Genomic DNA, 72089 nt, shown 5'->3' with positions numbered 1-72089 from the left:
TCTGAAAATTGTATAAAACCTCTCTTTGAGCTGGCGATCGAATGCGAATGCGAATCGCTTTTAGTATTACCATGCGTTGCTATGGTAAAAACAATTCCAAGACAAGTGTTTAGTAAATTGGTGTACTTACATTCTTTCTCGCCAAGGCTACAAATTCCACTACATCAAGATTCCGCGAACGAAGCGTAGCGCCCGCAAATGAACGTTTCGTAATTGGTGGGCAGTTAAACCGTGCCATTAAGCAAGCCTTGATGTCCCTCGGCTCCGCAGAACAGTTGCTAGGTTACAGCCTGCCTAACCTTGCACCCATCATTGGTGGCGGTTTCCAAACCTAGTGCCTTCATCAGTCCTGTTTACCACGGAAAACCACGGGCGCCATCGTCTCGTGGCTTGGGAGAGGCACTCCCGGGCGGTGTGAAGGGGTAATAAAAAAATATTATTTCGTAAAAGCATACGACTAACGCATCAAATACTCCGACATCATATCCGAGAGAACGGTGGAACGTAGAAAATTCCATCGTGTCTCCGAAAGCTGCTGGCAGACGATAAACGGAAAAGGAGAAGGGAAGCTTGGGATGCTGATCGTGGGCAGGAAAAGCGGTGAAACTGGGAGAAAAAACCGAACACCAACATTTTCCAGCGCGGCGGCAACGTCGAGACGTGTGTCTCGTAGCTTCTTATTCTCCTCCTCCGCCTGCCACGTTTCCGGTCGGTCTTACAGTTTCCGGTTGGGCGGTGGGATAGTGATGATTCGATAGTGTTTGTGTGGACCGGGTGGGTGGTATTTTTTATCTTTTCTTGCCGAGCCCGCCGCTCAACACCGGCCGGAGGATATTTGGCGCCAAAAACAGCGTACCGAGCAACTCCTTTGCTCGACGTACCGGAGCTGGAGGAGGAAACACGCGGAAAATTCGTACGACGTGCCTTCCTCGGTCGGCCGGAAGTTTTTCCATCCGTTTCGGCTACGCGTCGACGCCACTGCCGTCGTTTGATAGCTGCTCGCATAAATGGGAGGATTTTTGCTTAGGTTGCTGGCCGACGTTTGTTCTTTCTTCTCGCAGCGTCAAGCTATGTCTCGCTCAGGTCAAACTTACGCGGAGACGATGCTGCGATGAAAGCAGTATGTTTTTCCATTCTTGTTCGCATGTCTAGCGTGGCTCGACATTTTTCCGGTTCGTTTTTCCGATCACAACAAGGACAAGGCACAAGCCTGCCGGCTAACGGGAATGTCCCGAAGCGCTATTTTTCAGTTGTTTTGTTTCACTATTTCCTTGCGCTACTACTGTAGACATAGCCGAAAGAATGGTTTTATTGAGATTGAGTGTCAATCGCGGTTTTGTCATCGATTTGATGAATCGTGCTGGATGGAAATTAGTTTACCCGCTCCGATAATTTTGTGTAATGAGACCTGATGTAATGAAAATTTTAGTTTAGTATCTTAGGAAATGTTTCATCAATTATTCTTAAAAAGACCTTGACGATTATGGTCATGATCCTTCGTTTCCAATCTCAATCCCTGCTAAGACATACGAGAGGTGACGGGGTTTGAATTTGTATTTTAAGGATTTTGAATTCGGCTTCTTATTCTGGATCCCACTCTTAGATCTGGATTTGAGACCGAATCTACTGGATTTGAGACCGAATACTGAAGGAAGAAAGAAGAACAACATTTTCTCTTCTATCTAAAACTTTGTCCTGCGTTCCTTCCCATACTGATTCCCGTTCGATTGCAACTGGAGGACTGCCCGAACTGCACACATTCCATTCCGATGTCCGGTGAACAGTTATGTTTTCGCGCAATACGCACTTTCCAGTAGCGGGAGTTCCCGAAATGCAACCGCCAAAACTGAGCTCGACGGGGAATTTTCGCGGCCGAGCCCGATTGTTGTCTCGAGAGAAATCAACGGCGGAACAAAGGGAGAATGGAGAAATGGGACGAGTGGGAGGTAAGACACACATCGACACCGGGATGGACATTTGGCGGGCGAAAAAGTGAGGCGAAAATTCAGTCCAAATTTTTGGACACCATGACCATACGTATGGAATGAATAAATTATCACATCAAAAACCCGCGATGCCGACGCAACGCCGACGAGTCGCGAAAAGACAAAAACCTAAGGGGGAGGAAATGGGGAAGAAAAACGGCCTCTCGTTTTGATGCATTTGGGTGTATAGGGGCGGGCTTGCAAACGGGCTTTGGTCCGCGCAGCGCGGAGCTTCAGGACGACGGTTCCCGTGGGCTGCGGCTCTCGGGGTTCCCATATGCCATATTTGACCTTCGTCTGCATGCCACCGAACTGTGCAGCTTCTGTTCTCACACTTCTTCACGTGCACGGCACCCGGCGGTGGATGCGGCTGAGGGGAGGGTCAAGGAAGGGCGGGTCCACCTTCTGTCCGCGAAGGGCAAACCTGTTTCCCAATCTCCCCGATCCAGATGACCGCATTCGGCGGCGACAGAGCCCACGGCTTGGCCGGGATTGTGGACATTCCCATGGTCAAGAGCCAAGGCTACTGTCGATTATTCTCAGGCTTTCCGAAGACAAACTGCACCGCCGTGGCCATTGGTGTCTATGTGTTTTTGTCTTTTTCTTCTTCGTTCACCTTGATGGTGGACGAGGCCCCAGCTCAGGTCAGCTGTCGTTGGTTTTGCAGGAATGTTACGGCGGATTTCGAATGCGGTTATGCCAGATTATTCCTCCGCGCAGGCGATTGTCTGGATTGATGCATTAATCTCTAGCTGGATTTCCTAATAACAGGAGAGTCGACCGCTCGTCTTCTGAAACATCAAAAAACTGCAGAATTAATCGTATTTGTATCCAATATATCTAACACAAAATAACAACTGAATTTAATTTACAGCATTTTCGCGTGTATAACACCCACTCAATATGTTCGACTAATTTTTTGTTAGAAACACATTTATGTCTATTAGTTTTTGCACAATTTTTCTTTTTATCATACATAATATTCTATGAAGTTTATAAGAGTTAAAAACGAATAGTTTTTAAATTATTAATTTCTACATCGCGTTTTTGATTACATGTTTTTAAAATGTTCGATAATTTACCTCCGTTGTTTTCAACTCCTCGTCCTTCTGTAGTAGAGAACAAAAGTCAAATTTGTTTGTTGATGGAAAGTTTTTCAAAATTTATTATAAACATTGAAATCAACCCATAAACAATAGGTTCCAAACTGTTGCGAATACAGAAATTGGTACAAACAACCTACTTTATCCTGTATATACAACTGTTCCCACTTTTCATACCAATAATAATTGATGCAAAAGGGTGATGTTGCAATGAAGTAAGTCGACTTACGAAAGTAGAAAAAAACACAGTTACTGAAAGAATCTTTTGTGATGAATTAATTCAGTTGCCATCAAACCTCTTATTTATAATGCAACTATCTGAAGAATTTAATTATTATTTTTTTAAACATTTATTTCAGAGTATTATTTAAAAGTGTTCGAAATAATTTCTCTAGTTTGAATCTACCACTTTTGATAACCCAAATTACCTTTTCGCGTTAATGTGTGTTGGCTTATGTATTCTATCTCAATTTTACAGTTGTCATGCAACCAATTTTAAAATAATCTATCGTTTTCAGAGTTCGTCACATACAGCATCACGGAAGGGCACAGAGCAGCCGTCAGCAGGCTTCAACGGGAGGGAGAAGAAACGTATGAGGTGGTCGAGGGAACGTACCATGTTGGAAAAAGGGGCTGATATGGTTCGTTTAAGATATTTTCGTACCACAACATTGTATCAAGCAGTGTCTGAAGTCTCGCGTGCTTCGTCTCCTACGCGATCATATCCACTAGTGCCCTCTTTTCCAGACTTGTCCAACCTTTATGGTGTTATGGGTGCCTTCCAAGCTAGATGCGGTGATCAAAACTTTATTGAAATGAAAGGCGTGGACGCTATTTTATTAAATATATTTCCAAAAGATTTAAATCAATCTTATATTTAGCACAGTAAGTGGACGCATTATATGGTTAGCCTCGCAAGGGTTGGGCAGCCCTGCCGGATCGGCCATCGCGAAGAGTTTGGATCTGCTACCGTGAGCTGTCGGTGCATCGCGCAACCCGTGGCCGTCCATTCCCTTTCCGTGAGCTATTTCGCACGCCGCGTACGCACGCACGTGGTGCGAAGCAAAGGTGCAGATGCGGCGCAGCGAAGATCCGAAACGGCGCAACATGGCTTATCCTTTTGAAGCGGGCGCCAAACTTGGCCATTGCGTTTGCTAGTTGTTTTGCTTGCGCGCTGCACTTGGGAGTCCAGGGGTGGCCAATCGGTGCCTCATTGCTTGACTTATTTCTTGGTTTCTCCATCGCGTGAACATACATTGGGGATTACATAAGTTTAGAATGTACCCCAATAAATCAATGTTTCCATCCAAAGGACTTTGTTCGCTCTGGGCAGCTTTAACCTCATCGGTTTAATGTGTGTCACCGCCCTGGCTGCCCTTTCGGCAGAAGGTAACTTCGATGAGTAAATGCCTTAGTCCTGCCGATTTCCGTTGGCGCTGCGGCGTGTGTTTATGTCGTAGCATAGTCAAGCACAGCATACCCCCTCCCACGACGTGTGTACGCATCGCACTCAATAGTTAATAACGGCACCGGCGACGGCGACGACAGCGCGAGTCCACGAACTCAGCGAGGCAGCAGGTTACACGCCGCCGATGGCATGCTACCGGTTCACGTGCTCCTGTTTCCCTCGCGTCCTCCGCTGGAGTCCGCCTTCCCCGGGGCCGGCGCACGCTTGATGCGCGCGACCTCTTTTGCGCACGGACAAGAAAACCGTCGCGCAAAACCCACGCCGCCCGTGTGACCGTGCTGAACTTGGTAGCGTTTGGGACGGCGTGCGACGCGATGGGACGGACGATGCGTCGGGGGCGCTCCACCGGGCTTAGCCAAATAAAGAACAATTGCGGATTTTATTTTCGTTTTCAGCAGAAATATTATGTATTTTATTATTGCCTACCGCGAGGCCATGGGGGTGAGGGGGAACGAACTGGTGGCTGGGGTTGGCTTGTGCAAGGTGATGCTGGAAGACGCGCTACGACACATCGTTACCGACTTTCGATCGCCCGTGGAAGGTGCTGGCCGAGGCATGGATTGATAAGTTTGTTTCATTGGTGTTTTGTTTGTTTTAGATTTTGAAATGTGTCTCATGATACTTTACGTACCCGGTTAATCATGGTGTAAATTTACTGGTTTCTAAATATTTCACAAACTATATTGCTAGAAACTATTTTCGTTCGTAATGCCAGCTGTCAATTCGACTCCGAAAAGAGCGCCCGATAGAGAACGTAAACGCCAAAAAAGGGAACTTCAGCGATCAGCTGACTGGTCGCCGATCGAAGACCCCTGAGATCGACCATCGACTCCGTGTCGAATGTATAAATAGGGTAAGTCGTGCAAAAAGCGGTCAGTCGCAATAAAAATTCGAGCACTAGAGTAAAGGCTAAATTTTTGGTTCGCTCGAGTAAGCGTCCTCACTAATGAAATGAATGAAATATGAAATGAAAACACTACTTTAGTCCATTTAAAGGGTGTTCGCAGTAAATTTGACCAAATGAGTTTTTTATAGTAAATTTATACAAACTGTTTGAAACAAATTGTAGCTCGACAACGTTACGTCAAACAATCCTTAGTTACTTTTTCTGATACCTTTACAAATAACCTTCTCATAAATCTCAAATTTATCTGAATATTGGTAATCAAACATGATAAATAATTTCTTTGAATTTACAGCAAACAATCTTCACTCATCCGTTACATGATATTCACACAAATTAACATCATAAAGTTACATGGGCATTCTGTGATTCTTTTGCGAGTTTGTCTGTTTTTTTTTAGTTCCTTTTTGTTTAAAATCTTTGTTCTGTTCATTGGTTCGAACCATCATTGAAAAAAATTCTATCTTTTACTATGGTCTAGTAATATTGCCTGTCCTGACTTCCGAACTAGATGTTTACTTTTTGGACTCGATTCATTAGAACACAGAAGAAGGACGGCACAGTGCATATTTCTACACAAGTCTTTATCAGGAACCATAGGCGCCCCGTTAACGTTTAAGTAAAATCAACCTTCTAGAATACAGATGCTCAATACATAGCACTAGGGACCCTTTAACCCAAATGATGAAGGCATATAATTCTATAAGTAATCTAGTTGATATGAATATGACGGTTAACCAGGTTAAAAATTGTTTAAGACAACTTGTTTGACGATCCCTAGGTTTACTTTACCACGTTTTATTTATTTTTATATTTTGTTAATTAATAACAAATAATAATAATAATAATAATAATAATATTGTGACATGGTATTTCATATCCGATATTTCATTTTATTTTTTTATTCTGTTCGTAATTTAATTTTTGTCTTTATACTAGGACAAACAAGTTTAAATCTTTTCAAAATCAAGACTATAATAAGAAACCATTCGATGAAAATATATTCCATTAACACATGGTTTCAATTTGGCCACTGCTAAACTATTTTATTTTTTTCGATTCTGCATTTTCTTCGAGCAAGGTGCACATTTTATTTCTCAATTATATTTCTATTCCAGAAACTTTTCGCTACGTCGCGTAGACGGCTTTTACCGACAAGTCAACACGCTGCCGCCACTGCCGCCACCGTGATGTTGCCGTGGCTCCGAGTTCTCCGTTCCGCAGCACCGTGCACGTTCGGCCATTTTGCACAACACCACTTGACCATTTGGCGAGCGAACGACCATGGGAAGATCGTGCGCTACGCAATCGGATTTTCCTCGCGCCACGGGTTTTGGCCACGCGCGGCGTCAAACTTTGGTGGAGCGCGTAGACGGCGGTGCATTTCGCATTATTATGATCTAAATTTGGTGTGCGTGTGTGGCTCCCCGGTCTTGTGCGCCGCCTTTGATCTGGCCCGGGGGCTGCTTTGCATACGGCGTCCGATCGCTTAGCCGCCGGCGGTGGTGATGCCCTTTTTTATGCCCCAGGTATTCTCCGGATTGGATTCGCCTGCGAAACCGAGTCGAGCGTGGCCGAGTTTGGGCATTTGGTTCCCGCAGGCTTGTTGAAACATTTATGTTCAGCCAAACCTAGCCTGGTGTTGGCGGTAGCACAAGGGAAATGTGGTGTTCTAATTCCGCGTTAGAGGTAACTTAGCTCAAATATACTCAGATTTAGCAGATTATATTCGATTGAGAAGATATATCCTGTGTTGTGAACATTGAAATAATAGTTTGCATTAAAGTTTACCCCAAATTTGATTAATTTATATAAGAAGGTTCTTGGCTTCTCTTTATGCCGTTTTTATATTATGCCGTTTTTATAGAAATGCTAATTCTGAGTTCTTGACTTCAAGAACACCGTATCATGGCTTATTTCATGTTGTCGCAATGTCTACAGCTAAGATAAACAATGTTCCGCAAACTTGCTATTTCTAGATGCACATGCATCACGGCGTCGATTGCAGCGACCCGTGCAAATAGCTCATGATTCATGCATTCTGTCCACACGGACACGATTGACCCACGCATACGGTGGTACACGGTGCTTCGGTGGCGCAGTTCCGCCTCCAAACATCGGCCTTTTGTGTAGGGCCGTATTTTTGGAATAGCACAGTCAGTCACCGTCACACCGACCAACAGAGTCATGCTTCTAATTTGACGTACTTGCGGCGTTGTTAAACCTCCAAATGAGCGATTAATAGTATCTGATTCACTGGCCCCACGTGGAAAGCGACTGCATTGTGGTTTCGGCAGTCACGCTTTTTATGGTTCAGGTGGGTTGCTAACTGGTTCTGCAAATTTGGTTTAGAGTTGGTAAATGGTTTTAACGACTTTGTTCGAGAAAGAATGGAAAATTTCGTTCCGCATTTGCAAAAGAGAATAAGAAAAATAACGATTGATGAGCTTGTTGTACGCATATGTTTTAGTAATTGCTAATTAGAGACGAAAAGTGTGTTATACATTTTTAGTATATATTAAACTAATTATAGCGCAAATTCAAATAATTCTACAAAGTACCTTGCGTCTCCATGGCAGGGTTGAATGTTTCGCGAACAGATACTAACAAGGTTTGGTTCAAAGGAGATTCCCAAATTTGAAGATGATCAACACACAAAAGTTTGTTTTGATTTTCGAAAACTGTATAGAAATAGTTTTGTGAAAATTAAGCAATACTACCCGACGTACCCTTCTGCAAATAAATAAAGAAATAATGTTTTGTGAAAAAAGGCGTAAGAGTAGTAAAAATAAATCGCTTATGTTACAGTTTGACATAAGGCACAGTTAAGGTATTGTGGAATTATTAGTTATGAACTATACTTATGAAATTACTTTTGGAATACGACATTTTATGAAAAACAAGTTTTTTTGGAGTCATAGTTGGTTTTTACTTTGATTATCTCCTCATAATGTGCACGCTGGAACTTTTCGATAAAGAATTGATTACTAAGTACTTGGTTCTTTGAATCAAATGCGTTTACACCATTCCAAGACGCAATCCAACTTAAGAAATCATTCGTTTGCATAAATTCTTGTATTGTTTGCCATTCCTTGTATATTGCTCCGAAAACTCGCATTCCATCCAGCTTATCTTTACGGTTTATGTGGAAAAAAACGAGCCCAAGGTAATGTAATCGATTGCCCAGTCTGTCGGTGAATTTTCTTTTTGCGATCGCCGTTCGAAATTCTCGTCGAGTGGCAGATTTGTTCAATCTCGTTGCGCACGTAATAAATAACGTGCGTATTTATTTACCTTTACCCCGCCAGTAGAGATCTATTTAGCGTTTCCGCGAAGTGCTTTTCGCTAGCTCCGAATCGCCGGCTCGCGCTTCCGACAATGTTACGGACCGATCGGTTCGAATTAAAAGGCCGCGTGATTTACCCGGGATCGTTCGATCGTTTTCCCTCCGAGCGGAATCAAGCGTTCCTGTGCAACAGTACCCTATCGAGACTCGTCTTTACAACTTTATGTCGCCATTCGTTACGCGTTTCATCACTCGCACAAGGCAACGTCTTTTATTATTCAACCGCTCAAGAACCGCTGCATGGGATGCAACTTTTCCCAACGGAACGTGAGATTCTCTGTTTGCTCGTCCCGTTTTGTTGCAGAAAAACTGTGAAAACTACTTCGCCAAGCTGCGTTTGTTTTCTTTCCCCCGGTGGCTGCCGTTCTACCACCGATGCGTCGGATGTACTTTGCCTTACCACTGAACAGTGCCTTCCCTCTCCCAGCAAATAGAGGATAAAGGGGAAGCAAAATCAGGCAAGAGCCGGTTGAAATGTAAACAAATATTACTTTCCATAACTTCAGTGGCATGCGCCGGTTTACTAGTGGCGCCAACCGGGATTCCGGAATGTCAGCACTGGCTAACCGGATCCACTCCTTGTCGTTTCCACCGACCAGCTAAGAGCGCCACCGATTTCCCCGCGGGGTGATGTGCAGATTTTCAGTTACCGTTTACTATTGGGTTGGCTCGACTTTACTGTTCACCGTACGCACATTTGTGCCAGCCGATCGTGGAAGGAAATTCCCCGAAACCGAACAACGGCTAGGAGGTGTTGGTGTGAACGAAATTAGCGGACTTTGGCGGCTCCATCGGGAGAGTGTTTATGGGTGGTACATCACATCGTTTAGGTTTCGGTAATTGGTATCCATTATCAGCTGGTTTAGGGTAAACTGGCTATTTTCCAAACCTATGTCGCTGCAGTGGGGTCATAAAGGTTTACTTTAGAATAGAAATCAAACGAATTCGAGTGAGCTGCGAATGTTTTGATGATTTAACAAACAATATTTAAAGTACCGCATATTGAATGCAAAATATGGAGTTTTTAGAGGAAAGTAATTAAGAGTATTTTTCCTTTTACTTCCAATTTCCTGAGATCCATTGGATGAGTCTTTTGGTTAAGACATTTCTTTTGAAATTGAAAAGTAAAAACTTTAAATACTACGATGCCATACGATCTCGCTAACCATAAATACTGCTAGGTAATTCGATGCGCTGCCCAGGTCGGGAAAAAAGATTTTAATCTCTCTTTTGCCCATTGGGGTCAAAGCGCGTGTTCTCTTTACTTCGCTCTCTTATTTCCTTCTCGGGGGAAAGGAACCGCCGCAACCCCCGGCCACCCAACTACTCATGCTGGTTCCGTACGCATTTGGCGTGATCTACATTTCGTACTTGAACCCGCACTAGACATGACAGTGAGTCAGATGTTCTCGTGAAAATGTAAACATCTAGGGTTCATCCTCTATCCCTCCCGTTCCCTCGAATTTTCCCACCCTCCCCAGCAAAACCCGGCAGGAGACCACGAACGACCGCGAGCCGTTTCGGTCATGGCGTTTGGCGCAGAGATTTGCAAAAGGTCCGAAAATGAAATGGCAGAAAACTAAAAACAGGAGCAAAACCAACCGCACCAACATCCATCGCCACGGTCGGAAAAGCGAAACGATTAAGATGGGACAGTCAAAACAGAGACTGTATGTAAAAGAAACAAAACAGAAAAAAAAATTATGGGAACGAAAACCGTCCTGACTCAATCGCTCCGGACGACACGTCTGACAAACACAAACGCACGCGCGCGCTAGCAGGAGATTAAGCAACAGAAGCGCAAAAGCGGGGCAAACTAAAAGGAAAAGAATCTCAGGCGTTTCACGGGAACGCCACCGAAATGACCGCTCGTAAATATTTCGTCAAAATAAATTTGTCATTAAGTTGTCTTACTTGCAAGTTCAGAATTTCAAAACAAAAGCACCTTGCGGGCGCAACAGGGAAGGGGAGGATAAACGCGGAATTTGGGGGTAGGGTGATTCCTTGCCCCCACCCGTGCAGGGTGTGTCCGTGCGCAGCAGTGATGGAGTTGTGCGCTTAAAAAGTTAGCGACCCAAGACGAACGCAACAATGGCGAAGTGCATTTGAAACCAACAAGAATGAATCGTGGAATAAAATGAAATTTGAAAAATGCATTGTTGACACGGTAATCACTTGGCAAAATGTATCATAATATGTAAATGTAACTGAACTAGAAATTTTGAAACTTGAAACATTTGGTGAAGAAAGTTAGTGTCCAAGTTTAAAATAATTCATAAAAGCAATTAAATGATAATTGTAGCAGTGAAATATACATAGGAAGAAATTTTTCTATTGATTCTAGTTGATACAAATGAGAAATATAAGAAGTAAATTTAAAATTGATTAAATTTCACAATAAACAAAGAAACTAATGATAAATTCCTTATCAATAACGAAGCAAGAGGATAACATATATATTTATGAGATAACATATATATTTTTTGATGGAGTAAAGTAGTGTGTGGCAATATAATGAGTGCTAATATACATCTACAAACTTTGTACAAACTTTTGGGATATCAAACCTATCGAGAAAAAGATATGGATTCTGGAAAGAAGATATTGAAATTAAAAACGACGTGTACAAAAGGTTCACCAACCACGCGTTTAAACGGACAGACCAGCGACACCAGCTTCCACCCGTGAGGTGGCGGTTGTTGCCCGGCGAAAACAAAAACAATAGGTTGCCGTTCCCGACACGGCGTGGTGAGTTTGCGGCGCGCAACTGACAGGTTTCTCAGGCCGAACCCGCCACTCACCGGACAAATTATGACGATTATAATTCAGCGCGAAATTTATGGCGAATGCGCAAAATCGGGCAGCCAGACTGCCGACGTCTCTCAGGGCCTCAGTCTGGGAGTGTAGCGTGTGTGTGAGTCTGTGCGAGAATTGATAAGTCTAAAGGTGGCACCACTGTTAATGGTCAGCGGTGGATTAACTAATTTCATGACTTCATTCTACCGTGCTCTCGCCTGTGGGCCGACCACATGGCAATGGAATAATGCATGGAAATGGTCCCACCGAAGGTAAACGGGCCAGAAAGAATGGAAGCTTCAGTGCATCTACAAAAATGCATCGCTCGAAGTTGTGTGCAAAAATGTATGCAGTGAGAAATATGTCCAGACACGTGAAAAATGGCAGAGCGTTCGCTAATGTAATGTGGATTAAAAAGTGCGGCTCTATTTGGTTTGCATTAATTAAGAAATGAACTAACGAAAACTTCAACGCACACCTCGGGTAATGAGGATATCCGTTCATATTCTTACCAACTCCTTCCATGTTAATAACTGTTTTGCTTTAAAATTCGGATTGTAATTTAGATTCAAGAATTCACATTTAGCAACACAAACACTATTTCTCCTTACAAATGAAACCTTGTTCTGGGTTTCTAACAGTGGATTTACATTTTTTCCTTCCATTTCCTCTCTATTTTTCCCCAAGAATATCCATCGCTTCCATGTTAATTGCTTACGCTCCAAAATTGAACGTAAAATATTTCATTCGAGTTTGCCTTTCATCAAGTTGTTCAGCAGCGTGTGCATTTTCACCATTAAATGTTAACGCTTTGGAAAACAGATTCCTCATTAGAGGGTCTCTTTCATTTATTCGATAGAGCCAGTGGAACGAAGTCTTGCCTTGTTAAAGCCAACGTCCACTTGAAACCAGCGGACGCGTTCGACGTTCGACGCCAACATTTCAAGCCCCGCCAGCGACATTAATGTGTTTATCATAAACGTCCCCCAGAACGCCCTCACCCCGTCGTGGGTTGAAGGGATCAACCAGGCAACTCTCAAGTGGCCCCCTTCACGTCTTTCATTAGCTCATTAGCCCGGTCACTTCGGTCACAGGCCGGAGGAGGAACCTTTTGGGGTTCACTTTTTTTTTTTGGGTTTCGTGTCTAACTCTATCGCACAAGCGCTGGGTCTCCACATTTTGTAAATCGCTTCATCGCATCGTGTTATCAATTTGTTCCGATTTTCCACTCGAGCTCGACCGGAAACGTCGCCGGACAATCGTCGTTGGCTAGCAGCGTGGAAGTTGGCGGCATCATTAGCGAAATAGTTTCGTGGTTCCCCAACTTTTTTTTTTGTCTATGCAGGTGAGTTTGTATGGGTGCGTTTGCTGCCCCTCTTTGATCCCGCACCTCTTTGATGACTTGGGCTGCCGTGGGAGACGCCAACTTCGCTAATCAACCCTCCTTCCCCCTCCCTCCCATCCTCTCCCGGGGGTGCCGACTGACCAAAGGCGGAAACCCTCGGAGCTTCCGAACTTCCCAGCCGCTTTGTTGTTCGGTGGCGTGTTTCCGTTTCGCTGATCGCGATCGCGAAGCACCCTCTCGCGCCCTGTTCTAATGTCAGGATGCGCCAGCCGCTCTCAAACACCCACAAACACACACACACACACAGGCACGCACGCACACCTGGAAGCAGTTTCGGTGCTTGACTTCACAAAGCGGCCACGAAAACGCGGCCACGAAAACTGCGAGTCACTTGGCGCAGGAAGACGACCTCTTGGCGGGCGCTCGCGCACGCGTTCCCTTCGCATCGTCGTTACGCCTCGCTGTTCCGCCTGGCCGGGCACGCATTGTGTCGGTACCAACCGATGTTTTCGGACACCCGGGTTTCCCACCGAGGGCGGCTGCAGGACGGGGAGAGGGGGCCCCCAGGGGCCGGGTGGGCCGTTTCTTCTTTTTCTACCCAGGTATTGGTACTTTCGGTGCTTGCCATGTGCTCTTGCGGCTTCGACGGCGGCTTTTGTGCCTTCCGATTTACCCCCCGTCCACCCCGCCACACTAACCCTTTCCCACGGACGGAAAAGACACTCTCGCGCCAAAGGGGGGAACAGAAGTATGGAACCGCTTCAGATTCTGTGCAGTGGACGTGGTTCGGTGGTTTTCAAATCTTCAATATAATTATTTGTGGTTATTGACAACCACATAAACCTCGTTTAATTGAAGAACTTTTTCGACATTAAAGAGAGATAACTCAATTCTGAGCCTACGCTTCCAATAATGTTATCTTGTGTAAGCTCTATGAGTCACGTTCAGTTTATTTGAATCCGGCAAAGGGTAAATAACAAATAGTTGATGGCTATGACGTTAAAAGTGAACATGATGCCTTCATTTCTCGGATTCATAGGAAATAGAATATAGCTAATAACCATAATTAGGTAAAATAAAAACGGCATCAAATAAATGTATAAACAAATCTCAATGTTAGATTTAGAATTAGTTGAAGTCAAAATAACATTAAAATGATTTGCTTGTTTGCAATTACAAATGGTTAAGATAAAAATAAAATAATCCTGACTGAGATACGATTGTTATAGGTTTTTCTACAGAAAATTGTTATAGGTCAGTAAAGATTGTCTCTCGACAATAGACGCGCGAATGGTATGAAATTTGGGAAATACAAACCATGTTAGACATCATATTTGAACAGTTTCAGTTTTGCGTACCTTTTTTTGCTGCTATACAAATACTTTTGTAGGACTACATACACAAACTAAGGTCTTTTCTTTATGACTTCATTTCAATTAGTATTTTCATTGAACCGTAACGTAAAGTGTTATTCCAATGAAAACTAGTTTACAGAACAGAGATAGAAGAGATCGTGTTTGAAAGCATGAATTTTGCCAACTCAGAACATTACGAGGAATTACAACGGTGACAAAGCAGTTTGTGTTGTTTACACATGCTTTGTATGTAATAGAGCTGATAAGGCCACGCGACTGGTATCTAAAAAACTTTATCAAAAATGGGTTCGAACAGCATTCAAAAATATTAGATAAGCACATGGTAAACATTGAATTTATGTCTATTAGATGTTTCGTTATCATTCATATAGCTTGTGGCTGCGTTTAAAAGAATTTCTCAACGCTCATAATTCTAACGGCGATTGCAAGCCCACCCTGGCTTGGTCGTCCGAGCGGAAACGAACTCTTTCACAGGAATATCTGCGCCTGCGATCGTCTAACCCTTTGAGAATGAGTGCCCTTTTGGTGGTGGGATCTCGCTCGCGATCCGTGGTGTCGTGCATTTTGACGGCTCATCAGTGAAGTCATCGCGTGTTCTCACGAAAAACGCAACTCTCCCGTCAGCGAGCCGTCTCAAGCTGTTCCGTCCAATGGTCCACGCGATTAATCCGGACGAATCTCATACTTCGAAACCCTACACGCGCGTGTAGCGATGCATTTCCCCTCCCTGTGCTCGGAAAACTCACCGTACGTACTGCTGCGTGCGCGGAAATCTCCCAAGGAACCCAAACGACTTGCCCGAGCCGAAAAAGATGAGTGCGGCCGTTCGCGGGAATGGGAAGCTCATATTTTCTTCTCGCTACCGCATGCCGTTCCGGTGAAGACGGTGATTCAGTTTTCCCGAGCATAGTCCCAACAGTCACGATTCGACCGTCGAGCTGTTCGCAAGCCATTTCGCCAGCCAGTGTCAGTCCGTCCGGGTAACCGTCTGAAACGGGAAGATCCATCGCTAGTAAAGCACCGTATACTGGTTCGAATTATCCGAGGATAGTTGGCAAGTGCAGTGAACAAATGTAGAAAACGATTTGGAAAAGTTGTTTTGATGTTGAAATAAAGTCTAAAGAAAAAAAAAACAAAATTGGAAACGTCAGATTTGGCAGCAAACAAGAAAATCGGGTGCTTTTTCGGCTAAAACTGACGATATGTTGCGTGAAACGTGAGCAGTTCCACCAAAGTGTCCTAAACATTTCGACTTTTTAAGTGATAAAAGTCAGTGCAATGAGTTACAAGCGGCGTGCTCAATTCATGAATAATACTTTACGGTCAAATAATTGAAAGTGAAAAGTGTCATCGCTTCGTGTACAAAATGTTCACTAGTGTCGTATAAAAATATAAAGAACGGCAAAATATGGCTCAAAGTAAGCACTAAAGAAAAACCCCAGAGTGCGGGATCCTAAATGGTGTGCAAACGTGAAATGTGACTAGGTGAATAAAAGTGAACTAAAGTGAATTGGGTAGGTTTGCATTCGACAAATTAGTTTAACTCATTCAACTAGTTGGTTTGTCGAACTATTTCGTTTATGAACTCTCCTCACAAGTTCTCTACACAAGTTATACCTTACATAAGTTACACATGTAACAGCAAACTTCCACTTATGTTCCTGCACCATTCAGAACTCAATTCGATCGCTACCTCACGGGATGCATATTAAATTATTTGTTTCCACTCTGAAACTAGAATACGCAAAGAAACCGACCCCGGCGGTGTCTAAAACCACGATTGATGCGCCCGCCGTAATCAGCGCTTCCGATTCCGGGTCCGATTTTCCCGTTGTTTTCCTTCACCTTGATCACCTTCTTCGGCCCTCTTTCAAACGAAGCCCATATCATTGCCTTAAAAAGCTTCCGTGCACCGATCGTTCTCGTTCTGATCATAACCCGCATAGACCGATCGGTTGAGAACCTGTGATTCAGTGGGTATGTGTGTGCGTTTGTGTGATCCGATCCATTTCGGCGCAGGTCGTAGTGTGTAATTATTTCATTTTCAAGTTCATACGTTGGATAGCATAGATTTGGATTCTACTGTTTTGAAAACCTTTTCCTTCCATTCTCTGTCTTGTTTGATCCTCTTTCCTACAGCCGGAGAACGGAGAAACACGCGGTGCCCGAAAGGGACGATCCCTCGGTGCACGGGGATGCGAGGAAGTGGCGGATAAATTAATTTATCAATCGCACCGTGGAAGCGGATGCCGCCGGGGGTTCTGGGGTTCGTTCGATTGATTTCGATCTCTAATGAACAGTGATAATCAAATAAACAGTACATCCTGGGTCGGGCTGCGGTTTGTGTAGTGCTGAATCGACAGTGTTTCAAATGCAAGTTCGCTTTTCCATCTGGGGTTTGTGTTCACCAATCATGTTATGTTTCGCTCGACTCTACTCGCTTTAATGCTTCCTATTTAAATTGCGTTTAAAATATTTAAATAAATATATTTCGTTTGTATTCTGGGTTTATGTAGTACGACTCAATTACCTCTTCTAAACCCATAGCCAAGCAGAAATAATTTCCGGACATGAATTTGCACAGACAAGTCTGTTAGATACTTTGCTCCCCAAAATGGCGACGGGCTCGTTACAGCAATAATTACTGCTTCACTTATCCATTTGCCGATATCGATATATCGATCGGATCGCGTTCGGTAACGTGAGCCAGCCGATGGGATTATTTGATTTGGATTTTCCCCTATCGGGGCACCGCTGCCAGTTCTGCAAGAGCCAACGCGGAGGAGAGCAGAACCGGCGGACGAGCCCACCAGATAATTATTCAATAAAACATTTCGCGCACCGTTCCGCGCCCCGACCGGGAGTCTATTTTCGGTTACAATTATCCGTGTGTTTGCTTTCGTCTGGTAAATTGATTTATTGGCCGCCGCCTTTCCTGTTTGCTCTTCCGCCTGCCAGGGTTTTCCTCCTGTCGGTGGAGCCGGGAGGTGATGGGGGCGGCGCGAGCGGTGGTTTTGCGAGGCCAAAGTGTGAAGTTTCGCGGATCGGAACTGGCAAGGCGAGGGGCAGGGATGAAAATCACACATACAAACGCACGCATGTAATGCTTGGAAAAAAAACTGATGGAAAGCGAGAAGAAAAAACTCAAGGCTCAATGTCAGTCGCCTGCGCGCACTGCTTCTAATAATTTCTCGCCTTTCGAGGTGCGCTTCTTACATTGAACTGTGGGCTAAACTAAGCACACTAATTTCCTCCAACAAGCAGCACACCACAACGTTTTAGCTACAGCAAGGCAGCTTGTACCATAACGTTTCCAAACGATCTAATTTAGAACCGGTTTGGAAAACGCTCTAGTTACGTTGGGAAAAATTTGGAAAATGTAAAATAATATTCCATTATTTATTAAAAAAGACCAATACATAAAATAAAGAAAATTATTGGATGAGTTTTTTTCAGTCTAATTAGATGATTGTTACTACGAAGTGCAAAGACTGCCTTGTGAACGATCAGAAATTCCAAAATAATTTCTTCAGTTTTTTACACTACATTCACCGTTGGAGCATTCTGACCTACATTTTATGATTTGTATAAGTTTACTTAACTTCTGTCTATTTTGCTATACTTAATGCTTATACTAAATAATTCAAGTAATAAATAGAATGTCTCATAAATTTTTAGGAAAAATTCATTCACACGAATGTTTCATCCAAGTATCATTAAGATTGTTTCATGAATCGAAACATGTATGAGTTTTCATTAATATTTCACGAGAAAGGTTCTCGCATTTTCATGATTCATTGATAGCTATCAAAAAGAAAAAGGACAGGAGCTTCTTTTTGCATTTTTTGAAGCACAATTTATCTGTTTTTTTAATAGTTCACGATTTTTTGTGATTCTTGAATCTCTCATTTGAATTCTCTCGTGAATCTCACATTCGAAACAAATGACAAATTTAGATTAATGAATGTGATTTGAAATTATCCATAATATAATATTCAGTTTAATTAAAGGTCAATTAAGGTTTGTCCTGTTATGGAATGATTGTCTGGAGAAAAATGCAGCTGAAGTATGGCTTATTTGCACGATAACATTTTTGGGAAGCAACAATACTCCGACGGACGAATGCAAATTTAACAACGGGTAATTGATCAGCCGTGGTCAGCTTAGTGTTCACGATCCGGCTCGTGCAGCCAGTGTCTGCGTATGTTGCTATGGGCAGAAGCATGCAGCATCGTTAGCGTTCCATCACATCCACGAGCCACACGAGTGTGCGCTGCTGCCGTCGCTGGCGGCGATAGTGAAGATGGTGAAGGTGAAGCCGGTGCGGGCGTGATTCCGGCCACGAAAATGCCACTTCGTCGTGCCTGAACTTCACCCTGCCCCGTGGAACGGCCTCTATCGTGACTGTCTGCGCACGCTGTGGGCATAGGTGTGAGTGTGTATATGTGTGCGTAGTTCCCTTGGCGGTTGCCGCATGCTCCTGGCGATGGTCGTCGTGTGCCTGTTGCGTCTGTCGGCACACGAGCGAACGAACGTACCGTATGCCGCATGATCGAACGACCTGGCGCGGACAACCGAGCGAACGCACGCACGAGCGAATGGCCGCCCGAGAGCAGCGCAAACCAGCCCAAGAAACATGCCGATCCGCGGTCTGAAATGTAAATATAGATCGCGGGTGCAAGGCAAAATGCGAGAAAAACTCCCGTCCCACCCGCAAATGGCCGATGCGCCCTGTAAAGCATTTTTCCCGGAGCTGCCTTGCAGCCACACATTTCCATCATCCTCGGGAGCTGGGCGAGGCGGACTGGCCGGGCGGACCGCGGGCTGCGCGGCTGGTGTTTGTGTGTTTTGCCCCGACACTAGAACATGTTCCGATGTTTGATCCATGCGATCTGTGTCTGCTCTGTGGCGTGGTTGATTTTCTTCCTCCTATTTCATTGGCGAGCGAAAAATCCTTAGCGATTGTAGGAACGTAAATTTTCTTCGGTCACTTCTGAAGGGACTCGGAAGCGTGTGTTCAACTCAATTCGTCCTGACCGGACGGCTTTTGGGGTGATTTGTGAACTTCGGTTTGAGGAGAAGATTTATGTGTGGTGGTTTCGGAGATAATTTATTACCACCCTCTACTTTTGCTTCTTCGAGCTAAATTACAATTGCACCTCTACTTCACTGTGATTTGCTCATTGGTTAAAGTAAACTCATGTTTATTATTAGAGGAAAAGCATTTGCTTTCAAATTGTGCGTTACGTTTATTAAACTGACACTTGTCCAACGCTTCGGCAAAATATGCCGATAATAAATATATAATTTAACCCACGTAACCTACAGACATACCCTGTAGTAACAAATATGAACTCAGAAAATGGAGAATAAATTCCTTTTAAATGATTTATCAACAACATCTGCCGAACATCTATTATCTCAGCCGAACCCTTCACACGAAAATTTGATGAATTGCAGACCGATCGGGTGATCTCCGCTGGAGATCGATAACGGTTGCTCTGTGATGCCCAGTTGACCATCGGACGGGATTTCCTCCAACTAGCAGTTCCAGTACGTGATGAGAAAGAGAGCTTTGTGAGATACCCGAAAAATGTATCCCGATGCCGTGAATTCCTCTCTGGACGATCACACGCTCGTCTGCGATTCGTCGCGTGAGAAAAGGGAAACGAAAACAGGATACTACCGATAAGACAAGGAGCGAACGGAAAGTGGGAGAATGATCAAGAGAAAGACATTTACCGAATTTCCATCATTTTCTCACTACCCCCGTTTGGTTCTCAATCTCGAATGGTGAGAAAATGAAACTCATTTCTCACATCCCATCAGTGCATTCGAGTGAGGTTGGCTTTTCACAGCTCGCGCCACGATGGCCGATGCCTGTCACACACGCACATTTTCTATGGCGCCTGCAGCCTCACTCGCACACTCTGCAGGTTGCGTTTTTCGACAGCGTTTTAGCAGCCCCTAAGTTCGCGCACAAAATAACGACCAAACGTGATCGTCGGAGGTCAACGGCGTTGAAGGTAACGTAGAGAACGACAGCGAGAGAGAGAGGGAGAGAGCGTGAACAGACTGATCACTCTTGGTTTCCATTGTGATCTCTCGCTTGGTTGCTATTTTTTTTTTTTTTGGTTTTGTTTTATATTTTTATGTTTTTCAAATTTGGGATGCTCGCGGTTTTCCTCGCTTCGCTGCTTCGCCAACACACATACGCACACACACACATACACACACAGTAGACAAATGTTGTTCGCGGGAGCATAAGCATGAACCGGGGGCGTGAGGATCGTGCGGGTCACGTACGACTTCTCGGTTCCTCTCACACCCGGCGCAGGGAGAAAACGCAAAACTCGTCCGCGACTCACCACGCATCTGTGTGTGGCGTCGCGAGAGCACGCACGGGCCAGCGCGCACCCTTCGTAAGCCCAGAAGTCGGGTCGGCCTGTCAAACGGTTGGGCCGCGGTCAGTGCGTTTCGAGCCGTCCGACGAGCAACCCGAAGAAGTGCCCAGCCAACCGAAAACCACACCAAGTCCAGCCCCAATCCGATCCGATCGAACACCGGCTCTGTACTCCGGATCGCTACCGGAGCGTAGTACGGGGCCACAGTGCGCGCGTCCCCTTTCCGATCGATGCCCCCCTAGTGATTGTGTGGTTTTAAATAAATTCCAACGCGTACTGGGATGTAAGTGTGCAAAGTTGCAGTTTTGTAGTGAGCGAGTTAGTCCATTTTTTACAACATTTAGAAGTCGTAGGAAATTTAACATTTTCTCCACAGTAGGCACAGGGCCTCCTACAAATCGGGTTTTCAAGCGATAAAGTTCTACCGTAATATTCAAACTAGTACGACAGTCGTTTTTCACAAACACACACGCCCCCACACACGCCCCCCCCCCCCCACCTCCACCCAGTTCTAACGGTGATAAAACCCGCCGAGCGAAGAAAATGGGTCCATCGTTCGGCCGCCGGATGGTCGTCCGAGGATCGTCGTCCTCGAAGTTGGCGGCGATGAAATAAAAATAAACGTCGAACCGTGCGCTCTCGCGGAACTGTCACACCGGCGAACGGTAGACGCCTCGCACCCCGAGCACCGATCTGCTCTAGGATGTGTGAATTTTAAGGGAAAATTGAAAAGAAAAATGAGCATACGAGACGCGGGGCGAAGAACTGCCGTAACGAAAACTGCGACGAAACGGAGTGCCGTGGAAAAACGGTGTAGCAGTCGGTGTTCGTGGATTTCCTTGTGCGATCGTGTGCATGCGTGAGTGTGTGTGTCGAGCTAGTAGTTTTTCTTTTCGTTGCCCCGAATGCACTACCCAGAAGTCAACGCGCGTAAGATTTTCCGTCTGTGTCTCATCCGTGGGTTTGTTTTATTTTTTTTAAATGTTTTCGCCATCTTAGTTGAGAGTTTTTCCCGTTCGATCGCCGGCTACGTTTTCATCATGGTGATTGAATGTTCCCCACCCCGTGGCGATTAGAGAGACATAAGCAAAAGGTGGGCGGCTAGTGAAAAGTGTCAATGCACGTGGCGAAGTGTTTGTGACGTGTGCGTGTGTGTGTGTGTGTGTGTGTGTGTGTGTGTGCGTGTGTTGTAAGTAGGAAAGGATGCAAAAGTGGTAGCGAGAGAAATAATGGGGAGGCCGCACTTGGGTAGGAAAAACAAACCTACTGGCTCAACTCATCGAAACATTAGTGAACGATACAGGTTGGAACATAGTTATGAGGTTATCGAGTACCATCGAAATTTCCCAACGGTTATTTTTGTCTCCCAAATTTAGAATATGTTTGTTAATTTTCTGTTAACAAGGCTAATGTTTTTTAAAGAGCAACAATGATTGTGCTATACGACATTGTGGAAATCCCCCCGAACACGAGAACAGTGTGCAAGTGTGCGAAAGAGTCGTTTATAGCGCGGAAAGGATGTTATATAAATATATAACACACTGTCATTTGACAGCTATCCGCACAAGTTGTTTTAAAGAAAATTTTAAATAGATTACTTATTTTTCAGCCCCGCCAGCTTATGGCCGATAAGAGAGGCAGTCGACCTAATCGCCGATAGATTATCAATGTTTAGTGCAAGTGTTTCCAAAGTGAAAAAGAACGTATGTTTCGGAAAAGTGTAGTTCCCGTTTGAAAACATTGTTAAATGTGAGTGTAGGAAACAAGAAGAACTTACTGCCGATCGGACGGGTTTTCTTTCCATCCTTACCATCCGAACGTGAACGACTTTTCTTCACGGCTAGAGTGACTCGGGGCGGCTGCAGAGAATTTCGTCGTGAAAATAAACCTAACGTAAGTTGCCTCTTGACTCTCAGGGCGGATGTATGTTTCGTAAGAACGGCTGAATATCTTCGTCAATGCTTAACCTACACCGTTTTTGTATGTTGTTGAAACTGAAGTCTGCTTTTAAATATAAGAACAAACTCAAGCCAAAAACAAGAAGATGAACCTCATCACTAACATCGGTAGGAATAAAAAAAAACAGTGTGCTCCACTGACAGCTCAATTGGCACAGAAAAACAATATCCTTGAGACCGTATGTCTCGCGAAAAATCGAATGATCGTAAAAAGATGAAAAAAAAAAAACTCCAATGTGCACATATCCACCCGATCTATGCACACCGACAAACGACATCGGTGAAACGAGACCACCTGGTGGGTGGGAATGACGCGGTGTCATGTTGCACTTTATTTTTGGATCAATCACGATCGCTCGATCATTATTTGGCGTACCGAGGATGAAACACACAAAAGCGCACCTAGATCGCAGTTGCACAAGACGCTCTCGGGAGGCAGGGGTGGTGGTGGTTTTACATTTCGATGCAATCCGTCCGCGTCCGTCGGTGAATCTCATTGCGATCGCAATGTGTGCCTCTGAACATGTGGAAACGAAAAAAAAGGTATTTATTTTGCCCATGCCCATTTCCACACCGGAACGAATCATATTTTACACAGCTGAGTTTGTGACGATCGGTGCAATGGCTCGGCGTGCAGTCGGGGCGTGCAACAGTGCCGGCCATTCATTGCGCCGCACGCATCCCTCGGCTAGAATTAACAGTGAGCGAGCTTTGCGGTGCATCGTGCGATGCATTCATGCATTGCAAGCGACGGGGAGAGGGTGCTGAAAAACGACCGCAGTGTGTACTAGCGAAGAAAAGAATCTTACTGCAAACGAACCACGAAGTCGTCGGTGTGGCAAGGAAGCAAAAACGGAACGGGAGGGGAAAAAAGAACCACATTGATGGAGTGCGAGGGAGCAAGAATCTTTAATTTCGGATGATCACTTCTCGGTCGCCGGCTCGGCCCGGGGCCTTGCGCTGGCGGAAAAGTCGGCGGAGGAAAATGGAATGAAATTAAATAAAAATTAAGCAGACAGCAGCCTGCGTTCAGCCACCCCCAAAGTCCTCGAAGAAAGAAAGAAGGAAGGAAAAACAAAAAAAAAGAAACAACTGCGCGAAGAATCTCGAGTGACGAATGCAGACGGCCTGTTGCACCTTCACATCCTTCCTGCCGTATGTTTCCGCTCCTACGGGCAGAGGCGGCGTTCAAGAACCGGGGAAAAGCGCTGGGGTGGATGCGCGGAGTTCTGCTTCATGTTTTTCACACTCGTTATTATGATTATCATCACCATTCATCATGCGTCACTAGACAGCATGTTTGAAAGTAAAGCAGCAGCAAAGTAGGAAACCGAAAAGGAATTACGTTCTACCCGAACGCATCCGTGGCGTTCTTTCGGCCACGCACTGTTTCGGTTCGGTTGGGTTAGGTTGAGGCACACTTGAAATATGTGGAAGCTTGCACACATAAACCCATGCCTGTGCATGCGCTTGGGTGGGAGTAACTGATCCTCTTGAATGTTTATATAATGTTTCTACAACATTTAGCTCAAACGCCCTCAAACGCTAGACAATTCATATCGAGTTGATCAACGAAGAGCTTCAATGTCAGAAGTGTTTGCAGGATTAGAGGTTGCCCTACCGTTTAACCATTTTTTTCATCTCTCCCACCCGTAATGTGGCGTCTACGCGGGACCCTTGGAAGGTGTCAGACTCAATTGGGGAACTTGGCAAGGTAATAAATTTCGGTTTTCACCACGGACCAAAATGTTGCACAATTATAGAACGAAAAGAAGACGTACACGTTAGCTGTAGTAAGATTTTTATGGCTTTCTTATTGTTTTGTTCCTTTTTGTAATTTATTCATATTTTGTACATAAGTTTTCGTCCTACCCAAGAGAATTTATTTTATCCAAAAGCAAAGAGTTATATCAAAATTAATTTTGTATATTCTTTAGTGGGTGTTATCCTAAGAATCAAATTCACACATTTATGTACGTCTTAACGACAAGTAATTATGTTTTAGCCTCTAACGCTCGAAACGGAAAAACTTGAATTTTAATTTTTTAGTCATTCGTTTATTTACTTCCCAAGAATGATATAGAGAGCGCGTTTTAGAATGTTTTATTTGATAGCAACAATTTTTTTCAGATCTCTTTAACCTATCCTTCTTTACTAGAACCACGAAAAAAGTGATCAAAACTGATTTCTCGAGACTTCTTAAATTATGAAGTCGATCGAATAGTGGATGGATTAAATATAAAATAACAGGAAAATAGGTAAAACTAACCAGCCAACTCGATTCCGTTGGTCTTATCTGTACCGTTTGCATTGAAGGATTGCATATCCTTCTCTGAATTAGATTCTACCGCTACGACTGTTAGTCATCCAGTGTTTACTTTTTCTCGGAAAACCAAAAACTAATTCCTATCGATGGTGTCATGGCGCCCACGTTGTCTTGCACATCACAAGACCTTTCTCAATCCGTCCGATGGGAGCGCAAACATTAACGCCCTGCTATGCTAAGTGGCCCACACAACACTATAAACAAAAAGCCTGTCGAACGTAGGAGTGTCGGTATTTCAGATCGAAAAAATCATTACGCTTACACTTGTTTCAACGGTCATTGCTAATAATACGGCGAGGAAAAGTGTAGGAGCGCTTTCGTCAATGCTTCCAGTGGATGGAAAATCGGAACTTCATTTACTTGCAGCTTGGCTTGTTTGCGGAAAACGTGGTACAGAAAGTGGGTGGAAAATGGTAGAACTGGGAAGATGCTAGCAGTGGAAAATTATTTCCTAGAAATATTTTCCTGGCGTAAACCTTAGCCGGGTTCCTGTGGGTATACTGTTTAGGAAACTGCATTCCTGCCGCCAAATTTAGAGAATTACTCATCGATCGCGACTTACCGGTGAGTCGATTTTGGGCAATGGATTTCGAAGCTCGCACAATGAATGCCTTTGCAAATGTGCTCTTTTACGATACGGCCATGTGGGCTCAAAATAAACCGTACTATTTTTGGAACCACTTTCCGGCCCGAACGGTGGATCGTGTTCCTGGAGGGAAAAAAGGTTGTTGGCTTTTAAAAATAATCCTCCCTTCAGCGACAACGACGTCACCAAGTGCAACCGGCCCGTTCGGCACGTCCAACAATTACTCATCCGGTCGCGGTGGTCTAATCCTGCTGCAAGCCCTACATCCTGGAGCATGTGCTCGGCGTGTGTGCGGAGTGACTTTATGGCGCTAGACGACCCCATAAACTCCGTCGTCCATCATCGTTTTACACAACTCTTCGCAAACAAGGCTGCAGCTGGCTGCCGGTTTCTGCCAGCAAATTCCCAAACGTACACCGGTTTTGGCCCACGTACGCCGCCGCGGTGCGAAGCAATGGCGTCCAATAATTTTAATTAAACCCGACCGGCGGAGGTGGCGAGATGCTATGAAATAGGGAAAATCGAACAAAAACCACCCCAAAATAGAGCGCACGGGCGCTGGGGACTCGCACGCCAGCTAATTAATAGTGTAATTAATTAAAGATTATACAACGGGTGCGAGTCGCCGGGGGTTACGACTGGGCGAGTGAACTATTTTCTGGCCAATCTAGCAGAGAGTCGCAAGAGTCATTAAAACCGATACGATCGGCCCGATAGGACATGCCACGAAAAGATACAGCTCACATTATCGCCTTTTTGGAAATGGTAAGAGAATGTTTTGCACCATTTTCTGCAACGGGAGGAGAGTTATAGCAACAAAAAAAGAAACGTAAATTTTAAAATAGGTGACACACTCCACGATTGTACATTTGCATCAATTCGGGCAGATGAAATGGAAAGATTACAGGCAACACGCTTGCACCACGTCAAGACGGTGCAAGAAAGTGAAAGACGCTTCCATTCCGGTGAGCCATTTCAGCACCGCGGTGCATAAATCGTAAACCTTTGCATGACAAGCAACCCTTCTATAACGGGTCGTTGAGGGATCAATTCAAAAAGCAAATGATTCGCTTTAGGACCAATTTTTTAAAGAATTTCCCAAAAACTCCATCATCTGGAATCGAGAATAAATTGGTAAATGAAGACGATCGCTTCGCATCGAAGGGTTAGCCGCCGTTCAGCGACAAGGAAATGCGTCTAAGAGAGTAAGGAAATTTTACGCCCCGCGTGTGAACAGAGTCCGCGCTTGGCAACGGCGAGGAGCTCCCCGCCGACAAGGAGAAGGGCCCAGTGGAAGAGGTGAACGGAACGGAAGAGAAACGAGATCACTCAAAATGGGAAGCATCTTGAAAGGTAAAGGGCGATCCCGTCGGCCAATCAACCGAAGCAACCGCCATCATCATCGTCACCTGCCAGACAGGCGGGAACTGTCGCTTACGCCGGTCGGAGGGGGAAGACGTAGAGGGGACGAAGGGACGAGGGTGCGGAAACCGGGCAGTCCTGGCCCAAGTGAAATGCACTTGGGATCGGGTGTGAAGGCGCGAAATGACATTGTTGGAGGCCCGATGCGCTCGATGATGTACAAATGTGGGTTCATTTTTGTTTTTCCTTGTGTTTTTTTAAGCAACACTGATGAGCAGAAAGTTGGCAAATAAAAGTCGTGTTTCTATTTTTGAGTAAAAGGGCAACAATAATGTTTTGCATACATTAGATGAAGATTTTCAGGATTGATTTGTAAAACAATCAACCGCAATTTGGAAAGATACAATTCATTTGGAATTGAAGTATGCATAATACATTCAAAATGCACGAAAACGTTATAATATCATCAAAATCATCAAATTTTTCTAAATGATTTTTACCAAATATAAGTTCGTGGTGTTAAATATAAGTTGCAACTGACAGCTATTCAGTAATTGACAGCGTAAAAAATTACAGCAAAACTAATCCATGTGTATAAAAACACAACTACTAATACTCGACGCACCAATAGTGTATAGAAAAAGAGGTGCTATGTACGAAAAAATAAGAACAAAAAAAAATCACAAGAACCACAGTTCAATTCCTTATTACTATAAAATTGTTAAAATATAAAAATTCAAATTTAAACAACCTATTTAATACTGAACGTTAAGGTTGAACATCAGTATGGTGTTTGTAGTACTAGTGTTGGGTCAAGTAACACTTTTCGATGTGCCGCGCTGAGGTACTACACACAGTTTATTGTTCTCTGCTTATGTCATACAACATCACTATTTGTTGAATAACACCTATCAATTTTAGGCGATTTTATTTCACGTATGTATGTTTTGTCCAACTTCAACTCGAAAGTTCAATTTTGGATGGTCAATAAAAATACTGCGCACAAAGTTTAGATTATTCTCTTTAATTTGTTTTGTGGTCCTCACAATATACACCCATAACTCATACACGTTATGCATTAAAATGCACTTGAAATTTCACTTTTTCTCTGCCAATGCTTCTTTTTTGTTTATACATAGTCGGGTTTTGAAAGTACTCGTTTGCAAGACACTGTTCGTATAATTGGTATTTCATACAAGATTGGAAAATTATGTTTCTCCAACTTCCACCAGTCAATAGGCGTTTTACGCTTTATTGCCTTGACGGTATGAAACTTTATTGTTCTACCAATTTTTTTTTTTTGAGAGCGCTGATTTTTTTTTTTTTTTGAGATGTGGTACCACACTTTTCTGTGCAAATTACCTAGGAAAAGAGATAAAATAATCGTTACGTGCATACATAGAACTTTTCCTTCAGTAACTCGATGGGATCTCTCAACAAATGACCAGTGGGAGAAACCATTGTATGAAAAATAAAAAGTGCTTCCTAACAGCAATTCCATTCCATGCTGATGCAGGCCACCAACATTCTGCGCACAGCTGTGCGATTCGCAGATGAGTAACTATATTCGCTGGCTTTAGAGCGTCTACAAAAAACTGTCAAGCGAAATGTGCGGGAGCCCAAAATCGCGCACCGCCGCGACAAAGAGAACGCCAACCCTCCCAGCGTGCCTCCTCGGGCATCGCGAGCGAACGCCAAACACTCGAGACGGCAAGTTTCCTTTTTAAGATAATCAGTTTAGTGAGTGAAATTGAGTCTATAAAAAAAAAAAAGAAAAACAAGCAACAAGCCCGAAGATGCGTGCGCGCGCGCACACACAGCCAAACGGGCCGACCGGCGGTGGGCTGTAATGGCTAAAAATGATGATGTGTGTCTTCTGTCTTAATTGTTTATGCAACTTGCGAAATGGGGCTCGACCAAGAAAGAAACAGTCGGACCGAGAGGGAGGGAGGGATACCACGAGAAGGTTCGTTGTGACTACTTGGCGCGCTAGGATCCCACGATCATGCCAGGCTGATTGTGCTGCACTTCTGTACAATGTGTGCCGGTGTGTGTGTTTGTCTGTCAGGCCAATATATGTGACCCACAACGTGGATCCACCAGCATCGCGATGAGCAACGGAACAAGTGCTGCTACTGTTTCTTTTCCCTTTTCCCTTCTGGGACGCGCTGGCGATGACGACGGGGATGAAGCACTTAAGATGTCGAAGGCAATTTCGTCGTCCCCATGGGCCTGAGAGGGGGACGGAGGGGGTGAAAAAGGGAGCCAGCGAACGCGTGTATGTGTGTGTCCATGTGTTGTGGGGGGAACGGTGAGATTTGACACGATCCAGCTGGGATCCGGTAGCCCCGGAATCTACGGAAAAGGAAATTGCAGATCGCCGATGTAGAGATTCCCCGTTTGTCCCCGGCTTTGCCCTGCTATCTATCAGTTCTTCTGTCTGCCTTTCTTGTTTGTTTGCATTTCTCTCCCTTTCGATCGATGGGGGCCCTTCTGTCACCTTCTTTTAACTATTAATATTTTCCGTATGCCGCTCGGGGCGCGTTCGGTTGTGTTTAAGGTTTTGTTTTTCTCGCTTTTCTTTTTATTTTCCTTTCCCTTGCCGTTGTTGTTGCTTCTAATTTTGCGATCTCCCGGTGGGGCGAGAGAAAAAAAACGGAGGCCCTGAAAGTATGGCTAGCGGCAGGAAAGCAATACCTGCAGCGTTGCAATTACGCTAGCGAAACTAGAGGGTGCGGAAAAGCTGGGCAGGTTTGTGTGTCGACAGGGGAGGACGATGCGTGTGCCGCGGGCGGCGGGCAACGGGCAGGGGAAACAAAAACAAACAAACCAAATAGAAAACAGATGAGAGACAAATACAATCGATAGCTTATGAACTCTAATTGGCTAATGCGCCCGACGCATTGCTTGCCCTGCGGCCCTGCGATATTGCGGCCTTCCTTAGCGAGCGTGACAAAACAATGTGCATTCACGAGTCAAATGTGCAACGGGTGCATAAGAGAGGTCGGGGGGGAAGCAAGAGGAAGCTACCACTGGTTAAAAATAGATCGATCGGTTTGCGGCAGCGCAGTGCGCCCTCGATTTTCCCACGTTTTCCATCGGCTCTGGTTCGGTTTGGGGGCGGTTTTCACAACCATAGTTTAAATTTCGCTTTTCCAAAATGGAACTCATTACAGGCGGAGAAGGTCACGGCACGGCAGTGCGGCTCGGTGGCTGGGGAAGATGTTCTTCTTCTCATGCATCCATGATGTAGTTCATCATTGTAATTCTATCTTATGCAAACAATGATCGTGCAATTGATCATGCTTTTGAATAAAATTAGATTGAGCCCAGAATAAAAACATAAACAAGATGCTTAGTAGACGTGAGTAATATGTGTTTAAACATAATCCTTATTGAGAGAATATTTCTAGAAAGACGGATTTGTATAAAATATCAGCAAAACATTTTATCCAAAATAGTTGAACCACGAAAAGTAAAAGTAGTGAAAATATACACTTACAAAACAAAAGAAAATTATTTATTAAATTGAGAAATAATACTAAGAACACCCTTAAATTGCGAAACAATAGGTAAAAGGATCAAATTCATAAGGTACAAATGCTGTTTAATAAATGATTCTATTTTACTTTACAAAATAAAGTAAAGATATGTTATTCTTCATAAGAATAACGATAACTATGAAACTAATAGCAAGACAAGTAAAATAAATAAAAATCTGACCATGTTCTTGAAAAGCACATTTATCTACTGCAAAAGGTGAACTAACTTTGTTGCAACGAAAAGCTATATTCCAAACCAACCCTCACTCCAGCCGTCATCGCCACCGTTGGAAAATGTACCATAAACTGTAACGATGAATGCGTAATTTTCGGGCGCAGATACGCAAACAAAAAGCAAATGGAAAAAAAGAGGCAGTTTCATGCACTATTAGTAGGGAAAATGGGTCCGCTCGTAGGTGGCGCGTAAAATTGACGAACAACAAACAACAAAACTTCTGGCGTCCCGACCTGCCAGCCAATTCCCAGTTTCGTCCTTCGCTTTTCCGAACGTTCGTCGTTGGAACCATTCTGCTTTGCCTCGCTCCGTGTTCGGCACAGGCAGCAAAGGATCGCATACCGCTGGATATGGTTGTCATGTGGCTCGCACCCGTCTGCCCTGGCGGGAAAACTAGGGGAACACGTCCCGAGAAGACGAGCCGAGGAGAAGGGTAGGAAAAAACCCCAAGAATGGAAGAGTGAAATAGGGTGAGAAAATATAAACACAGCCCTAGCTGAAGGCGCAGAAAAGCCCGAAAACGTACGTAAAGGGAACATTATGAAACCCGGGCCCGGGGGAAGGCAGCCTTCTGCGTTACTTTGCGACCTTTTGCGGCAAAGGGGTCACGAGTGCGAGTGCGGCTCCAAGGTGCATCCTAATGCCGAAGCCCGGGCAAGCGCAACCGCATCTGCGTTCCCGCGGGGTTGCACATTTGAATTTGTTCGTTTCGATCATGATGAAAGATAAAAACCGTGATGACCCCGAACGACGGGGAGGAAGAGCTTCCCATGTACGCGGAGTTTCCGGCCGGCTCCTTCCATTTCCTTCAGCTACCATTCTTTGTTTTATTTTACTTTCCTCAAATGCCCTCCGGTGAGAATCACTTTAAAGCGGGCTTAGGGCTGGGGCTGTCGTGCACGGCAAAGTGTCAAAAATGTACCGCAGGGAGCTGGCGGTGGCAGAAAAGCCGACGCATTAAAAACCACGGAACAAATTGTTGTCAGAGGGTCGAGCGCGCACAGGACTGTCAGGATCCATCAGGGGTCCGCGGTTGGTGTGAACTTTTACATTTCTCTGTCCAACTGTGTGAAGTGAATTTAAAGTTTTGAAGGAGAAGCGCCCGTTGAATCTTTTCTATAAATAAATGTGTTTTTTCCGTTTTTGTTGACACGTTACTAGACTGCTTGTTTCCATCCATTCCATTTCGAATTAGGTATATTTAATATGCAATAGTGAGTATATTTTAAACGCCCAAGATTCACAATAAGCCAGCTGATCGGATATGTTCCCGCAATGCACCCTGCGACGATTCGTCTACAATTCTGCGCCAAAACCTTTTGAGATGCACTTTCTGTTTGAGAGCCAGTGGCATTGCGTAACGGCAAAAGCCAGGGCCAGGGCCCGACGGTTTCGGTTTCGATTGTCATCGCACGGCTGTCAACCGAAGGAGGCGTTCGCCTTCGACAAACCGCGCGCATCCATCATCGTCAGCCGACGCGTGATATAATTCACTCTTCACAGGCCTCCTTCGCTTATCGGTGTGTGGGTGGGTGGGTGTGCCGAGCTGCTATGCATGGCGTGACCTTTGGAGGATCTAATTTTAGAGGGCACTGCGCCAACAGTCAACCATCCTCCAATTGCTGGCCGGCGAGGGAAACACCCTGTGTTTGATCCTGTAAAACCAAGTGCGGTTGTTAAACAAACGTTTATGCACTGCAATGGTATCCTACACGTTTTTTAAACATTTATTTCCCCATTTTTTCCATGAGTTGTCCAATGGTAATGAACCACAAGAGCGCTCCATAGCGCTTGAAGTTGAATTAATCAAATACAGCCGTTGCCACTAAACTTTAGCCAAAAAGCAGGTGGTGTTCTCTCCCTCTATAATACCCTTATTAGTTGGTGTTTACTTTCATCCGTGCCTAGAAATTTACCGTCAAATCCCGTTTGACAGGAAAACTCCTTCCTAAAAAACAGAACCTCGTATACTTGACTTTTTTCTGCTATGGTTTGGAAATTTTGTGTCAATTTATGACTGCAAACCCTATTGGTAGAAAATGCGTTATTACACGAGCAAACTGCCAGAGCCTATTTGGACCAAACATGTCTAAGCACAGATGACAGTATAAACCCACGTCTAATCAGGGTGTTACGCCTTTGTCTCAAACTCATAAGCTTTTGTCGCTTGCCAAAAACATAAAAATAAAAGGGTATTGGGGTTTTCCTAGATAGTTACACTATAAAAAAAATGAACAATATTTAATTTGCGCTTTAAATATAACCTATTACCATGACATTTTTCACCGATTTTCCAACTACATTTTTGGATTTTGGGATATATACTTATTTTCATAGCTGCTAATCGCCACTTGTTTGCTAACAAGCACTGCCGTTAATTTTTCAACATTTGTTAGTTAGTGCCAATTTTTTTATTTGGTAGTTAATCTATTTTTTCTTTTATAGGCAGCATTATAACATAATTTTTAGTGCAAACAAACAAATTCATAGTTACATTTATAATAACCAAAAGTTAGTGCCAATTTTTTTAAATTGGTAGTTAATCTATTTTTTCTTTTATAGGCAGCATTATAACATAATTTTTAGTGCAAACAAACAAGTAAATAGTTACATTTATAATAACCAAAATGTTTAGATATGAAAAAATGGAAATCAAATGACAAAACCAGATGAACAAGAGACAAAAGTTGTTGAGTTAGAGCCAAACCCAGAAGCCTTTGAGCTAAACTTGAAACTCTAATTCATTCGTGGGTGAGTTACAGGCAACGATGGATGGCAACGACTTTATTAAATATAGTTATTTCTTGATAATTTTTTTAGTACAACCAATAATGTAAATGTGTTAGTTTGTTGTTTGTGTCACACTTTTGTTATGTATTACAAAAAGGACTAGCCACTTCATCCAAAAATAGTTTTGATCTTAATTATTTGTATTGTTGAATAAAATTCAGCTGTAAATTTAGCTATCGAAAATTTGTGGAAAAATATTTTTTCCAATACATGTTTGAATATTCCCTGACCGTTTCACCGTCGCTCCACTGGGTGGGTGAGGCAGTAAAAGTGAAAAAAGACTCTATCGGCAAATATCACCCCGTAAATAATGTTAGTCATTTATTTTCGCCCTTTTTTCCCTACATCTCGTGCCAGCCCGTTTGTCCGAAGCATCAACATCATCATGACCCATCATCGCACGGATCGGGGCAAAATAAAAACACATATTTTCAACGTCGTCATCGTCCTCGATCCTCGTGCCCGGCCGCTCGGTGGGGTCTGCCGTGGTCCGCTGGGTTGTGCCCCCACTGCGTGACACGAAGCTCGTGCAATGGCGCGCGAATCTCGCCTGCGTGCGGATTGGGGGGATTGGATGAGCTAATTTAATTAATTTGTTGCACAGTCTCGATGGACGGCCGATGGTCCGTTGTCGTCGTCCGAATTTGCGAGAATAAGTGTGCGAAGTGAAAAAGTCGAGCATCGGAGACAACGGCCTGACAACGAAGGGGTGCGGTTGTTTGGAGGCGAGAAAATCGTTTGAAGGCTGCAATCGGTCGGTGGTGGGGGGTGTTTTTTCCTTATTTTTTTTGTCTGTTTCCGACCCTGAGATCCGATCCGCGCGTGCAAACTGGCAAAGTGCAGTTTTGCACGGCGAGACTGTCGGTCTCCCAGAAGGGAAACGAAAAACAAACATCATTTAACAACGGCAGCACCCCAGAGAGGGATGATACGCCGGCTGAAAAGTTGGTCAATCCATGTTGAGAAACGTGGAGTTTATAAATTACTTCGGTAATCCTTGACAGGTAAAATAGGCTGTAAAATAACTTTTTCGCAGCGGAAATGTAAAACAGGCACACAAAAACGCAAAGCAATCAATTTATTTCGCACCGAACGTCTTTATGTAGACCTTTTTCAATACTGCAGTATTTGAAAGAATTTGGGGTTTTCTCAAATGTTTTTTGTAGTATATAACAAGTTTATCTTTGATATTCTTTCATTGATTTTTTTTTTTTTTTACTAATTGAGATGGCGTCAAAAGAATGAATCAAGTTTATTAAAAGAGTATTTATAACCAAACAGTTTCGTGGGTCTTAGTGACGCCCAATTTGATACTGTCTCGCCATAAGTAGGTCAAAAAATGCAGATGGAATATTTTTTACCATCTTTTCATTCACTTTTACTGCTCAATAAACCCGCGCGGTTTAAAGGAAGTAAAGGGGGGGTTTTGAAAGTGATGTTTCTTTTTTGTGAAAAATAATCAGTGTGCAGAACATTTGCTTCAATATTCCCCAACAGAGACATCTCCCAAAATAAGACGCGCAATGATAAATGCCATGAGGGTGCAAAGTAATCGGTGTAAGTTCATCAACAATAATTGAATGAGGCATCGGGTGAAAAACAGTGGGAAAACATAGCCACGCACACGGTCGCATCGTGTTGACCATGTATTGGGAAAAGATATCCTCAGTTGCGGGGATTTGGGCAAGGGGGCTGGGTCGATTACCGGTCGGGAAGAAAGTCCCAACGGGAAAAAACAAGAAAACTCACCCCAGTGTCATCGTGGTGAGACAGCGAGTGCGTCCGACCGTCTGATCGGATCGGACGACGAGGGTAGCGCGGTTTTTTCGTCTAGTTTTTTTCTTCGTTTTTTTTTCGCTTTCGCCACCGTCGAAAATGGGGTCCCCAAAGTGTTGCGCCACTTGCCAGAAAGTCTCGCGCTGCGCGTTGCTCGCGACTCCGCGCGGTGAATTTTCACCCGAACTAGATTTTCTTCGCCCCCCACCCGGCATCGAGCGCTGAGGAAAAGTGAAAATGTCTCCTAACGATCGTTTTTGTTTTTTTATTTTTGTTTTTGGCATATGCTCTGCATCTTGCTTCTCCGTCGTTCGTTTTCCCCGACTCATCAACCGACGCTCATCAATTAAAATCAGAGCTCCGTGCGCGGACGGCCGTCGGAAAGGTAAGAGCGGCCAACTCGTGCTGGCACGGCTAGATGAGACATTCGGCTTTTGGATGCTCCTTTTTTTGTGCGGTGGGGAATACACGCTTTAGCCTTATTTCAGTTGGCAGAAGAAGCGGTCGCCGAACGACAAACGGATTTCGGCGATCTCGGTCGGACCGACGGTGCTGGTTTTATTCTCTTCTGCGCGTTCGTCGTTTCGAAACGGTTCCGACAGCGCCAGACGGAAACCCGCACGATGAGTCATGCGCGAAAATGCAAATCGCGAAGGTCTTGAATTATCACACCACAGCGTGCGCTGGTGTGCGTTTTCCGAGATCGGATCGGAAGATCACATCAGCCGACAGGAGTGTCACAGTCTCGTGAAAAGAAAAGGAGTCTTAGAATGGAGGGAGGTAAGAGAAGAGAGAAATCAACCCTTGAATGTATCGCTATATTTTGGATAACATTTCGATTTGCAACCAAAATTTTGAACAGTTTTTACAAACACATTTAGTTTCATAGAGATTTGATAAACCAGTTTTTGAATATCGCGATTCAATGTTTTGTATTGGTAAGTAGCGAAATGCGGACAAACTGTATGGTGTTTTTCTTGTACGTTTCTTACTTGTTCCACTTAATACACAAGAAATACCCAATAGACCCTATATGTCACTCGACACTAACAATTTATTTAACTAGCAAGTAAAAATAAACAATCTTTTCCGAACTTCTTCTATATTGAAAAACTAAACGAACCCATCGCTATTCTACTTTATTCTGATTACATTTTAGCCTTTTTGATATCATATAAATTAACTTCTGGTTTAAAGTCAAAATAACCTTTCAGAAAATCGTCTACATAAAATATACCGTCGCTAAGTAGGTTAAAGTTATCCTCCACGGAGAGAAGTCTTTTTCCATTATTTGCCATTGTTGTACATATTGCAAAAGCAATGTCGATTTTGACAGGTCGTCAACAAAGCTGGTTTATTCCTGTATCGGTGCTGATTTTTTCTTAAAATTAACCGTGTTTTCGGTGCTGTTTACGTATCTTTTTGTGTTCAAAGGCATAATTAACTTCACGCGTCTGACTCTCAACTGTGGTGTGTTGCCTAATCGTTGTATTTCGGTTGCTGTTGCCTGTTTTCTGAGTGGATTGTTGTGCGCTTCAGAACGCCAGTGTACTCAAAATGGTGGCTGTCTGCTCGTCGTGTGCGTCCGAGATGGAACCCTGTGATGCTATGATCAGTTGCTGCTACTGTGAGGCTCCCTTTCACTTCAAGTGCATCCATTTACCTGATGCGCTCTTAAATGAAGTGAACCAGCGCATTGACTTGCATTGGAGCTGCGCCGGTTGTACTGCTGTACTTAAAAATCCCCGATCACGGGCGGTAAAAGAAGCCGGTCTCCTTGTCGGCTTTCAAGCGGCTCTTTCGTCAACAGTGGAATCCATGAAGGCAGTAATTCTTGAGCCATTGAAGTCGGAGATTCGCAATGCATTGTTGGCCCAACACTCCAGTCCAGTTAGCAGCCGAGCGGCCGGTGTGGATCGCCCAATGTTTCCTGTCCCCAAACGACGCAGAACTTTTGCCGAGGTCCTTGAACCTCAAACGCCCGTGCCTGCTGTTACCAATACCGAGACGCCCAATCTGATGCAAAACAACCCAACCAGTCGTCACGCCCGCCATGAATATATTACGGGTACAAATACATCGTCATCTCCAACATTAGCATCTGTAGTACGTCACTGCTGGATTCATCTATCAGGCCTTCCAAACACAACAACAGCCGATCAAGTGTCTACATCAATAGAACGACGTTTAAATACGGATGACGTGTTGTCCTTCGTCCTTCTGAAGAAAGGAGTTGAAGCTTCTTCTCAACGTTCTTTATCATTTAAAGTGAGGATACCGGTATCATTTCGTGAGGCGGCCTTTAATCCTGACATTTGGCCCGATGGTCTGCGTGTTAGACCTTTCATCGATCATCCATATAACCGTCAACGGTTACCGCACACCAATACCCGTCCATACCAACAATCCGGCATTCCTAACTCAGCTGATTCGCCATGCGATGCGAGCGCCAACGCCACTCTTGTGTCCCCGGCCTCTCTCCCTGGTGTCACCAACAATACATCTTCCCGCATACCAAACAGGCCTGCTTCGGCCCAACAGCTGACTTTGGACAGATTTTTTCTGTCAAAACAAACTCGATGAGTTAAAATCGATACCAGAAAATCGATCTGAGCCTGATATATGTAAACAACGACGTGTTGCGCAGGAAAAAAAAGTTGATAAGGCCAGTAAACGGAAAATCGCTGATCTTGAGCAATCGACACCTCCCCAGGTTGTTGAACGTATATATACACAACCAAACAACACAGGCACTGAAATTCTTATTTACTGTCAAAATTTTAATCGTATGAAAAGTGCCACTAAGATTCGTGAAATTCATAACAATGTGCAAAGTTCTTCTTACTCCATTATTTTAGCAAACGAAACTAGTTGGGATGAGAGTGTCAAAAGTGAAGAAGTATTTGGAAATATTTACAACGTATTTCGCGACGACCGCGATTGTCTGCATTCAGAAAAGAAGTCGGGTGGAGGAGTACTTATAGCAATATTAATGAAATTCAATTCTGAGCTCATCCCCGCTAGGAAATTTGCTGAATTTGAACATGTTTGGGTTAAGGTGAATCTCCTGGGTGAAACACACGTATTCGTCTCAGTATATTTTCCCCCACACAATGCCCGAAAAGAGGCTTATGAACTTTTCTTCAACACCGCAGACGATATAATGTCCAGTTTGCTTCCTGCGGTCAAAGTTCATATATATGGTGACTTTAACCAGCGCACCATTGATTTCATTCCAGATTCAGATAACGAATGTATTCTGATTCCACTGATTGGTGAAAATGAAACACATCAGTATATCTTTGAAAAAACTGCTAATTTAGGTCTAAATCAGATAAATCATGTTAAAAATACGCAAAATTGTTACCTAGATTTTTTCCTCACTAACATCTATGAAGACTTTTACGTTACTCAATGCTTATCCCCTCTTTGGAAGAACGAAGCATTTCACACTGCCATAGAGTTTTCGTTATTTATACATAGCAATCAACGGCCTTCTGAATGTGAATTCGAACTCGTATACCAATATCATCTCGCAAACTACTCAGAAATTAGGCATAAACTTAAAATGATAAACTGGCAGATACTTTCAGCATCCGCAGAATCTGTTGAAACTGCAGTTCAAGAATTTTATAAAATACTTGATGATGTTGTAGTTGAACATGTACCATCTAAATCTGTTAGGCGAAACTGCAGAATAGGCCAACCAGTTTGGTTCAATAAGGATATAAAACATCTAAAGAATCGGAAGCAAAAAGCACATAAATTTTATAAACAAAATATGAACGATAGGAACCTTACAAATTACCTTAATATTTGCAACCAACTCAATCGTGCAATTCAATTTGCATACGAAGAATACAACTCAAAAACAGAGTCAGAAATAAGAACACGACCCAAGTCATTCTTCAAATTTGTCAGAACCAAACTTAAATCTAACAACTTTCCATCCAAAATGCACTTTAACGAATCAATCGGTGAAAACTCGTTCGACATCTGCAAACTGTTCTCTCTTTTCTTCGAAACAATATATACAACATTCTCTGACATAGATCGCGATCGCGAATATTTTGATTTCTATCCCGACTTTGCTGAAGACGTCAATGTGAGTGCAGTAAACAAACAGGATATACTAGAAGCTATAAACAAATTGGATGCCTCTAAAAGTTCTGGCCCTGATGGGATCCCACCGATCTTCCTAATTAATGTTAAAGAAGAGATTGTTATACCCTTACTTTTTATTTTTAATTTGTCACTTGCATCTGGTGTATTCCCAACACCGTGGAAAAAGTCTTTCCTAATTCCAATCTTTAAAAGTGGCAAGAAATCTGATATCTGTAATTACCGCGGCATCGCAATAATGTCATGCATCCCTAAACTTTTTGAATCCATTATTAACAAAAAACTTTTTGATCAAACCAAACACAAATTAACCACTATGCAGCACGGATTTTTCAAAGGACGCTCAACCGCTACAAATCTTCTCGAGTTTGTTGATTATTCTTTGACAGCAATGGACAATGGTAACTATGTAGAAACTCTTTACACAGATTTTAGTAAAGCTTTCGATCGCATTGATATACCTCTGTTATTGTTTAAATTGCAAAAATTTGGAGTTAAACCTATCTTTCTAAAATGGCTGGAGTCTTATCTAACTGGTCGTAAACAAATTGTTAGATTCAATGGGAAACAAGGCGATCCCATATCAGTCACTTCTGGAGTCCCCCAAGGCTCGCATCTCGGCCCACTTCTTTTCATCATGTTTGTTAATGATATTTCATTTGTACTCCAGAATGTAAAAATTCTTATGTATGCAGATGATATGAAACTCTTTCTGGAGATCAAAGAAGTTAACGATATCGAACTATTTCAGGAAGAAATCAATAAATTCTACATCTGGTGTAACAAAAGCCTGTTACAATTGAATATTGGAAAATGCCACTCTCTCACTGTAAGCAGGAAGCGTAACACCCCTACAAGTTCAATATACTTAGGATCCCAAGTAGTCGGTAGGTGCGAGAATGTAAGAGACTTGGGGGTCATCATAGACTCCAAGCTCACATTTATTCCACATAACAACTTTATAATAGGAAGAGCTAGGAGCATGTTAGGGTTCATCAAACGTTTTAGTCTAAATTTTCAAGATCCATATACATTAAAAACGTTATACAATGCCTATGTCCGATCCATCCTTGAATACTGCAGTGTGGTTTGGTCACCGTTCGCTTCCTCTCGACAAAACTTGATTGAATCGGTCCAAAAGCAATTTTTATTATTCGCCCTTCGAAAATTAGGCTGGACACAATATCCCCTTCCGTCCTACGAGGCCCGTTGCAAGCTAATAGACATGCAAACATTAAAAGAACGCCGCGAATTTGCTAAGGTATCTTTTGTTAACGATTTGGTCTCTCAACGCATTGATGCACCAGAAATTTTGTCTAAGCTAAATATATACGTACCATCCCGACAATTACGAAACAGAGAACTATTTGCAACGAACCAATACCGTACCGATTATGCTAGATTCGGACCTCTTAATCAAATGATGGCAAGTTATAACAAACATTCTGAATCTATTGATCTAACAATGTCAAAGCCAATGCTTAAAAATTATTTTAAATCCAATCACCGGTAATTTTTGTTGTTAGTTTTGTTTTTATTTTTTGTTTAACTGTTTTAATTTAAACTAGAAATAAGTTATCTCTAAGTTTGTACATGGTCTACTTGTTTGACGACAATAAATAAATAAATAAATAAATAAATAAAAGTAATATGTATCAATCGCTAATTCTGATAAACCAAATCGTTCAGCTACCCATAGAAGGGTTAATCTACTTAATACTTGGTGAAAAGACATCCAAAGCAAGGTCAACGTTCTAGCGTGCCTTTGGAGTACGATTGAGCACGCGACCACGAAACGCAGCAGAGAATTTAAAAAACAAATAACAACCACTCGAAAACACGTTAATGCACCCGGCTTTTGGCTTGTTTCTCCGGGTCGGGAATTCCCTATTTTCCACGCACATACACACACACACACACACAGCCCAGCACGTTCGCCGCATGCGTGCATCATGAAATAGCAATTTTCTTAATATAACGCCAATTAGACACTGAGATAAGGGTTGGTGCGATGAATTGCATTAGCCTAATCGAGCCCCTTCGCCGTGCGGTGTTATGCAGTCTTGTTTTTTTTTCTTTGGTGGCGCCCTCTTTTACCTCCAATCCGTTGGCCCCGGGGACCTCCGGCATCCACGTGTGCTTCCGATTGACGTGTGCGTTTGCATAAGTTTGGGGAATACCGGGGTCAGCTGCGAGAATCTATTGGCGTCTCGAAACAATCCGCACCGCACCGGTGGAAAACGAAGGGAGGAACGTCACCACCTGCAGCCACCATCTACACACATGCGATATCCGCCTCCGAAACGGGAGTCTCGGGGCTTTCCCGGGTGCAATTTCTTTGTTGTCGACGCGGGGAAGATTCCCCGGCAGCAGGTGAGCGCGAACAAATAATCATAACGAACGAAAAGTGTAGCCGTGATGTTCTACAACGCCTCAGGCCGAGCCCATCAAGATGGACATGCTCTAGATCGTGTTTAGCGATTGTGGCGTACTAAGTAGTGGCCAGCTTCACCTAACAAGATCCTAATCGCGATAGTTTTAATCGCGTCTCTGGGCGATTGCGTGAGAGAGAGAGAGCGGGGGGGAGGGCGAACAGCTCGATTAGCACGTTGGACGTAGACGACTATAAAGCCGGCCGGCTCTGGCCAAACGGACCTTACAAATTGGTGGAAGCGATAGTGTTCACACCGGTTCGAGTCCGTTTAGTAGGAACAGATCGATTACCCGGGTCTGGTCACGAACAGGACCAATTTGTGAAGATCTCATTGAAATATTTTAAAATAGTCATCAACAAATGGTTGTAAGTAAAACTAACACTTAAAAATAATCCAAGCGACGAGCCGTATCAGTTTATAAATTGAGCAAATTGTCTTGTGTTTACGCAACTGTTGCTAGTTAGATTAATGATCGTTTAATGCAAAATCTTCTATTAAGTGGTAACCCCAAGCAAAACACTAATCGCTAATATATTTTTTCTTCCACAGGATTTCACGATCATCGGTGTGACAGCTTGAGATTGACGGTTTCCAACACCCCTCCCAAGCGACCACTTAGTGAACGAACCTAAACGTAGGAAACTTAGTTCTCCCCATTTCCAACGTGTTACTTGTAGAAGTTGTGCGTGTGTGCATTTGAGGTGTTCGAATTCTCCATCCTTCGATCAAGTAGAAACGTTGTGTTTGTGGAGTGAAAGTGTTAGCAAAAATCCCGTTGTGCACACAGTGGTGCATAAAAAATAACCGATCATACCTGTTCTAGTTTTCGGTCATATAATTGTGGCAACCGATTGCGTTTAAGTGACCAAGGGGAAGGAAGAAAGAGATTAGAAAGCCCCCCCTGCCTCCGAAACGCCAAATAATGCCCATCCACAGCAGAATGAAAGATCGGGTAGCAGTGTCGAAAGTGTCGAATCGAGCAGAGGATAACGCGACGGTCAAGTGCCGTGTGTAAAGCGTGCGGTGTCTACATAGCTCGACTATCAACTGGTTGTTTGTGTGTTTATATTCCACGCCTTGCGTTCATTCGAGCAGTTGTGCGTTGCTACTTTTTTTGTTTTCTTTAGCTTTCGAGCACCGAGCGTTTGGGCCCGCGTTGTGTCGCCGCGTGAGACAGAGTGACCGAGCGGAAAATCATGAAGAAATCAACTGACATGCGTCACTATCGATCAGCGAAGAAGTTTAAATTATTGCCCAAAATCCGAGCCAGTCCGCGCTACCGGGAAGCACCTTAAGGAGTGGAGGTGGTGATGAACGTCGCGAACCGGAACGAGTGGAGATCCGCGGTTGCGTGTCAGTTGTGGTGAGCGTATTCGATTGTATTATTTTTATTTTTGCGAACGTTCCCCTCGCGGAACAACGGCGTGTAGACAGTGGAGACGTGAAGGAGAGGCAAGGGAAAAAAATCGAAATCCTCCTCCAGGGCAGGAGTTCTGGAAAATCTTGTGCGGGAGGAGACAGTAGCAGCCAGTATTCGGGAGAACGAGGTCTACACTAGAAGTGTCTCGTTGTTTTAATTTGACGTTGGACAATACAGAAGTCCCCCAGGCGTTCCCAGCGATCTCTTGAAGAGCAGAAGAACTCGAAGGATCTCTCAAACACGAGAACACGCTTCCACCCTCGAGCAGGAAAAGCAAACACAGACACACAGAATTCCTGAGCAAAGGAACCAAGCAGCTGTGTGCGATAAGAGATAAACATAAACAACACACAACAAACTACAATAGCAGTCAAACTGACGAGACGCCATGTACTTACGCAAATGGAGTCCAGTAAAATATTTGATGTACCTTTGGCTAGCAATTCTGGTTTGGATGTTCGCTCGGTGTGATACCGCCGCCACGATGCACCTGGCCCCGCCACCGTTTGCAAGCAGTGGCCACCAGGGCACCTCCACCGGTGGTCACTCCAGTAGCATTAGCAGCAGCAGCAGCAGCAGCATTAGCAGCAACAGCAACAGCATTAGCAGTAGTGGTAGATATGTTAGTGATAGCAGTAGGACACCAACTAGCATTAGTAGTCGGGAACCGCTGACGGGCGGACAGCTGGCGGTGGAAGGATTGTCCGGTGGTCCAATACCACCCCGGTTATACGGCGGGCCGTACACGAGACCGGCGCAACTACCACTACTGCCCCTGCCACTGGTGGATATGGGCAGCAGCGCGAGCTCCATCCCATGGATGACGTCCGCCACCCGGGAGCCACTTCCGGCCGGAAGTGCTCTGCGGCGCACCGGCGGCAACCGATCGAACCTCAGGGAGCACCACCGCGGGAGTGGGCCACCGAACCAACCAAACCAATTGCACCAAATGTTCACCACGGCCAGAGCGGGAGCAACCGATGGCGAAGGTACTCCACCATCCGCCAGAGGGAAGGACCGAAGGAGCGATCCGCGAGAGGTGTCGATAGCCGACGGCAGTATTAACGGTGACCAGCAGGATCGCGATATCGAAGACGCGGCCGAACGATCGCTGCAGCTCCGCTGGGCGCTGCAGATGCGCCAGAAGGCGGAACGTCGCCGGCTACACCGGAGACGTTGGCGAGCGGTCGGGCCGGACTCGTCCGCTAATCGCAATCGGCGCGATTCGGCGGTGCCGGGTACGAGGCAGCACCCATCGATACGACCCGGGCAACGGCGAAACGGGGCCGGCGGGGGCGGTGGACAGCGACGGTACTGTTCGGCACGGGATCCAGCCACGCTGGCGTTCGAGGCACCAATCGTGTGCGAGGCGAAGGTTAAGTCGATGAGCGACCGGAGACCGATCTTTGCGGCCACCTTCGAGATCCTGTCACTGCACAAGCTGCCGGCGAAGGGACGACCGCTGCGAGGGTTAACCGTGCGGTTGCAGTTCAATTTGACCACCACCAACGACTGCGACATCTTTCGGGGGAAGTTCCGCGAGCGAGGGTTCGTGCGCGAGGAGCTCGAGCTAGGCAAGGTGTACTTCCTGTTCCTGAAGCCGAACGTGCGCTACACCAACTTCACTATCCTCGGCCAGCCGATACGGAAGACCAAGCGGTCCGAGAGCGGGGTGCTGCAGGGCGTCAATCCAAATTACGGTGAGTGAACTAATCTAGATCCTACTAAATTCTTGCGCAATTTTCAGTTTGCGATCACCTCCAATGAAATATTGTTTAAAGAAATGATACCCTTCGTACCCAAAAGTATGTACAGAGTACACCTGTAATTGAGTATCTTACTTATTGCCCGGTTTCTGAAGATATTATATGCGTGTTGACCGACACAAGGTCTACACAATTATTGCTGTACCTTACTGCCAAACCATCCAAGAGAAATTTTTTGTTGCTACGATAGGGAAAAGAAGGAAGGAATACGTGCAGACTTTAGAGGGTCTAAAACGTTGAAATTCGACTTGATCAAGATTAATTCATGGACAGGTCGGGTTAATGCTTTTTTCTGTTTTTTCCATTGTTGTGACAGTTGGTTTAACAAGTGTTCATACAATCATACTTGTGTTGGTCTGTTTCATGCGCAGCCTTCCTCCAGAACATATTCCGAACGTCTCAATTTCTTACTCTGTTGATGAAACATCCCAAATACAAAATCGGAACATGAGCGCCGGGGCTCACCACCTGGACGGCGTGGGTTCAAATCCCAACCGAGACCGGACCCTCCCCTGTTCGAGTGGACTGAATATCCACGTACACAAAGGGAAAAAGTCTTGTAAGCCATCACGATTATTATCCAAAAATATTAATGACAGTAGTCCAAAACTCTTGGTTTCGAAAGGATGGAACATGAATCCTCTTGGTCACTATGATACGACCAAAATCAAGTAAGAAAATGGTTCCTCACGAGCAACGTTCTCCCAGAAGAATGCAAAGAACGCCACAAAGGCTGTTCGGACCGACTTTAACCGACTTTTTTTTGGCTTAAAAATAATTGAAAACAAAAATCATCGTACCTGTCAAAGATATTCCCAAGGTTTCTGGCTCCTTGCATGATATGCTGCGACCTTTTTTTTGCCAATATTGCTTCAAAGAAATAAATGTTAATATTTGGCTATGGTAGTTAATTTACGAATTTTTGAAAATCTAAACCTCACATGCAATGCAGGTATTTTCTTGCCTTTTCGATCAACTTGAAACCGTGAACTGATCGGCTACCTAAAATGGCGCTCAGAAGGTTAGTCTCCTTGAGTTTCGATCATTGGCTTTCAGTGTCATTTTCGATTCGCTTTGATTTACTCTCCAACTCTTCCGCACCGTTTCGGTCCCGAGCATGAATCTGCTCGAACGTTACCCGAACTTAAAATCCGCCATACCGACGAGGCAATCGATTTCGGTGGCATCTGTTGAAAAACCAATTTTCCGGTCTGGTGACACCGCGGTACAACACCAGTATTTGCAACGCCCAAACTCCCCTAGACCACTCCCACCTTGATGCAAGAACGTCGACGATCGCCACGGCGGTGTGGTGGTGGTGCATCTTACGTGTGATGATCGGTGTCTCAGAATGTGACTGCAGAGAACGCTGGCCAGAATGCAAATACCAGAACCTTTCCGACTGGAAAAACACCCTGTGAGCCGCCTGTGGCACACTGATCGACCAAATGCGCCACGATGGTCTGATGGGTTTTGCGGGGATGGGAATATTTTCGTCTGGCGGCCATCGCCACCGTCCGAAGAGCGTTAGATGGATCGAAACTAGCAAGAGAGAGAGACGGTTGGAGGAGAAAAACGAAGCGCGAAAGGCGGGCGGATAAAAACAAACAAACACAAACGCCCAAGAAGCGGCCAGGCCAGGCAGTGCACCGAAGCGCGTACGTCCCAGCGAGACCGACAGAATGGTAGTGGTAGCTGTGCAGAAGGAGGCAGACAAACGCGGGCCAGAGATCGTGAAGATTGCACACTCCACCAACGCGAGTTGCATTTTAGCTCTGCGAAGCATCCCCTCGCGGAGAGCGGGCGGTGGCGACGGACGGGGTAGGAGAGAACGAGGGATGGCCCGGAAGCGGGCCCGGGAGAAGAAAGAGAGCGAAGGAAGTCTAGCGAATTGCGGGGGAAAAAACAGTAAATCCTAACCTACCAAATGTGGAATATCAGGTGTATGTTGTCGTTTACCATATAATAAGTCCTGTCCGGGTTGGCCTGCGCAGGCCGTGGGTAACTTCGTACGCCGTATGCCGAATGCCGCTGGAGCTAAGGGATGAAGTGTGGGAGCGGGCCGGCGCAAGGGTAAGCGATGGGGGTCTAGTGGGAGTGCAGGGATGAAGCAGGGACAGTTACCCGGATTGCCGAATATGGCCGTACCAGGGAGAGACTGCCGTTTGCTGTTTGCGGTGTCGCAGTCGGTTTTATTATGGTTTAGCCGGTTTTATGGTACTGCCGTGGATTGATAAGTTTCGCGTGAATGATACGTGATTACGTGAAGGCTAGTCGAGCTTCTACAAGTACAATGGAACACTCGGTTGTTAATCACAGATTGGGGTTCTTGGTGTTTCGAATTACTCATCAATAAGCGCCTAACCTAAATTTCCTCTCGAAAGAAGCAAAAGAAATCTTTCTACCAATAAATATTCAATTCAATTCATACTAGTCCTGAAGTTCCATGTTTAAAGAAATATCTTAAGCTTCTTTTAAACGACATCCACGCTCCATCAACTTAGCATAGCACTTTTATACTCAAACTATCACGGCAATGAATCAAATATTCCTCGTCACCATGATTATTTGAGTTTACAAGCTCAACTCAAACTAAGAATTTGACAGGTTTGCGTTGATGACAAGTTGCTAACTGTTAAAAAGAGGTTTTTCATTTATTTTTTATGATATTGCGGACGTTGCAGTGTTTGTAAAAAGAAGTTTTAGAACTTAAAAGGGATGTTAGCACTTAAAAACTATTTATATTTACGGTGCATTTTATAAATTGTTATATTTATTGTGTTATGAGGTTTAGAAAGGATTCCAAAATCTTACATGTAAGGTTGTCAGTTACAAAAAAAAACATTGTTCAAAAACTGACGTAGTCGATGCGCTTTCCACAAACTTTTCCGCCCACCTCCGCCGTGCCGTGGCAGCTAGGGAAAACTGTGTTTCTAGCTGGAGTGGCGATCGATCGGACAGCGGCCCGAATGGCCACCAGCCGCTCTCGGTCCGGGTATGGGTATGGGGTTTCGGATGGGCTTCTGTTTTTGTTTCGGTTCCCTTTTGCGCGGCCCTTCGCCATCGCTGCGGTCGGCGGGCCCCGATGGCACTGACCGTTTTGGGACGATACGTACGCCGTACGCTCTCAGGGGCTCTCGTGTGTTGGCCAACCCGGCTCCAACCCGGCCCTGCTGCACCCGTCTGATATGCCCCATCTCCAGCGAGAGCGTGTGCGTCGCGTGTTGTGACAGTTCCAGCCGGTTGCACGAGTTGTGGACCATGGGAAACGATCTGGCTGGAATCTCTTTTCCGCTGTGCCTGAGAAGGATCGTCCGTTACACTGCAGGAATGTTTTTTTTTTGTTTTTGTTTTACACCAATTATGCACAACGATTGGATTAGAGGCGATGAGAACAGGAAGAATTTCATTGGCTGGCAGAAGAGTCTTTTTCCTTCCGGATGGTGATAGATCTTGCTGAAAATTACCCATGAAATACCGCCATCTTTACGGTAAGGTAATCAAATCAACGCATAGATCACTACATTTAGATTTCTTATCAAAACCTCGCTCGATTGTAAATTTGAGGCTTCTTCGATCCAACAAATGTTATGGCAGGTTTATCAGTAGCTAACGTTTCCATATTACAAGCAATGTATTAGCGATCAAATCCGGTTGTTCATTGGACATACAGGATGGACTGCAATGTTTTAGAAGATCACTTTTCATATGGAAAATAAGTTTAACTATTCTTTAATTCTAATTCTAATAAAATATTCGAATATCCAATGTCCATCCCGTGTTTTCTTGTTGAAAACATACAAATGAGGCTGCTCAGTATCGTGTTGAAACAGAAATGTAAATAATAATAATGTAGTTGGACTTCTGTTACAAACAAACATTGGAAAGCAATCAAACAATCCAATTGAGCAACAAAATTAGTCCGAAATGTGTAGCGATGGAATCGTGCGCTTAACAGCAACATCGCCCGATCGCCAATCACCCATATTACAACGGCTCAGCCAAACCCGCGCTGTGTGGAAACGCATCATCCGATACAGACATCTCGGACCGTCTACTGCATTGCTTTGAGTGAGGGGTGAGTGGCTGTTGGAGGAAAAAGTGATCAAACCGATCCAAAACCGACCAACCCCAAGCGCGTGGTGATGTGCGCGTCCACCCGTGCTCGTTTTGTTTCTTTTTTTTGTTCGTTTGTTAACGTGTTGTACATGGCGAAAAAGTCGCATCGCTCGTTCACCCGCGCGCTGACTAATTATAAAATCTTTTTCACGAGTTCAAATTTTTATTTTTGCATCGACGGGCCTCGACGCGCTCGACTCTCGTTTGTTCTCGCTCGAAAGGAGGTTAAGCGGGGAAGGTGGCAGCATGTTGGCCAAGGGGAGGGGTGGGCGGCGGTGTAATGTGTCTGCCGACTGTTCCATCTCGATGTGCGTCCCACCCCTCCGCTTTCCTCTTAGTTTTCCGAACGTCTGCGTGTGGACGACACGATCCGAGCGCCTACTGTGGCAACTGTCAACGGACCGAACGGTCGGTCGTTTGACAGCGCGGTGAAGCAACACAATACACGGTAGGTGGCGCAACGGAGCGGAACGAAAGAACCGATCGGCGGTGGACGCGGCGGAAAATCAACAATAGATCGAACACCGCGAAATCATGATCGAATGATCGGCGGATCAAATTTGTCTGCGGCGGTAACTACGTGAGCAGCGCGAACTTGAACACATTTGAAGCGTGAGATAACTCATCACCGCGATCGTGAACGTTCACCCCGGCGAGCAACGAGGTGAGATTGCGCCTTGTGGAGATCAACAAGGTGAACGCGAGATGTGAGGCTGCCAAAATTCTCTCCTGAAGAGCGCCCATGAGTTCCCCAGGAGAAAAACCCTGCGAGAAAATATTATCACAGTGAGCACAACGATTTAAAACGCGATTTTGCCCGCTCTCGAGTATTCCTCGCACTGCTCTGATCGCTTACAAAGTGATCAATTTCATTATGATGACTTTTTCACACGTCCAGCGAACGGTTTTGGAGATTTGCACGCGATTGTTTATTTTTGCATTCGATCGTCTGTGGTGAATCATGGTTTAACCGAAACAGTCCGTTTGATAAACCTAACAAATTTTGGAGCCAAATCCGGAGACCAAGTTTTGTTTTATTTGTATGTTGCAGTTCTTTTTATATCTGACTTAGTTGCAAAACGTTTGAATGCAATGATCGGCACAGTAGTTATATTTGGCAGTATTTACATGTTTTTTCTTTTAATTGGTAACCACACGCGGCAGACTTTGGTTCAAGCGAGAGCAGAAAGCATACATATTGGATTTTCTTGTAGTAGGCTCTGATTAATTCCACTTTTGTTGACCTGGGATGATGTATCACAGATCGGTATACTTTCTGGAATACGGAATAATCACGCATGCAAAAGGAAAAGATCTCATGGGCACCCATAATCAAAGCCGTTACGCAAAAGAAGTAGCTAAAGAATGCGAATTAAGGAGTACTGAACTCAACTCAATTTGATTTTCTTAGAAAAGATTCGAGATGTATTTAAAATAAACAACAGGTAAGAGCCAATGATTCTGTCTATGTTTCATATGTTTTGTTCTTCTTTGTTGTGTTTAATCGTTTATTAAAGATAATTGCCTTTCAAAGATAAACAAGGAGCTTCTCTCGATCTGTTACACAAGAGGACATCAAAGTTGGATAGTCAATTATAATGAATTTGAAAACCAATCCGTAGGTCGAAATTAAGGCACCTCTTCAAAGAAAATGGCAATTCTAAGTGTTATTGCAACATTCGCTGCAAATTTTCCCCTTCGAACCAATTGCGACTAGAAAAGAAACACCGTTGACGCAATAGCTGTTGCCATGGCCATACAATGCGATCGGCGGAACCCGCATCTGGAACGTGTCCGTTGGCACGCCGGGGCGGCACTGCCGGCGAGTGGCCTTTGAGTTGGCACTCGGCAAAGGAAAATGTTCCTTCCCCTCCCCCGAAGGAAGGAACTTTTTCGAAAAAAATCTGGCGTCGAGTGAGCGCCGGAAAATCATCGACAGGAGAAAGAGTGGGGTGGGGGGGAGGGGATGAAGGTGCCCGATAGACTATTTCCACCACACGCGCAGTGCACGCGGTGAGTTTTCTTTTCACTTATCCCAGCCACATCCAGCATCCAACAGTATCACCGCGCCTCGATAGACATTATTTACTTGTTTATCGCTTATGCTTTTCTTTCGCCGCACCGGGACACCCTGGCGGACGGATCAAGGAATGTCCGAAGCTGGCATCCGGTGTCCGGGTGTGTTCAGCTTGGGCACGGCTTGGATTAATCGATCGGCCCGTCGGTTCTGGCCGGCTTTTTTCACCTGCCCGGAGACCACCTGCGGACTCGACGGACGAAATGTTTCAGCGTTTTTTAAACCGCCCGACCGCCTCCCGTGCACATGGGCGAGAAGTAGCCAAAACAGGAAACACACGCGATCGTTGCTGAGGGCGAAAAGATCCTAGGTTCGCTCGTGGAGTTTGGGTAGAGTTCACCTATAGTCGGCGAAGGGTGAACTGTTTAGCTGCGGGGGAGGAGTTTGTTATTAGCTAACAGTAAGCCGTTTGTTTCCAATCCACCGCAACCGGAAGTACTCGATCATGTTTCGAGTTTGTGGGAGTGAAGCATTGCTTAAAATTTAAAAACAGATCCTGCACAGGTTCTCAATATAACACGCAGTACGTAAATTGTAAGGCGGAGGTTGGAAGCGACAATGTCAACTAGTAAAAAACAAAAATCCAACATTTTCCTTCATACTTACCAATGCCATTGTCATTGCCACTTTGTAAAGTATTTCAACAATCATCTTGTTTCTCTTCACAAAATACGCAAACTAACCAACTCGATGACCTTTTCGTGAGCCTCTTCGTTTGCTGTACGTAATAACATGTGAAGGTTCCGTGAAACGCTATTTTTATTTAACTAGATTTTAAAACACTCGTGCAAAGAAAGGTCATGGCATTGGCTCGTCGAAACCGACCGAACTTTGAGCTGAGAGACACTGAAATCCCTTTCCTTTCTCCAGCCGTATTATAATTTGGTGGTTTAGATGATTTTATACATCGTCGAAGTGTCTCGACTGATGGTGGTTGGGGAAAACATTGGTTTTACTGTGTAAAATTTCAAAAATAAAAATGTGTAACCCAAAACACAAAGTTAACTAGGGCAAAATGTGCAGATAAAGACAAAAACACGCACAGACAAACACACTTTCCAAGTGGCGTGCCGTTTTATGCGCTGCCGTTAAGCAAACCGAGCGCCAAACTGCAGACGGTAGACACATCCTAGACGCAAAGTGACCTTCAAAGTCTCTGCAGCGGTCAGGAAAAAAACCAAAACATACCAACATTAGTGTTGGACAAAGGCTGCACAAGCGTAAAGAAAAAAAAAAGGTACACACAAGATCGTGGCCTTTGCGTCTCCCAAAACGTCTGCTGCGGTTTTTCCCTTGCCGGTGCGAGGGACACAAAATGATGGAGGAAAGTTGGTGTCGAAACGGAAAAACCTCGAGTGATGAATTTATCCCTAACGGATAATGGGTTTCGTTTTGCCAAACTGGCGCAATAATTTGCACTGCACAACCCCGTCGCGGGGGGGACGAGGATCGTCGGCGTCCGAACGTCGTGCCCGGTGCCGGCCTGGGAAGGAAAACATTACTTCGAGTTCGCCGGCAATTTTCTCGCGACTGACGTGTACCACCGGCGGGGCCGATGGTACTGGCGATAAAAATACTGTCTGGCAATGTTTGTATTCCCGACTTTGTTTTTCTTACTACGTGAAAAGTGTATGAAACGCGAGCCTCTGTCATCGCTGGGAGGGTCCTAATGGATGCGAAGCGGCGAATTGAAATGGGGAACGATCTTCGCTACATGGTTTGCGAAATGAAACGAAATCTGGGCGGAAGCATACGATCGGTGGCGGGGTGGATGCTTTCTTTGAGGATCTAATGGGCATATCTCTCTTCGCGGGTCAAACGGGGGGCAAATGGCAAAATAGAACAAAAATGAAAACTCCACCCCGCCGTTACGTTTTAATCAAGGGCAATGCTCAGACATTGCGCACCAGCTATGAGGGTTCCGATTTCGGTAATCCACCGGAAAGGGGAGGAAAAGAACCAACTCCGGTGGATTCTCAAAACATTCACGAACATCGGAGTTAATCGACCGACGGCTAGACAGACCGACCCGAAACAGTCCAAACAAACACCGCTGTGCGCAATTGAGGAAGATTAAAGCCAGAGGCACACCGGATTCGCTTGTTGCGGTCCCGAAGGGTGGTTGGTATTTCGGGTGTTCCCTGCGGAGCGCTACTTTTAGCACTACATTTGTTCCCCAAAATGATATTCCCAAAGGTCGGCGATTGCGGGAAACAAACCTTCTTTTTCTAAATTGCTCCAGTAGCTAAAGCAACGCAAAAAGGATAGATTTATAGAGAAATTTTCCCAATAAACTAAATCTATCCATTATCAGATCTCGTTAAGAAGAGGCTCGGGGCTGAATGAATTGAGAGTTGGGTGTATTTGGTTTTCATTAAACTCTCTGTGACGAACAAATGCTACTGAGTAATGGCTCTACATGCTTATTGAAACAGTGTGTAAGGGTTTACCGTTTTTTTTTTAATTTCCTTTGGTACTTCAGCTTGATATCCTTTCGTTAGGAGCTGGATATTCTCCGGACATTGGCGTCCATCCTCGCTTGTTTCTTTCAGCTACTTAGTATCAGATACGTAAAATTTCCTTGATACTAAAAGTGAATAACGAAATTTGCCTACTTATTTATTTTAATCCTTAATTTTATGCCAAATGTTCGAATTCACACAAAAAATAGACACTTGGACGTAATATTTATTTAGTTCATGCTTTTATAATAGTTATTAAAAATTTTCTACGATGATGAATTTTATACAAGTAGTTAGTTCAGCTTTGGGCAATATTAGAAAATATTTTAAATTGTACTGTGCGTGTTTTTACTTTGCGTTGTGCTTTTACATCTCTTAATTTCACTCCTTTCCTTTCTTTATTTTAAAGAAATATATTATGTAATATTTCTTAGTTTCTCATAATATATTAGAATTTGTAAAAAACACACACACTGAAATGAATAAAAATTCAGTAGCCTGATTGGGATTGTAAACTGTAAACTGACTTCGCCATACGGGTTTTCTCGTTTCTCCAGCGTGAATCAAATTTAAAACCAACCGAAAATGTTGAATCCCTGATTGATTTTGGTCTCTCAGGTTTGTTTTTCTCTAAATGAGTTGTAGCGAATTGATTGATTGAAATTGGCCCTGGGAATGGATGCATTGATCGCGACACAAAGCACGATCAGCGCGCGCAGTTTCGCGTGGTTTTCGCACGGGAGCCAATTGACCAAAATGAAAAACTACCCGCCTTACACACACGCACAGGTGCACTACAAGAATCGCATGGACGTAAAAGCCTCTCATGACAAGCACCGAACACCATTTCCCATTCGTTCCATTCTCGTCGGCGGACTTTTGGGTTTAAAGTTTTCTATCTATTCTGCTGCTGCCCAGGTTAGCGTTTGCACATAATCCTCGGCACCTTCTCTTTCACGACTGCCTTGTCGTTCGAGAACAACCACCGAGAAGGTACGATTAAGCTGCCACCAATGTTCCTACAATCGCATGATGTCTTCTTACTTCTCCAAGAAGTCGAACCGTTGCATCTGAATCTGTTCCTAGCGTGCGACGAACCCACACCGGAAGCGGGACCACCCGGAGTCCACCCGGAAGGTTTCGGTTGTAATTCGCGAACGTTGGTGATCGTTTCATTTTCGTGGGATTGTGTCCAACTTTGCGCCATTTCCTTCAGAGCCAGACGCCATGGGACCAGCAGATAGTGTATGTGCGGTTTCTTTTGGATTCTTATTCGGCGTTACATTTTTCATTTTTAAGCCTCTCGTTGCGTTTTGCATCATAGAGCGAAACGGTGAAGCCACTGGCGCATGTTCCGCTATGTTGCGTTTTAAAGTACCTTTTTTGTTTTTGTTTTCCCGCTCAGCCAACCAAACCTTCTGATGGCGCAGATTTTAGTTCCCTACATTTCCTGGGAGTTTTGGCTCAAGTAGTTTGCCAATTCTTCCACCCCACATCACCACGGGCTGTCACCCGACCGCTCCCGCTCGTTTGCAATTGTTTGCGAAATTGTTTTGCCAAATGTAGCACCGAAGAGGAGCGAACGCGAAGATACAGACAAGTTGATCCATCTTGCCGTGGTGTGATCCCTTTTGTTTGGCCGCCGTGTGTCAGTTGGGTGGGAAAGGCAGAAAGAGAGAGAGAGAGACAGAGAGGGAGAGACACAGAGACACGGGAAAGCGGCTTGTCATTAATGTTGCGGCGGATGCTCTCGCGGTGGCAAAAATTGCAAACTTCGCCCGCCTGCTTCGTCTGGCTGCCACTGACCGGAAGTAGTCACGTAACGCTGGTTTTGCGCGCCGCTAATCACCATGACTGCCCGGTGGATGAAGAATATAAAAAAATAGAAACACGCACACAGGCTTAGCGTTTAAATGGTGCACGGACCTGGTTGGCAAGCAGTAAACATACAAAAAAAAACTAGGAATAAGCGATGCCACAGATTTTCGAATCGTAACAGTCAAACGGCAGTACCTCTGGATTAGTTGGCGAATTAGTTACCATTCTTAAATGATGATCTTAGAACAGCATCATTTTGCACGCTCTAGGGGATAAAGCTGCAAATAAAATGGATCGTACAATATTAGATTCCATGCTTGACTATTAACCAAATGGTAATTACAGGTGAACGTCGATTATCCGGGGGTGTCGGGACCGAGAGGTCCCCGGATAACCGAATTCCACGGATAATCGAACATATACTAAAATACGTTTATAATACCTGGTTTGAGTCTCGGCTAGTTCACTTTTGACCAGTTCCAGTTAGTTGATTAATCATAAAAAATGTTTGAATTATTTTCCTATGGTATTTTTATTGCTATTTTCGATCAGAGAAAATTTATTTGACACATTATTGCTACAAAATGTTGTGAACCAACCTAATATTCATGGAAACATTTAAGCCCGGTTGTGCAGTTGTCAGTTGCAAGACCCCCGGATAATCCGCCCCCCGGTTAATCCGGCCCCGGATAATCGACGTCCGACTGTATTTAATTTAAATTCAAGACACACAGTAAAACATAAGGTTTCGCCAGTCTAAAGGTTTGCCCTCTTTAGCAGGACATGTTGGCGTTACTAGCCGATATTTGAACTTTCAAACATAATAAAGCTTAAGAAAACTTTACCGGCTTATTATACTATTTAAATTTGAAAGTCTCTTTGGAAGTGAAAATTGTGAAAACAAAACATACCTCGCATAAAACTAGATGATTCCGTATGCGATTCCACCACATGTTTGTTAAATTTAGCACTTTTTATTGTAATATGGAAGAACTTTCAGTGCCTACAATCAGCCTCAATTGGTGTGTTTGTGATTTTATAGAACTTCTCATAGCCCATCCTAAAGCTCCTCTTGGGGGGATTTGGGTGAACGCATCGCGGGGAGATGGAGTACACGAACTTTGCTTCCTTCCCGTCACGTATTGTGCGCCCATGCGATCGACTTAATTCTTGCGCTACTTTTCCGCAATTTTCTTTATTTTAGTTTTAGTTTTTTTTTTCGCTCGTTCGGCTCCTTTGTTTTCGTTTGCCAAAAACGTGCAGCGGGAGATAGCGAGAAAGAGAGGGAGAGAAAAAAAGCGCACGTCAAGATTGCGATCGCGATTTGCCATTTTTTCGCTGATCTCGCTTCCTGCGCGGCTAGTTCCTAGCCCCGGAAGCTTCCGGGGACCACCGGCTGGCCATTGTTTTCACACTCCACTCGGTTTCGGTTCGGCTCACCACAAAACCGGCGACTCTTGCGGTGTTGCCGCTCGTTCAATCACTGTCATTAGTGCAATGAGGGAGGAAAGGACGGAGGGAGGCGCAGGTATGGAGCGGGAGGATGGGTCCACCCCAGTGAGGCGGTTTGCGAATCCCGGTTTTCGGGGTTTTTGAAGCATAAATATGCGCGCGGGTAGTAGATTGGTTGACGGGCTAAAGTAAAGCAAGAAAACACACACACGCACCGTACAAAAAAAAACCGAACGAGATTTAATTTTTGCACACTGCCGAAAAAAACAATATAAGTAAATACAAATAACAAAGAACCTGAAGTAGCGAAATTTTCCTGCCAGCCCGCGTCGCGCTCTGTTTTGCTAGTTTGCAACAATTTTTCGAAATTTTATTTTACCTTCCCACAACGCCACGACCTCGGCCCTCGAGGGCTGCGGTTTGGTGTAAACTTTTCAATGGGACATCGGGGGGTAAAAAATAGGAAATAACCGAACAGCAATGGTACGCGCTAAACAAAAAAACTAACTCCCAATGTGTTTGGCTGGGTTAGCAAAAAACGAAAAATCAGTCCGATTTTTTCCGGCCATCCAACTCGAGCAACTGAAAGCTGAGCACACTACGCACTGCAGACATAGACGGTATAGTTCCTTCCGTTTGCATTTGTGCGCCGGTAGTCAGTATTTTTAAAGGTTCAACACGATTCAATTTGTGACTTTTTTTTCGCTTTTGTATCCCCAAAACAGTTCGGTTTTTCCCCAACGCTTGCCAAAAAGTCTATCGTACGACAAGGTTACGTTTGACTGGCCATTCATAATTTTTCATCCAATCGCGTCATCGATTACAGCTACGTTGACAAAATTCGTTTGTTCCTCCCGCTCGCGTTTGTTCCTCCCGGGCGGGATTCAATGGAACCCTTTTCCCCAGCACAGTCGTCAATGAAAAGTGCCAGCATGATTAAATCGACCTGAACCGTCCATTTGGACGCTCGCCAAGCCTACTGTGAGCGCATATCTTCGACCTCATTTATTTTGTGTGAAGCGACTCAATCAAAGAATTTTTCTCGTACTTTCCAAATGGCCTGCATGTTTTCTTTTTTTTAATCTGATTGTTATTATGATACTTTACAGTCTGTTACCTAAGAAGCTTGGTTTTCAATTTCTTTTCATTTTATAGGGTAATTTGCAAAATTTTTCTCGTACTTTCTGAATGGCCGGCATGTTTCCGAAATGGCCTGCATCTTTTTACTGCATCTAATTGTTATTTATATTGTTCCTTAAAGTTTATTCTATAACCAAAGAAGCTTTTTTTAATTTATTTTCATTTTGTAGTGTAATGGTACTAATGGTGGCGCGTTTTGTCATGTAACTGACAACATGATGTAACTTATCACAATATTTCACATATTATTACATATTCCAGCATTTCCCGGCTTTTTATTCCAAAGTCCCATCCAAACACTAACAAGTGCCAGGTTTCATCTAACAAGTAGCGCTTCACACTGACAACAACGCATCACCGATGGCATGGCAACATTACCGTTCTACAAAGCCACATTTCAATATCTAACATGTTTCATCTCGCTGTTGATTTGACAGCTCTTACCTTTCATTTTGATTCAAGAACAAGAAACATGAAACAATTACTGACTTCATCGCAATTTATCTATTTTAAATCGATCTAATGGACTAAATCAATGTGACGTATAATTTACAACTTCAGCCTTTTATTCAATTAATTCCGAACCAATTCTGGAGCAGATGTTTGTGTAATAAAAAAATCAAGTGTGAACTGTATCCCCTCGCAACTGTGACTTCACAAAAGATGTGTATCTTTACGAAAATAGTTGATAGCATTGTATTCTAATTGTATTAAGAAATTCGCCTGATTCACTCCGTTGGGAGACATACAAATTTTGTTCTTCCGGATGATTTCACTACAGGATTGTGCACATTTGATTTGACTTCACTGGTCGACATATTAATACAACGAATCGCATGTTTGGCTACCACCATCATCATCATCATCATTTGCTGTATCTTCACATCAACAATCGCTCGGATCTTCCTATCATCATTCCCCGCCCGCAACACGGCGCACGCGGCGGCGTTAATTACCGCGCTTAAGCAGTGACGCTCGAACACTCGAAGTTCAAACCACGACTGCTTAACGCTGTCGGGAAAAATCTGGCAAAAATCTTACCGAAGCTTGCTGCAGAATGACGCGCCACCAGGCACGTTCGCACATACATGTGGCCATCGGCAAATGCGTCTTGCGCATGACTTCAAACGCATCGAAATCGACGAAACGCTCGCGGGGGTGCTAAGATATGACCAACCAACCCCCCACCCCCTGCCCCTCTCCTAAAGGGTGTGAAGGGGTAGGAAACACCAACGAGTGGTGTGAGGTTTCATTTAATTGCTAATGCAGAAACCTGGCACGCCCGCAACCCTTTGATGATGGACGATGATGGCACCGGGTGAGTTCGAGCGGTCGAATCAAGCAGACGATGCATCCAGGCATCGGCATCTGCACCATCCGGGCACGGACCAACCGCAGACCCCTGCGGCAGTTCCTACCGATGGTGTTACGATCGTGTCACCTAGGATTGCAGCGATCATAAGCGAGCAATCGAAACACCAGACGGACGGCGGGTTTATTCGCCTCAGTTTGACACTGACGGGGCGAACACAACCATTCGCAATGTGTGCACTTGTGTTCGGCTTTTACCGCAGTCCGAATCAATATCGACCATTGTTCAACGGGACCGACATTGGAGATCTTGAACGCGGATGACGATCACTCAGGCGTGTACTACCCGAGAGCGATCGCTGCAACGTCTCGAGCGGTGCGTGCGGATTGACAGTTGTCAATCTGCCAATTTGTCACTAATTACCGGACCACCACGTACCGCCAGCTTCGGTCAAGGGCTCTCGGCCTGCCGTATTTAGTGGAGCACCCAGCGTTGGCGTGCTCCTAAGCCTACGCAGTAGACGATCTACCAAAATCTGGTTTTCGTGATCCTCAAAACGTTGGACGACTAATTCCTTATGCCCTACGCACGGGACGTTGTTTTTCAGTTTCGCCCCCTCAGAAGGATTCCTGCTGGCGGGGTTTTTTTTTTTTTTGTTATTTTGCGTGGGTTTCATTGAGAACCATCATTTGCGTTTCCTTTCCCGTTTGGGTGTGAACTGACGCACGTTGCGTAGACACTTAGTCGCAAATACGTCACGCCGTTCGTATTGTGTCCCCGTCTATCCTGGATCTGAGTTTTCCACCCGAAATCGCACCCTATATACCTCCCTCTCTCTCTCTCTCTGTCTCTGTCTGTCTACGAAGATTTGTGGACGAAATTGCATTCCCCCAAGGGAAGAGTAGTCCCAGGGTGCATCTGGCCGGCCGAGATATACGGTTACATGTTTATTGGAAATTTATTGATGGAGGGTCAATATTTGCTCCAATAACAACCATTACCGATGGTACACTAGTTTGTTTAAACTTTTCTTCTCTTCTACTACATGAAAAATAAAAGAAAAAACACGAGACAGTTCTTGACATGAAGGGCACGGGGGAGGCGGTGGCCCAACGTTACGTTTCATCTCAGGCACAAGAAAGAAGCGGGGTACTTACGTGGCCGGTGTTTTTCTTGGCCATCCTCTACGGAGTAGTTTAAGACTCGAGGGAAAACTGCGGTGAAAGAGTCGAATAAATATCCCAAGACCATACTTTCCCGGTCTACTTCTCGCTCGCAGGACTAGTCTGCGTGCGTGGAGTACAACAGCGTTTCTTCGGGCGGACTTACTACGGCGGAATAGACGCATGGCCGCACGCGTACGCACGCACGCACGAGACGGTACTTTCGGTTCATAAATCACAAAAATAGACAGCCATCCATCTCCAATTCGGCCCCATCCAGGAGAGCTGCTGCCACTACGGCATAATAACTGCCACCCGTTGACTGTCCGGGAAGAACGGAGAAGAGGAGGCAGGATGGACGGTTTTCTTTGGGTCGGTGTGTCTGTTGTGTGTGTTGGTTCCTTCCCCAAATTCATCATCCATCCCAGTGCAGACGGCGCATAATTGGTTTTATTTTTGTTCCCCAACACCCAGGTCTTTAACACGGCGCACGTCGGCGGTCCACTGAGTCCATGTGTGACACCTCCTAGCGTCGGGGTTTCGTGTTTTCGATTCACGTCCACCCATACGCAAAGTGAACCCCTTTCCAGAGCGTAATCCAAGGACCGCTTAATCGGAGCTATGTGCTAGAAAACTCCGGTTCGGCAAAGGTTTTGTGTAGTGTTGGGTCATATGAATCTTTCGACGAGATTCATTCACATGAATCTTTTACGGAAGATTCATTCAGAATCATTCATGAATCTCTCGGGATTCATGAATCTCTTGGGATTCATGAATCTCTCAGGATTCATGAATCTCTCGGGATTCATGAATCTCTTGGGATTCATGAATCTCTCAGGATTCATGAATCTCTCGGGATTCATGAATCTCTTGGGATTCATGAATCTCTCGGGATTCATGAATCTTTCGGGATTCATGAATCTTCAGATTCATGAATCTTCATGAATCTTCATTGAAAGATTCATGAATCTTCATTGATTAATGAATCCTTAGGGATAGGAATCTTAAGGGAACAAACTAAAACAGACAACGACGATGCTTTGCCCCACCGTAGGAGGTACAGTCTGACAAGAAAGTATCCGTACAGTCATCAATTTCAACTTCAAGCCTAGTTATCTCAGCGACTACGTGACCTAGGACAACCATTTAAACGACATATCGTACATAAACTTCTATTCTATCCAATGAGGTCTTAACATTTCGAAAAAGTTACTTGTAGGTCACTTTGTTCTATAGAAACCATAAAAAAGGCTCAAAATCGATGACAAAAAAGTATCCGTACACGATGAGTATTGATGATGTGCTATCGGTACCTGATGTGCCAATATGTTACAATCAATGCCACTTGCCTCAATAATGGCCAGCAATTGCCAAGGCATCATTTCTACAAGTTTTTTTTTCGAAAGATGCTGGAAATTTGACCCGATTTCTATAATGTTTCTAAAGGGGTCTACTAAGATCAAGATAATGTCCCGTTCATGGTAAATCTAGGCGTCTTTCGACAAATGTTGTACAGAGATCGATTCCGGAGACTTTAGGAGTATCGTCAACACTTGTACGGTCTCATAAAGTGATAATTCTTGGACAATACATGGTCTATTCTTGGGATCGTTATTTTACTCAGAGAGCATATTATTGAACATTTAAAATTTAACCTAGCCATGGCTTGTCGAAGTGACAAAATGGGCGAAGTAGACTATGTCCCACAGATGATTCATATTTAATTCAATATTTCCAGTTCGATTAATGGTCTTAATGGAACACCATAACACAAACTCTCAACTACTGTGTTTTATAGTTGGAACAACGTTGCTCGTAATGATGGTTGAGTTCGACGTCTGGTGTCTATTGTTACTCGTTTTTTGGCCAAAATTTGTTTAATTTTGTCTGTATATAGTGTATAAAACACTGAGCCTACACGCCAATGGCATCAAAATACAGCGATTTGCAAATCCCCAGTCTTTCTTATTCTTTCCTAGGAAATGACAAGTTTGCAACTTACAATAATGCAATGTAATTGTTATTTACAAAAAACCTTCTTAAGAGTTGAAATCCAAATCATATGATTGATGCACTAGACACTTCGTTCGTCATGTTTGAGGACTCGAAGTATGGAGAACTTAATAGCTTTTCGAGCAATCACCCTCCCATAGCGATTGAGTAACCACGAAAGGTGTCTGTTTGCAGGGTTTAGTCTAGTTGCATCCTGGTTAATTCGACGAATTATAAGTTCCTGAGACTTAGCATGAGATTTTTCACAGGGTTCATAAACTTGCCAAGTTAGGTTCCCTTTACATCACAAGAAAAAGATAGTTCTCTATCGGTTGCAGCTGTTTGCCTAGTTTCACCGGCCATTTCACGTTAAAATATAAAAATAATAGATATAAAATTGTTGCCGCCATACTTTTAGACACTTGATAACTCTAAATAATGACTAGGCTGATATTTTGACTACTAGAACCTCACCAAACCGGTGTTTTTGGTCAAGAAAGTCGGGTGTACGAATACTTTTTTGTCATCGATTTTGAGCCTTTTTTTGGGTTCCTATAGAACAATGTGATCTACAAGTAACTTTTTCGAAATGTTAAGACCTCATTGGATAGAATAGAAGTTTATCTACGAGATGTCGTTTAAAGAAAAAAAAATTTCCAAGGAATTTAAATAATTTTTATTCAAGTTTTTCGGTTGATACCCCTCAAACGTTCAACCGGACTACCCGGGTAGTCCATACATTTTGTATGGGAGATTCCGTTTTCCTGTACTTCAGACCAAATAACTTTTTATCTAGACGTCGGGAAGATTCGAAATTTTAAGTTTGGTAAATTAGCTCGCGAAAAACGCGACGTCGCTTTAGCTCTTGTCAAATGTCAATTCAAAACGTAAACAAACCGACAACTGGACAAAATGTAGACAAACCGAAACACAAACGCGAACAAAACGAGCAATATTCTCCACGAAACATCGGAGTTTTTGTTTTACTACTTATTTCTACTCTTCTGAAATGTAGTTCAGTTATAAAACTCCGTTTTAATTGATATTTCCAACGTTTCTTCCGGTGCCGAAACGAAAACAAACTGGCCGGTTGACAGAAATTTAAATTTTTACTGCTATCATGTAGTTCCAGCAAGAGTCCCAGCAATCTGCCATGGAAAAACTTGCTGTTACTACATGACAGCTGCAAAAAAATTGAATTTTTGTCAACCGGGTGCACTTAATTAAAATAGGAGATGATGGGAAAATATATACCTCCTACGGTGGGGCAAAACATCGTCGTTGTCTGTTTTAGTTTGTTTTCTCAGTGAATTTCTTTTGCGCCAAACTAACCAAGGTTGAATGAAATACGTAACTAAACAAATATGCCAAAATTCAACCAACTTTTTGGGCCGAATTTGTGCTCAAATGTAATATATATTTCCCAAAACTCCCCTACCTCTATCGCGCTTTGCTGTTCCCTAAAGATTCCTATCCCTAAGGATTCATAAATCAATGAAGATTCATTAGTCAATGAAGATTCATTAATACCGAGAGATTCATGAATCCCGAGAGATTCATGAATCCCGAGAGATTCATGAATCCCGAGAGATTCATGAATCCCGAGAGATTCATGAATCCCGAGAGATTCATGAATCCCGAGAGATTCATGAATCCTGAGAGATTCATGAATCCTGAGAGATTCATGAATCCCGAGAGATTCATGAATCTTCATGAATCCCCAAAGATTCATGAATCTTTCGTTCAGCGATTCAGATTCATTAATTTTGTTGAAAGATTCATTCAGATTCATGAATCTGAATCTGAAATACACAACTCTAGTTTTGTGTTTGTTTAACCATCAAAATCAAATGCACCGTAATTCGGGCGGGTGCACTGTTCCGGGCATCCAATGGAGACATTTTACGGTCTGCCACCTTTTTTCTCCTCAGTCGCAATTGCCAAGAACTGGGGCCAACTATTTTTCTATCCCTTGTACGTGCCACTTCCGACCTGTTCATTGACTGGGCAGGTAATGACTAATTTCGTTAAAGCATTTGCAGACGTCTAGCGTCGATCCTCGTTGGTCCTCGACGACGACGTGCAGTTCTCCTCGACGGTTTTACCCTTTTTCCTGTTCTGTATTTCCACCTACTGGTTTCGCACTAAAATAGAACCGCTCAATATAGTACGAGTGCGGGATATGAATGACTACGACGACGACTTGAACCGCTGCCAAAGTGGCTTCCGCCCCGAGGACATCCATCCACCCCCAGGCGATCCTCGTTTGTCCCTACCGCCGTCAGTAGCCCTGTCTGGAGACGGTAACTGGCGTCACTGGGCACTTCGTAAGAGCCGTACGCCAGACGGGCACATCATTGAGCACGGCCGAGAGGAGGACCCGACAGTGTTTGGCAGTGTTTCCTAACCCGGGGCGCCTTCCTGTTTGACGGGCCAATGACATTTCCGCGCGGGCGATCGTTCAACGCGATAGAGCAGAGCGAAAATACGGATGTTCGGAAAATTCAACAAATTCATTCAGCTTTTAATCTTCTGCGCGCGACAGCCTGGTCCAAGGAAACACCGTGTAGAGTCCGTTAGATCGCGATCGTGCATTTCGGGTCTAGCGCTTCGCATCGCGTTACAGTCTAAATCACCTTTATGATGTTCAATATCAATTCTTGTCACGGCCCTTTGATGCAGTTTCTAAAAACCAGTATTACGTTTAGTTTGGTTTTGTATTTCTTTCACAACCAGTTTCGAACACGGGCGAACAAATTACATAATTTAGGACAAATACGGGTTTCTGCTTTGAAGGGTGGGTGAAAGAAACCTGCAGTAAAACTATTGAACTTTTCAAATGTGATAAAAACTAAAAAAGTATTGCTTTTTTAGAGTGAACTCTAAAATAATTTCGAAATTGAACGCTCATTTTTAAAACAAATAGGGCAAATTGGTATTTACCACAGTTTGGAGGGGTTTAGATATTATTAAGGTATTCTCTACAGTTTGAGTAAACTAATTGCCAACTCATGCGAAGGTGAATACGAAAACAATAGACACAAAAGTGGAAATTTAACTTTCAGTCCAGAGTTCGTTCCGTTGCTAGAACGCCGTAAGGTATGCGCACGACCATGCAGAGACCAAGCCGCAAGCGAGAATGTAGAGACCGGGTGAACGCCGGGTTGTGCCTTTTTCGGAGATGGATAAAAAACGAGATAAAACAAATATCACCCACCGTTCTCGGAGTGGAAGCAGATCGGATCGTATGGCTTTCCATCAGCATCACCATCATCGCCATCATCAGCGTGAACAGCGTTCGGACGGGCCACATCTTGTCTCGCCGATGTCACCGATGTGAAATCGATATCGGTCGCTGCGGTGTACCATACCGAAATGCATTTTCACCGTACGGGCGCCGCTGCACGTTGTTCTTTTAGAGTTGTCATCCATATTGCGTGTTCTCGTTCTCGTTTTTGGGGCTGTTGGGTTTTCCCCTCTCTCGCCACCTTGTTCCCTTCCATCTGGATTGCTCAACCACGGTCGGGGCGTTGCCGGTCCGGGATGAACCTCCTCCGGGCTGAGGCCAGACAATCGAGATGCGTCCCACCTGTCCCACGGATGCTATTTTCAGCGGGAAGCGCGTGCACTTGGCGAATGCACGCTTACGGTGATGGCTTCAAATGACGCGGCCTTACATTGTATGCACCTATTTATATGCAATCGGAGGAAGGTGCCATAATGGCGTTGGAAATACTTTCATGATTGTTTTTTTATTTTGAAAAAAAAGTGGACGATGTACTAATATCTGTGCAAGGTGTTGCAAATAACAATTAACAAATTCCAAAAATTGTTGCCAATAATTGAAGGGTACCATTCTGCTCAGCTCCAGTATGTCTGTAAACACATCGATTCATCTCCACCAACGCCCGCCGACTTTTGGGTGCAGTAATAAAAGTGCAACTCGCTGTTTTTTTTTAATTTTATTTTTATATTTTTATAAATAAATAAACAAACGGTTCAGACTTCTGTGGTGCGTCCGGCCGGACATGCAACCGAACCGGAGTGCCAAACTTGCAAACGTGGCTGCGTCGGCGTACTTAAAATGAAATAAATAAGCATCAAAACGCAACTAACCATGCGAACGATGGTGATCGGGGCAGGGGTGAGGCAGTTTTAAAATTCAACAATTCAACAAATAGAAAAGAATCAAGAAGGGGAGGGGGGGAGGGTTTGGGGGGGCCGAAAAAAATCGCAAACTCAAATTGTTTTTTTTTCGATGAGTTTAAAAATCTCCAATCCTCCAAAAACAACCACGAAGAAGAGGAAAAGTAATATTCGTGAAGCAGAAAACAGCAGCAGCAACGAAGAGTTAAAAAAAAACAATGTTCGAAACAACTTATAAATAAACGCACACCGCCGAAGGAGTGTGGTGAAATAAAACTGCAAGCATAATAAAAATTCCCAAACTGGAAAGAATATAGATTGAAATCGATCAATCTCGGCGGCGGCAAACGGTGATGAGGAAGTGATGGGTGGAGGGGGGGGGGAGAGGGGGAGGTGCGATGGAGGGCGTCGGGGGCGAGTGGCAGCACCGGGCCAACATTGGCCGCCACCATGGATGGTTTTGGCAGATTCTCGTCCCGCCGCTACCGCGAAGCCGTTGCCGACAAACACCGTCCATGCTCCGCGCCCGTGCCGGAGTGTGTCTGTTTGCGATTTGCAAACAATGATTTGTTTATTTGATCACCGTCGTCGCCATCGTCCTTCGCGCTCCCGCTTTCGGGGTCTGCGCACATTATTCCCCTGTCGATCGCGTCGGAACCAAAGCGATGAAAAGGAAGGGCGAACCGGGGAGAGGGGTAGAGAATCCGACCGCACTGGTCTCCGCATATATTCACAAAGGTACCCACCCTTCCCCCTTTGCCCACCGTACGGCATGCCGACGTGGCTGAACTTAAGCCGAGCATCCAATTTCGTTGGCACTGCAACGCCACAAAAGTCCGCCCAAAACATTGGAAAAGCGGAAGAAACCCCCAGTATGCAGTTGGGATAGGAGCGGTGGAAATGGGTTTACAGGTTTAATTTTGTAATCGAAACGGCCCAAAAGTTTAACGCGATAACAGGTAATCGCAGAGTGGGAAACTGAATAGTCTTTCGCTCTTCGAGCGACACCTGAAAATAGCTCACAACTGACTGATCAACAAGAGGATCAGGCTCAGAGGAGGAATATAATATAGCATTGATCAATCCTACTCAGTTTCAAAGTTGTAAGCCCGGAAGTAAAGTATCTCCAGCTCTTCGAGTTTTCACTTAATTTTTACATTGTACCTCCGAGGAATCGAACTTGGTCGAAAACTGACGCAACGCCTACTTACGCTTGTGGAAGAAATAAAAGATGTGTTGGAGGATTTGTGAGGCTCTATATGAAAGGATCGACAAAGGATCAATCGCTACTTGACTGTACGGCCATCTCACTGTCTGTCTGCAATTTCGGTTGGTCAAATGACCTTCCAGCTCGTAAAGTCCTCTTTAGTTATCACGAAGTACAAATGAAGCCCCCAGTAACAATCTTTATGAACAACCGTTAACAACCGAATAACCGTGAGTAACCCTCCGATATCTAACTTGGTTTAATTCTACCTAAAACTGCGGTAGAACTGTTATGTAGAACTGTTCAACTTCCCAATTCATCGAAATGTCAGGTCTTGATACAACATCCTCCACTGAAGTTCGTTTGAAATAGGCTTCAAATCTGAAACATTCCCCAAAGTCAGAACTTTCCTTGTTCAGGATCTGATCGGCTGTGATATTGACTAGTAATTCCTTTGCCCCACGACCATTACTCACACACACGCATACACTCGGAAAATACAGACAAACACACGGTACCAATTCAACCAACTTTACGTGCTATTGCTTTTTTATTAGACGATGTTCATGTCTACGATAGGTTCAATCAGTGGTACGTAACTATGTTCATCCTTGAGCGGGGTCAGCGGTGCCGATGGTTAGGGCCTTGGTAGAAGTAGATGGTGAGCGGGCTAGATCCGTGCAGCTTAATTGTTCAGGCAGGGCCAGTAGTCGGCCGCTGCGCCGATCATCGAGATGACGGCGGCTACGAAAATGATCAGTTCCTGAGACATCTTGGCAAAGATTGGCGTTTTTACTGAACGTCGACGATTGTCAGGCCGGTCCCGGAAAGAGGGCGGCTTATATAGGAAACTGGGGGAGGCCCAATCGCGCTGATGTACTGGAAAGTCCCATGACATCACCGTTGACACAGGTGTACCTTTGGGGGGTGACAAAGGTACCCGAGGAGGATGATGTGGCTTCGAAACCGTGTCGGCTGCAATGAGGCACTGGGACTTTCGAGATGTTTCGATGGGTGGGGGGGGGGGGGTACTCGAAAGAGAAACATGATACGGAGTTTGGTAACAGATTTGTACTTATCCGCGTTGTCCACAAGTCTCACACAGACTAAGTCTTGTGCTCAATGTCATTGTTTGTCCCAATCGGTGTCTTTCCACATCAGCAACACGTGTTATATAGTAAATACCGGAGTCCTAAGGTATATGCCGCGAGGTACATCCATGGCATGGAGATAATAGTTTACCAACAAACTTTACCAGAAATGTGTACAAGATGGCGCAAAAAACGATTTTCCTCTGATCTCAAGTCGCACCACATCAGCGTCCCTCTAGACAAAAATCAAATGACACAGGTAAGATTGGACGGGGTTCTTATACGCAAAACCTGCCGCTGGGCGTTAACAACCGCTCGCTACCGGCGTCCCGGATCTGGGCGTCCATAAATCAACATCCAATGAACCAGTGAACCACACCCAGCCGCCTTCCTTCCTCCAACAAGCCATTTAACAGCTCTGCACTGGGAGGTCCTCGATCAGCGGGCCCCAACCTAGTCGGTGGCGTTTGGGGGTGGAACAAGGTGGGACATGGCCGTTGTGCGCACGCGCCTCCCCTCCACCGATCCAGATCATAGAGCTCACTCACTGTCCGGCCAGTTCAAAAACCTCATCAAATTTCGCATGTTCCCAGGGTGTGTTTTCTATTTTTCCACACATGCTGAAGAGGCCGTAAAAATGGACTTGGTGAAAATCGTAGGGAGGGAGGCAGGGGGGGGGGGGAGGAAAAAACACACGTTGGCAGGAAAAACCACCTAGCGGGCAAAATAAAAACCTGGTCGTGGACCAATAGAGAGGAGCTGCAGCAGCTGCTGCTCAGTAAAGCTGTTCCCTTCTGCTTTCTTAGCAGGAGAGGTTTCTTTCCAAAAGTGAAGAACAGCTGCTGATGCTGCTACCCGGGTACGTGTGTGGCCACCGGACGAATTTATCGCTTTTCGAACATGGCCCCGAAGTGTGGTGCAAATTTCCACACACCTCGCCGTTTCTCCCATCTCTCCCCGCAGGGTAGACAGGAAACGACCGATGGCCGGGTGGTGTGTTGGTTTGCCGGAAAAGTAAACGAAAAACCGGCTTGTCTAGTAAACAAATATTCAACTAAGAGTTCTCGCCAACTCCTAGCACTAAAACGCTGACGTTTTTATTCACAGAGAATTTCATGACTTTTTCCCCCTTCTTCCTCTCTTCAGGTACCCGGCCAGTAATCCACTCCATCACACCGAACGTGACGCGCGTCGAGGGCAAGCGGGTGAAGCTGGTGTGTCGGGTCGGTGGCCAGCCGCCGCCGAAGGTTGCCTGGTTTAAAGATAAGCGGCTGATCAACCGAAACGCCACCAAGTACGCACAAGTGCATCTCAAGTAAGTGTTAAACACCCAACCAACCCCTCCAAACCGTCGGTCGCCACCCACTTTTTAACCGCGGGATTTGCCATTTTTCTTTTCGCCCCCATTTTTTTTTTTTTTTTTTGTGCAGAAAACGGTCCGAGCTGATCATCTTCAACACCAGTGCGGCCGATTCTGGAGAGTACGAGTGTCGGGCCAAAAATAGATACAACAATTCGTCCGCGTTCAACTCGACGCACGTTAAAATTACCTTACCAAGTAAGTCAACCCCGGGTCAGGCTCAACACTTAACACGCGACTTACCATTTTTAACCCTACCCTCGACCATTCTTTCTATCTCTCTATCTCTTTCCCTTTTTACAGAACTAGCCGCCCCGACCGGCTACTGGCGGACCTGCACGGACAGCCACCGGGAGGTCTTCTGTCACAACGGCGGAACGTGCCACGACTTCGACAGCCTCGGCGAACTGGGGTGCTCGTAAATATCCCAATGCATACCTTTTTCTATCAGAAAAACACTAAGAAAACATTTTTGACACGATCATCGGGTAACGCCGTTGTAAACCCACCATAGCTAAGTGACCCAATCACTTGAGACTGTTGTTTGATGTACTCCTTACTACTTAAAAAGTGTGGCTTGATGCAGCTTTTTTTACACTTCCATTACTGTATAGTATTGATTACTTTCAAAGCAGAAGAGTATTATTTTCAATTTACATGTATATGAATGATCTTTATTTGATTTAAATTTAAAGTTTCGCACTTCAGTATGTAGATCGATCGCTCTCTCATGTCCTGTATCGTGGGTTCAAACTTACCGTTCCCTCAATTACCCCGTTTCCAAAGGCTAAAATACGAAAATCAAACAAAAATGGTAAATTAATAGGTATCTTACAGCGGTTTGCCAGTTGATCGTGTTGATTAACGTTGGTAAAGTCAAGTATGAACTTGAAAATCTTTCGAGCTCGAACTTACATCTCTAGAATCCGTAATATTTCAATCTTTTTTGGGGTTAGACTAACCTGGAGACTGACCTAACAAAGATGTTTTTTTATGGCAAATCTCATATATTTATAGCACAATTCCAATTCATTTATAGAAAATTCTTCCAAGCTCTGGATTTCGAGGCCTAATTATAATAATTTAAAAGTATACTTCAATCATGTTAGTATTCATTCCACATTGGAATGAATAAATTTTGCATACAACATGTTATAAAAAAGGACTTAGGAAATCATATACTGGGCCTTGCTGAACAAGGATTGTTAATTCCAACCAATCCCCTAGCTGATTGCCAATTTCACCAACAACGTTTCCTTTCTTTCGACCTCTCCTTCATTTTCAGGTGTCCGGTTGGATTCTCTGGTCTGCGGTGCGAAAGCAAGGACAGCAACTTCCAGCCGACTTCGTCGAATAAGCAGCAAGACTGTACATCACAGCGATACGCAGGTTATTATTGCTAAAACAACCCCTAGGCTTTATAACACCAAAAAATCAACAAAAAAAAACAACAACAATCGTTAGACCATTAACCACTGCTGCACTTCGGGCAGTTTGCTAAAAAAAAAAACAAATGGCAGCACATGAGCACAATAAGCGTTGAGTTGAAGGGCAGGTCTGCTTGATAGCGCCCAAGAAAATAATAGAAACAGGCCCGAAATGCAATAGCGGGGTGTCTTGGAAGCTGGAGCACAAAACACAAAACCCCTAGCACTGAAACGAGCCAGATTTGTGGAGGACCAGCACTAGTTTTCCATCGGTGTCT

General features: G+C 44.4%; 1 protein-coding gene across 1 annotated transcript; it reads left to right on the top strand.

The window, feature by feature from the left end:
• The first annotated feature begins 43667 nt into the window (after positions 1-43667).
• LOC131291518 (protein vein) lies at positions 43668-71787 on the top strand. Its single transcript, XM_058320722.1, has 5 exons — positions 43668-44979; positions 70171-70339; positions 70455-70582; positions 70688-70802; positions 71670-71787. Exons 1-5 carry the CDS (start codon positions 43668-43670, stop codon positions 71785-71787), a joined length of 1842 nt encoding a protein of 613 aa, XP_058176705.1.
• Positions 71788-72089: the final 302 nt, after the last annotated feature.

Source organism: Anopheles ziemanni, chromosome 2, assembly GCF_943734765.1.
Source record: "Anopheles ziemanni chromosome 2, idAnoZiCoDA_A2_x.2, whole genome shotgun sequence".
Lineage (NCBI taxonomy): Eukaryota > Metazoa > Arthropoda > Insecta > Diptera > Culicidae > Anopheles > Anopheles ziemanni.
This window is presented reverse-complemented; position numbering and strand designations above follow the sequence as displayed.

Excerpts from the sequence above, each read along its gene's own strand:
- LOC131291518 (XM_058320722.1), top strand. The coding sequence starts at position 43,668 with ATGTACTTACGCAAATGGAGTCCAGTAAAATATTTGATGTACCTTTGG. Across the intron at positions 44,980-70,170 it reads GGGCGTCAATCCAAATTACG|GTACCCGGCCAGTAATCCAC; the intron begins GTGAGTGAACTA and ends TCCTCTCTTCAG. Across the intron at positions 70,340-70,454 it reads TACGCACAAGTGCATCTCAA|AAAACGGTCCGAGCTGATCA; the intron begins GTAAGTGTTAAA and ends TTTTTTGTGCAG.